Consider the following 72,089-nt stretch of genomic DNA (forward strand, 5'->3'; position numbering starts at 1 on the left):
ACACCTGGATTTAGCGCATATTTCCAATGCTGATTTATGAAAAATAAATATCAAATATCCAGTGCACAATTATTGTTGTCATTCCATATTTTCCACAGTGGTTGTAAATGTAAATTAGTCATAACAACTGGAAGGCAAGCCTTGGCTCTAAAGGCTCATTTGTTCCTCACTGTTGTCTTAAGTAAGAAACTAGCCCTAAAAATGAAAAAAAAAAAAGGGTTTTATTGCCACGGCTTGTTGGGTCGCTGACTCAGGCCGGGGCGCTGGTCCGTGTGCCAGGCGCCAATCACACTCGTGTACCACTTGAACCTGCAAGTCCATGCCACCCTGGCTTTTCTCTCAGCCCTTACCGCTAGACAGGAATAAAAACAAGGGATATAGACGGGGACGAAAAGAAATGAAAACTCTCCCAGGCATGTGACAGGTCTCAGACATTTGGCAGGGTGAAAAAAAAAGAATAGATTTGGAGTGCTGTTCTTGTCCACAAATCAGGGCTCTAAAAGTTTTGTCATGCTTTTTACCCTGCCTCATACAAATGAGGCGTATAGCACAGAAACATGATTCAGTCCAAATAAGGTCTGAGGACATCAGCTCACAAATCAAGCCACACAAAACAATACCTTCAAGTTTGTAGTTTGAGACATGCACAGATACACATACACATGTAAACACATGCTCTTGAATGTCAACGCACACACATAGTTGCAAAGATTGCAAGCGTGTCTTGCCGAAATAGCAGCAGAGTCAAACAAATTGCTATGGTCTGTGCAAACAAGAACAACATATGACACACATACACACACACACACTGACAGCACTTGTGTTGCTTTCTTCTCCTGATGACACCCTCAGCGAGGCCTATAAAATGGCTAAAACAATGTTAGCTGCCATAAACAAACCATGTTACCACTCAAAAAGCTGAACTATGGTTAAGCTTCATTTAAGTATGACTTAGGGTGTGCCCACGCTTGCCTGCACTCACACTGAGCATTCACGCCATGGTCCGTTGGCTTGTCCCATTACTTCTACACTGCTGTATGACTGCAATGTATTATTATTTCTCTGATTTTGTGGATTATTTCGAGTCATTGTAATGATTCTGCAACTGTCAGGAATTACTTGCAAGAGACGACACGTCTTTATGACACACACACAATGTAGTCGTAAGCGAGCGAGCATGCCTGCTGTGGCATGACTGTTGGATTATTTTGAGTCTTTGTACTTTATTTTTAGTATGAAATGTGTTGGTTAACCTTAGAACTGGTGAGGAGCTATCACATTACAGTCCTCGGCCGACCTATTCCAATTGTGCCAGATGGACGGTGTGCTGTGCTTGGTATGGATCAGAGCACTCACACCTGCTGCTGAGTGAGTTTGCTCTCTTGACACGATTTCTCTTTCCTTGGCAGCAGCACGGACGCTATGCTAAATCTCCATTGAAGCTCGAGATTCAGAGCATGGATGCTCACATCAAGGGAATAAGACGCAGATTGGATAAACCGGCAAATACGTCGCTTCCAGAGAAGCTGAGACTCACTGGGGTCGATGGAGCAGGGCGGTCCGTGAGTTTGACTGACAGCACCTAGACGATTGAGAAGTTGTCCCCCCACCCCCACACCCATGCAAGAAAGTCACGCAGACTCAAGGGGAGACAGCGGTCAGAACACTCGTGAAGTCTCTTCACATTTAGTATTTCTGTTAAGTTTGAAGAAAGTGAAAATGGAAGAAACAAACCCTCCAGCCTTGTGCAACACAGCATTCGGATGTATACAGTACATTCAACTTGAACAATATACAATATTCTCTTTGCTGTAACAAATACTGTATACATCATTAAAAAGGCAGGATCCGCATGACAGATTTCTTAACTAGGTGGCCTGATTAATTAGTTGGCATCATTACACTTCTGACAGTGAAATGAGTGTCATTAAAAAGAATTAAATGAAACACACACTAATCATTGCTGAAGGAGGAGGAAGAACAGGCAGACAGAAATGAAAATGAATGCTAAACACATCCAACTGTTGATGTAATCATTTGCATGTGATCCCAAGTGGACCTGAGGCATCATAATGGCTGAAGGCCCAATGATGTGGCTCCTCATGAGGGTTTTGCCCCCTCTTGTGGCGCTTAGTTAAAGCGTCTCACACATGGCGCTTGTTCAGGACTGATTCCAGTGTAAATATCCCGCACAGTCTTTGGGGCAGAGTTTAGATGTTATAACAATAATAGATCCAGTTTGTTCTCCTATCCAAAAAAACCTCAAACCTCGGCTTATTTCTAGCAGCATGTTATGCAATCTCCCATGCAGTGTTTCTGCTCAAAAATAGAGGAGTGAAGTTCCTATTCAGTGCTAAACATCACTCTCATTACTTCTTACAACTTAAGATCAGCAGTGCCATGTTTGTCTTTCCGTCCACAGTAAAAATACCAAAAACAGAATATAGTGAATTATACCGAGTTGAACATGACACATTTGTTTGCTTGTTTTTTGTACCTGACGTTTACTTAAGCAGAATTTACTAGTACGTGTTCATTGCCAGAGGATACATGTCTCGAAGGCTCTCTGAGCTGGAAATGAGACTGAGATTCCTTAATTTAAACATGAAAAAGTTGGCAAAATTTTAAAAAAGCAACCCCAAACATATTTGAAACTGAAACAGGTGGGGCTTACTCAAAAAATGGCAGGATCAGTTAATATTATGACAGGATGGTAGGAGATGGTTGTGACAGGTATTACAGAATCCGGCAAACGGCCCGTCGTAACTTACAAAGAGCAAGACACATTCGGCTTTCGGGTGAAATTTTAGTATTAACGTGCACTATAACTTTTACAGGTGAACTTAATGTAATCCTTCTCTAAATTTTTGAATGCATATCAACTGGCCAATGTTTCAGTAAATATTGTAGTACATCTAAGTTCTCAAACTCAACTTACTTGGGGGCCACTGGAGAATAGAGTCTGGGTGGGGCTGGGCCGCATCAAGTATAACACACATAAAAGGATTTCAAGTATTCCAAAAAAGTACATCTTCTCAGTTTTTATTGATAACAATTCAGTACATGAACGGTTCTGTAGAAAATAGGCTTCTCTTGCCTACTTTTGTGCTTCTGGCTTCACAGCATGCCTTGCGACACTTTTTTTTACAAGTTACATGTTTAGCGTTAACATAGTTGTTTATTATTTCCCATAGTAATAGTAGTTGCCTTATGTGTGTTTACTTACCTGTTGCATGTTGTGCTGTCATTTTTGTGCTGGCATCGGGATTGTAGTCGTGTTCTGTCTTGTGACCCTTCTGTTCATTTCACAGTTCACTGCGAGTTGAGTGTTGGCTCTTTTAAGCAAGCTGAAGTGCCTCTGAGCCTCTCTTGTGGGACTCTAAGTTTGCCACAACATAAAGCATATTATATTAATATAAAACGTCCTAGTCGCGTGTGCTGAACTAACACTAAACTTTGAGTCAAGTAGGGGGCGACAAAATATGGGGCTGCAAATTTGAGACCCCTGCTTCAGTTCAGCCTGAAATTTCACCCAAAAACTGAATATCCGTAATTTTTTGTGAGTATTATACAGTATATATTTAAAGACAAAGCTTTGTGTTATTGAGTTATCGGCATTAACATATCAGATTTTTCTCATTATTTCATGCCTTTTTGCACCATTTTTTCATATTTGCTGGATGTGGGGCTTGTTCAAATGTATTTCTACAATGTGCCGTGGGCCAATTAAAAACAAGTCGCAGGCTGTGGATGACTCCCAGGCCTGCATGTGGGTCCATCAAATTCCCATTCCCTGTCTGATAGAATTGCCTTCATGAAGAAGAAATAGCATGAATGCAAATATTCCAGTTTCTGGTACTGACTGGAATGTGAAAGCCAAAACAACCTTCAGGGGTAGTTGATTTTTTTTTCTCCTTGAAGGTAATGAATGATTGCCACCTCGGTAACCACAATAAAAAGACACTCTGGTGGAAAAATAAAAACTTTATGTCCACTTCATAGTTTCACTGAGAATGGAATGTGCCCACTGCTGCTAGGGAAACAAACCTCTTGAATGTCTTGCATGATTGTGGGGAGAAATAGACTTTCCCTCCAGTATGGTGGAGCATCTGCTGTTTTGGTTTGCATGGACCCATGAGAAGCCAAAAAACACATTTTCTCCATGTCAATTCGATGTGCTGTCTCAAACTTGAATTAGAACTCACCCTATATTACTTCACCTTCTAATGAATCAAGTCAGAATGAAGGATCACAATCATTCTTCATCATCCTGCCATTCTTACAAGTAATTAGACCTGAGTAAGAGTGGAACACACTCAAACGTCAAACGAGGTGGACGTAACTGCGTCTGATAATTGGTGGCTGTTTTACGAAAATCTGTGTGGCTATCAGTCACCTAAATGGGGCGTCGGAGGGGCCCGGTCTCACGTGCTCACGTCTTGAGTAGAGGAAACAGAGAGCGGGCCGTGTGTTTTTCTGGTTCACAGGAGTGTTGTTAGGGTCTCCTCGCCGTAAACTAGCCTGCTTCCATGGTGGTCGGCCAAGAGAAATGGCACGGACCCTCTGGAAAGCAGATGACTCACTGTGAGTGAGTGTGTGTGTGTGTGTGTGTGTGTGTGTGTGTGTGTGAGCCAACTACCATCGTTTTGCTCTAAACACACTTGAACCTTAAATTTGGTTGGAGCAGCCACTTAATTTCTGAGTGCATTTGTGGAAGTGGTAAATCAAAGCGACTATTACGCCTGGTGAGTCCTGCTAGGATTAATTGATAATTACTGTATGTTTAATGGCAAAGGCGAGCATGTGTCATTTTTCTCTATTATTCACTCAGGCTGTCATTTTTAAAATGATGAGTAATGCTGAACATTGGCTGTTTTGATCACAATTAATAGTTATAGGATAATGGACTTGGAGAAAGAATACGCAATTTGAAATCAGAAACCAGAAAACACCACACATACAGCAAAAGGCATAAAGCGCATGTTGCTATGTCACTGCAGGAATGAATGAAATCAATGTAACAGCTTAGGCACTAAAATATTTAAAGCAACATATGTCCCCTGCAGTAATTTACTGTTAAGGTACTGGAGTGGATACAAGTAAACAGTGGCAGACATTTGTAAAGCTCCTGTAGACACCTCTGAACAGATGCAAGCACTAACATAACATAACACCACATAAGAGGTGTCCAGTCGTGCTGGGCGAAGCGGTACCAAAATCTCAATACACTCATACCAAAGTTTCCAACACTGGCATTGATTGTCATACTACAATATCAATATTTTGACACAATGTGTGTTTGAGAGAAGCAGTTGATATTATCTAATTTCACCTTTGCTGTGTTGATAAGAAATGTATTTTCATAATGTCTACAGTGTTTTAAAGGCCCCATATTATACTATTATTCAACAATTAAATAACAAGTAAATATCGTTATGGTTAGAAGTTTACTCATCATGGCTTCAGTGTCTTATTAATTTCAGGTCCTGAATGATTTATCATATTTCCCGGACTATAAGTTGCTCAAGAAAGTCAGTCCCATCAGTCAAAAAAACATCAGGAAGAGGAAAAAAACATATAGTCGCACTGGACTCACATTTACCGGTGTTTATGATCGACCTATCGTCATAGCAGGCTTTTTTTAGGAGTGTCATGGTGTCGCTTCTAACAATAATTCACAAGAGAAGAAGACAAAGCCAGGGAGGGGAGTCAGTATTTACACCAACAAAGAGACAAAGTAACGATACAGAAGCTGCAATAAGTAAATTCTGGATCCAATAAAAAGTGACTTGTTTAATAAATGTCACAATGTTCTAGAAGAAAACACTTGAAATACGTGACATGATGCCTGAATGCATCCCAGTGTGTAGAAGCATATCAGACAACAGTATTTTAACACCAAAACTTGATTTTGGATTCACAAATGAATTAAAAGACTGAAAATCATACCTGTGTACTTAATTAGTCAGGAGCTGACAGAGAAGCTGCAATTCCCACAGCAGCTAACAAAATTAGTGTTCTAATTAAACACAACACTGATGTCGAAAATATCCATCCATCCATCAATTTTTGACATTTCTCAATCCACTCTGGTATCATATACACTAGGTTCCCAACTTACGAACATCCGACTTGCGAACATTCAGAGATACGAACGCAAGCTAACTGGTGTATTTTTTCATGTGTTTTGCCTTGTAGTAACTCCATATTTATACTGCTACATGCTTGACCAGTAGAGGGCACTGTGACACTGCTAATGGGACCAACAGGTAGAGGAAGAAGGTGGGGAGAGAGTGTAAAGGAGAACTGCAAAGCTAAATTGTAGCTGTACGATGCAACCCGGACAGAGCGTGTGATTAAAGTTTATGAAAAGTTAATAGGCCTGCTTAATTCTACACCACCCACAGAACACTACCTCTTTTAAAAGACGATTTGTCCTTTTTTCAATAACTCCTCCTCCTCCACCACAACGACGTATGCTCGACCACTCCTCTTCAAAGGTAAATAACATTTATCATTACGTATTATTATATCATTTTTATTATTATTGTTTTTTTTAATTAATTATCCTCGTTAATATTACTACTACATCCAAACTCATATTTACAAACATACGCATATATGTATGTATGTATACACGTACATGCAGTACCTATATCATTGGTTAATTACCTTTTGTTGGACTTACGAACAAATCGACTTGCGAACGGTCGTCTTGAACCAATTTTGTTCGCAAGTTGGGGACCTAGTTTAATTATAGCTGCACATTACTTACAGATAAATAGTCTCTACGGCAGAAGTGTACTCAAAAATACCTAGTAACAAAAAGCGTCCGGTATGGACTATATCATTTGATTTGTGGCAAATACGTCACAAGCTGAACACAATGAATTTTTGTGGTTACTTGGTGTCACCACAACCACCACCCCACTTTAACTTAAACGCAGCACATGTTAAATTATATATATATATATATATATATATATATATATATGTTTTGATATATAAGTTGCACCTGACATTCAGGACATTTACATGCAGTCAAATAACCCTATCATAACTAATTAGCAATAACCCGGTTATGCACGGCTACGTAAACACCAATAACCCTTTTGAAAAACCGGAATATGCTCATACTACCGCTGGGTGGGTTACTCCTTTTCTAACTCGAATATTGGGTCATGTGTACGCCGATGGGAATATCCCGATGGAAAGGAACATGAATTTGTGTTCTGTGCATGTTCTATTTGAAAGGAATCTTGTGTCTTTGTGTCTTGTGTCTAATTGTAAACATGGCGACACACAAAACCCCACACTTTCGGAACAAGGATGAAACAAGCCACCTTGTTAGTGTGGTGAAAGACAGGAACATGATGTCTTTTATAGATGGTAGAGAGAACCGCAATAGCAAAATCTATCAGAGGGTGAGCGAGAAGTTACGCAAAGCAGGGTTTGTACGAACAAATGTTCATTCAAAGTGTCTGGGGTTCTCTGGTGGAAGCGGGTAGCATCGATATGGATTGCAGAGCTCCGGCTCCATTTTCTATTTCTTCACGTTCTCGCCTTCCATTAATGAAGAAAGTGAGAAAGAATAGTGTCAAGTACTGGTTGTGCGTCAGTACCAGCACCAAAGCACACACAAAGGCGACTGCTACCAGCCCTGCGCTGTTGTTGTTTTTGGATACAAGAAGAAGAAGCGGAAATGCATTGCATTGCGTCATGACGTTTTTCGTGCGTCAAGACGTTGTCCGTACGTTTTTTTTTGTTTTGTTTTGTTTTGTTATTTTTCACGTCACGCATGTAAACGGGTTATTTCGAATGTTTCAGAAAGCGGAATATTGACCTCATCCCGAATATTGACTGCATGTAAACGTAGTGAATAAGTCACAGGACAAGCCAAATTATGAAAAAAAAGTGCATAGTCCGGAAAATACAGTGTTTGGACAGTTTTTTTTATTTCCAGAAGGGAATGAATAGAATTATACCTACATTATACGATACATACATTCACCTAAAGCTTAGAATAAATAGTTGCTGAATAGTTTAGTTTTAACTTGATAAGGCCAATCTCTATAAACTTCCCATTGGTGATCATGATGGACTGCAGCTGGTTATGCCTTTTTTGCAGCGTAAAATAATTAGAGAGCACCCATTGATCTGCAACTAATCTTTGTTTTACTCGGTGTCATATCAGTATTAAAACCTCGGGTATCGCATATCACCAGTGTCCAGGCTGATCCACCAAACAACAGGATTGCAGGATTGCCATAGAAATGATAGAGATCCATGTTCATATTACAAAGCAGTACACCTTTAATGCGACTTTGGAGCTTTTTTAACTCCATTTTGTGCGGTGTTTTGTGGCATCCGTGACAGACGGATTTTAAATTGTGGATACTAAATGATTTATGTGGTTCTTTAAAGAGTTTTTACTGTCACTTTCTTACCACAGTTTTTGTATTTAGCCACACCACCAGAGGGCTATTTAGGATAAGCTCCCGTCAAGTAATTCAGTATTTTCGTCAATTATGTACCACTGGTTATGTTGGAAATAGTTGCGTCATTCATAATCCCCCCAAATGAACCCACCAATAAATTGCAAACTCACCTCACAGCAGCTAAAGTCTACATTGGAAACTGTCAGTTTGGTTGTCATCACCTATGTCGGTTGCTTCTCTTGGCTGTGACTGTGTTCCTGGTGTCAGTGCAGCTTGAGTTGAATGGCCTGGCGGTGAGGGTGGCAGTGGCAGCCGGTAGACGAGGCCTGTCGCCACATGTGGAACATCACAGTCACTGTACGGTAGTCAGCCTCGGAGACGGAGAGTCGCTGTCCTCTGCTCCCACAGGAGTCAAACCTGGAGCGGAGAACTGGGATTTCACTGTGATGAGGGCCATGACTTCATGTTTTGCTCACCTCCTCCTCATCCACCCTTCTTCGCATTCAGGTTGTCAAGCTTGGGTTAAATATTGGGCTAACTTGTTTTTATTCACTTTTTATGGCCCTGAGAACTGAATGTAACCATACTCCTATGAATTAATACATGGTGCTATAACATGGGAGCCTTGAAGTTAACCCTGTCAAACACTTTTGGGATGAACCAGAGACAGGCCATCTTGTGTCATAACGGTGACCCCTCCCACCACCAAAATGTTCTTCTGAATGAGGGGAGCCAGCATCGTGTACAAAGTATTTCCAGAACAGCCGAAGGTCTTTCCGCTTCAAAGGGGTCCAATTACATATTTTGTTCCATGTTCATTTCCTGTTTGTGGACCATTACTTTTGTCCATTTGGTGTATTTTTTGTCCTTGCTATTGTATTTGACTTTGTACGTGAATCTGTACATATTTGTTTTAATACTTGGCGAGTTTAAAGCAACAAGTAGAGAAGATTCAGTAACAGATACCATGAATGTACTTGGCACCGTCAACCTGGTTTACTTTAATAATGAACGTGTAGAACTTAAACTTAAAGAAACACCGTTATTAGACACTACACTTTGTTTATTAATTTTTTGATTAAGGTCAAAATATTCATACAAATCTTAACAAAGTTATCCACCAAATTTGAGAGTAGTGATGGGAAACTTGATTCCTTTTATTGACTCATGTTTTTTGTCAATTCACTGAAGTGAATCGAATACTCGATTCAGTTGAGTCGGGTGTCACAGCGCACATGCGAAAAAAAACAAAACAAACCCTCACACAGAAACTCCCATAGACATATATCCGCACTAAGCAAACACCTCATTACGCAGATTTGCCCCTTAAACAAATACAAGAAAATGGACCAAACTTAATAAAGAGCCTTCTACAAAGGAGGCTGGTTTCGCCGCGGGAATCCATGGCATTATGCCACAAAGTTGTAAAATGATGTTATAATGGCCAAATATAATCAAAAGTATTTCTTCAGTCTTACCTGTGAAAGGTAATCTCATGCGATCTTGTTTGGACTGTAAACTGGTTGCTATAATTCCATGCAGAACATGAATTTGACATCTTCCCGGTTCTCTCTTGCCAAATCCAATATGGAGGTGACGTTGACGTATGATTCAGCCGTATGATTCTCTATGCGGCGTCTACACCACCCAAGAAGCTCGCACATGCGCAACAAGTTCAGCTACCCGAATCACTAAACTCGTGAGCCCAACACGACTCACTGAACACGTGAGCCCAGGTTCACGATTCACTGGTCTGCTGGACTTGCGATGCGATTCCCCCTCCCTCTCCTGCCCCATGCTGGCTTGTGCTCACACTGAGCATTCTTGCTTTGTCCCATCACTTCTACGCTGCTGTTTTCTTGACTTTTGGCTTATTTCCACTCTTATTTTGGGTCTCATTTCTATTGTGCTGCCATTACCTGTGAGAGGAGCAACCACATGAATGAATTGACACGTCTTTAATACGCAGGCAAGCAAGCACAGTGTGTATTTGACTTTTTGACTATTACAAAATGTGTACATTGTCATTAAGAACTTGCGGGGAGTGATCGCATTACAGGTGCCACTATTTTGGTTATTTTATGGAGCTACATGAGAGCTGTTGTATGTTGTCACCAGTGAGTGTATATCAGCGAAAAAATGTTCCTGCCATAGTAAGACGCTAATAGAAGCTTCATGCCTCTTTCGTATTCGTTTGCCCATCCCTGACTTTACCTATAATGTGTCACTCTCCCCTACATCCTCTCTCATTTCCATTTTCCTTCCCTCTACTTGTGTGGAGCAGGTGACACATAGCAAGGCAAGCTACCCATGCAGCGCCCCGCGTCCAAAGTGACGGCATTAGTCACCTGAAAGCAAACAAACTGCAACTAATCTTAGGACTGTTTACCAGTAAATGTCACCGCGGCGGAGACGTTAAAAGTGTGTGTGTCGTAGCCATGGTGAGGGCTCGCACCTATCCAACCTTCCCTCCTTTCCTTATGACTCCCTGCAATTCCACTCTGCATGGTTAATTTCGACATTTCTCATTTATGGGAATTAATAATGACCCAAAAATAAGCTGTAGGCAGCTGAAACGGCGTCTCATTTCCTCGCCAGCATCCCCACCCTAAGTCCACTCCCTTGCCCCATATGGATGCTCCAGCCAGGAATATGTATATGGCAAAGAGGTACATTATGTTTTTTTTTTTTTTGTTGTTGTATTTTGATTGAAAACACTGGGACAGTGACGTGTGTGACACGAGCAATGGTTGCGCGTCTCTCAAGCTTCATGCCAGCTCCCTAAGGTTGGCTGGCTAGCCAGGTCTGAGGATAATTTCATGTCATTACACCAAAGGCGAGGCAGGTAGACGCTGGAATTCTTTCCAGTTAGCAGCTAAGGAAAATAAAACAACATGTTGCTGTAACAGTCAGTCTTTCTGGCTCTCACAGCCCGCAGTCTGCCCTAGTCAGGTACGCTCCAACGGCTTCCACCTGCTTGCTGCGACATAATTCAAGAATATGATACACCTCAGCGCAACACTTAATAATATACCCGCACTTCATCTCAAGCCCACCTTATTTGCTTATTCTTATTTAACCTCCCCCCCAAAAAAAAAATAAAAAAAGATTTATAATGTGGCAGGTACAGTTTAGTATGTGCACAGTGAACTGTGCAAACTACGTAATGACAACTCACACACTGCCACACACTATAGCAGCGCTCCGTCACACACACATGCAGGAGTTGCTGACCAATCGGAGTTCACAGGGGGTTGCACGGGGGCTCCTTAATTTAGACAGAGATGGTTAGAAGTTCTTGCATGATTGTATTGTTCAGTGTGCAGTATGGCAGTGTGTTATGTATATAGTATAATATAAGGATTTAAAACAAATGTAGCTATGATTGTGAGTTTATTGATTTACTTTGATACCAGTGCTGTATCAAAAATGAAGTCCATAAGCGTAGAGTATGTGGTTGCTTTGTTTCCATTGAGACACACAACTTTACATTTCCTATATTGTGTGGATTTAAAAAATAGTAATAAAAAAACTCAGGAGAGTTCAGAGGCCCATGGCATATTCTACCATATCTACCAACTGTATTTATAAAGCACTTTAACAGGAACCACACTGTGCTGGACATCAGAGATAGATAGAGACAGAAATGCATAAAAACACAAAATATAGATTAAAAAATGTTCTAATATAAATGAAGAAAAATTATATACCGTGTGTGTATATATATACTGATTATATATACTGTATACTGTATATGTATATACACTAGGTCCCCAACTTACTAACATAATTGGTTCCAGACGACCGTTCTTATGTTGAATCGTTCTTAAGTAGGGGAAAAGGTAATATTACCAATGATATAGGTGTTACATGTACATGTATACATATACAGTATATGTGTATGTATGTAAATATGAGTTTGGATTCAGTAGTAATATTAAACGAGGATAATTAATGAAAAAAACAATAATAAAAGTGATATAATAATATGTAATGATAAATGTTATTTACCTTTGAAGAGGAGTGGTCGAGCATACGCCGTTGCTTGTGGTGGAGGAGGAGATATTGAAAAAAAGGACAAATGGTCGTCGTCGTTAGACTCTTCTAAAAGAGGTAGTGTTCTGTGGGTGGTGTAGAATTAAGCAGGCCTATTAACTCTTCATAAACTTTAATCACACGCTCTGTCCGGGTTGTATAATTTAGCTTTCCATTTAGCTTTATCTCCCCAGCGTCTAACTCTTCCTGTGTTGGTCCCATTAGCTCTAACGCTGCCTCTGTTGGTCCCATTAGCAGTGTCACAGTGCCCTCTACTGGTCAAGCATGTACAGTAGCAGTATTAATACTGATTGAGTGACTACAAGGCAAAATAAAATAAAATATAGACCAGTCGGCTTGTGTTCGTATCCGCGAATGTTCGCTAGTCGGGCGTTCGTAAGTTTGGGACCTAGTGTGTATATATATATATATATTCTAAAAATACTACTTATACTACTGTACACATCCTGCATCAGAACATTACGGAGGGAGGATTAGGGCTGAAAAAAAAAGATGTTGAAGGTTGAAAATTACAACACAACACTAATAAAAAAAATGTATATTCAAATGACAAATCTACTGTTTTAAACCTGCCAATGTTGCCTACCTTTGCATAAAGTAATCAACATTATACATTAGTACTCTACTGACCATGTTACTGGATTATACGATGTGACATAGAGTCTTCTTGGCATCCGTCAGGCTCGGAAGACAGGTGCACCGTGAATTCGTCTGTAGAAGGATTGTAAAACCCTACTGTTGCTGTACAGTTAAATCCTTTCGACCAGGGGTCTCAAACTCGCGGCCCGTGGGCCATTTGTGGCCGACAATCGTATCTTGTGGCCCGCGACTGGACATCAAAGAGTAGTGTAACGGCAGCTCGCAACATCCAGGCAAGCTCAGTGTTACTTCCATACTTAGAGGCGAAAGTAAACACCAACACTGGACTAACAGTGGTGTTATCACATGGATGTATTGTGAATTGTATCGTATCGTGAGGTACCCTGAGATTCCCGGCCCTACTCCCAATACTTGATGTGGCCCAGCCTCACCCAGACTCTACCTCCACTGGCCGCCAATGAAATTGAGTTGGAGACCCCTGCTTTAGACGCAAGGTCTGCTACAATTGCTGCAGGTAAACGTGCTGGCCTGGGTGCGGCTGAATGTAGTCTCTGCTGTCTCCTGAGCTGCTGTTCTTCCCATCTGGTCTATCTCCTCAATTCTGCTTCTTCAATGCCGGCCTTCACGGTGTACCGCCAACCGACGGGGTCTGAGGATGCTGTTTCCAGGTCTGCTGGATTGATGCCGCCTGCTCTCAGGTTGCGCTTACAGGCGTCTTTCTAGTGCAGTGCGGGCCATCCCTTAGGTCTGGCCAACTTGCTATGCAGAACGTCCATGCGGCAGTAAAGGCTCAGCCAGCGCAGTCGTCTCTGCATTAGCATGGCAAACTTGCTCAATATCCCTGCCTGGGCCAAGACGTTCTTATTGGTGACAAGATCTTGCCAGATGATACCCAGGAGCTGTCTGAGGCAAAGCAGGTGGAAGGCGTTGAGCCTGTATTCTTGACTGGAGTAGAAGGTCCAGGCTTCGCTTCCATAGAGTACTCAGCACACACGCTTGTTACACTTTCATTTTTGTGTTGATTCTCAGCATGGTGTTGCCAGAATCTCTTCTGCTGCCTTCCCAATGCGTATGTTCAGTTCGGCATCCAGAGAGATTTTGCTGGAGATGTTTCATCCCAGATAGGTGAAGTTGTCAACGACTTCAAGGGTGTGGTCACTGATGGAGATTTGAGGAGTGCTGCTGACGGTGAGACCGAACTCGGTGCAGGTGTCAGCGAAGCAGGTGATGAGCTTCTGTAGTGATTCCTCAGTGTGGGCAGTTAGGGCGGCGTTGTCTGAAAAAAGCAACTCCCCGATGAGGACTTTGCATACCTTCGTCTTTGGTTGAAGGCATGCCAGGTTGAAGAGGCTGTTGTCGCTCCTGGTGTAAAAGATGCCATCTTTAGATTGCGAAGCAGCAGGGAGAAGTTGCCAAAGAGTGTCGGTGCGAGGACGCACCCTGGGAAGGGGTCTGAATAGGCCTGTCACAATAATCGATAAATTCATTCATGGATAATTATGACCCCTTCGATAAACGGACATGTGTTTCATCTGCTCGTCTCTTTGTGCCACACAGGCTGGATGACGAGGGTTCACCCTGCATCTGTCTGTGTGCATTGGTTTTATAGTGAAATGAACAAAGAAAGGGGGCCCACATTTCATTGAGCCTCTTTGTGGAGGCGTGGCTACGAGCGAGTGCATACAGAGGGTTCAGCAGTGAACTTTGTGAGGCAGCATATGCTAACATGAAGAAGTCGCAAAAGCAATGGTTTTTGAGGCGAATGCCAAAGCCGACAGCCACAATGTGGGAACATTTTGGTTTTAAACTGAACACGGTGAGCTCATGAACACTGACCGACACAAACAGTTTTCTGGGAAAAAAAAAACAAAAAAATAACCTACCGATGTCGGTGCCTCGTGCAGCGTAGCCTTGTCCCGACAGTAATGCTTACTGAGGCCTTTGGCCTTTGGTGCGCGCTCACAAATAGTGTCGCTGGCTACATTGCAAAACCATACAAACAGGCAACGTCTGTGTCAAGCTAATGTCTCACACAGGTAAACCGTACACTATACTTGAGTACCATCTGGTGTTTCAAATGTGAAGGACACCTCTCATGACAATGAAAAAATGGTCTAAAAACATTTGTCGATAAAATCGATTATCGACGATAATTTGTAGCACAATTATTGTTATTGTTGTATCGAGGAAAAGGCTTCTTGAGACGTCATCTGTACTTCTGTGAAGAAGGTGTCGGACGTTTCGCTCCTCATCCGAAGAGCTTCGTCAGCGAACTAATAAGTGCTGGTAGCTTAGTTCGCTGACGAAGCTCTTCGGATGAGGAGCGAAACGTCCGACACCTTCTTCACAGAAGTACAGATGACGTCTCAAGAAGCCTTTTCCTCGATGGACAACTCCTGTACGACTGAGAGCCTACACAGATGTTATTGTTGTAGTTGTTTATAGAATCGTTTACCACAAAGATATTTACACCCTTACTTATTATAGCTAAAACTTTTTTCATCTGTGATTAAATTTAATTTATTATGAGTTAACTATGGACAAAATATGATTCATTGTGATTAAATATTTTAATCTATTGACAGCCCTTGTAAAATTATAATAAAAAGTTGAGTGCATATACCACACTCATACAAATAAATATGTGTATATTTCTGATATGTAGGCTGTTTTTTACGTTAAACAGTTGAACTGATTAGCATACGGGTTTAGTGTGTTTAATAAAGAAATAGCTACGAATGTCAAACATTCTTTTACATTTTTCTGTATGTGGACACCCGTGTCATCAATACATTGTTATTTGGACTTTAATTCAAATGACCACAACTTTGAGAATGCAGCTGGTTTGATTCATTCAAAGTGCATTGATTGGTAAAACTTTGTGACTCCACTCGTCGTCGCATCACACATCTACAGTATATGCCAATCGAATAAAAATTTGCCTGATGCAGTCTAACCATGGCCATGTATCTTACACTCCCAAAATATATGGCTACACAAATGATGTGAAATGAAGAAAAGAGAAGGCTCATCAGTAGTATCAGTTAATTCCACTCTTTACACGATGACATCCATCACATAAATCTCTGTGTGGTCTCAACTGCTTCTGGGTTAAGTATGTGCCTGAGGTTTAAACAAAATTTAAAAAAATGTAAAAACCACAGTGATGTATCTTCTGTCATTTCTATACTGACCACTGATTTTGTTATACAACGGAAGGTATAAAACTGTTGAAGAGTGGGGAAGATTTGATTGATGGTTGTAACTTTTTAAGCCACTCTTGGCAACTTCTCATTTATCCTGACTTTAATATCCATATGGGAGCACTATCCTGCAGCAAAGCCTTGCAAACACTTTATCATCTCACACCCATAATGATTAACCCCCCACTAAACCCCGAGTAGCCTTCCTGACATTGATTGATAAAACATAATGTAATTCACATAGTGTTATTGTTTGATCGGGCACTAACCTAATCGTGTTTCATGCTCTCATCCATGTTTGGGTTTCAACCTCAGAGCACTTGCTCAACACATAAAATGCTGAGGCATGCTTTAAAAAAAATCTACCCCGATTCATTTTTGGAATCTAACACATGGAGCGATAGCTATCAATAGGTGACTTTGTCAACGAAGTAGGCAGATTGGAGAACAAACTCTTGCGCAGTGGACTTGAACTGTACCCCAGTGTTCCACGGAGTGTCTGTTACATAGACCCAGGCATGTAGTAAGGTTCTGCGGGGTTGAAACACTGATTCACGAACACAGAACACCCTGTAAAAGTTTGCAATGCCTGTTTTGTGGCACGATTTACAATTTATAAATTCAGTACAGTCCACAGTTTTTGTCCCTGAAGACAATCTGGTATTTACTTTTACAATAAGGCTATGTTTTCATTGTTTTTTGTTAGCACGATAACTAGGGGTGTCACAAGACGATGCACAAGATTGGGTCTACGAGACGAGATTTGAACATTACTTTTAAGAAAAGCACAATGAAAAAAATGCAAAAAAAATATATATGACAATATAGGCTGCCCAGTGGCCTAGTGGCCACATAGTCAGGAGATCTGGAAGATCTGGGTTCGAATCTCCATTGGACATCTGTATGGAGTTTGCATGTTCTTCCCATGTGTGCGTGGGTTTTCTCCGGGTACTCCGGTTTCCTCCCACATTCCAAAAATATGCATGTTAGGTTAACTGGTGACTCTAAATTGTCCATAGGTATGAATGTGAGTGGGAATGGTTGTTTGTCTATACTGTATGTGCCTTGCGATTGGCTGGTGACCAGTCAAGGGTGTACCCCACCTCTCGCCCAAAGTCAGCCAGGATAGGCTCCAGCATACCCCTGTGACCCTAATGAGGATTAAGCAACAGAAAATGTATGACTGAATGAATATGACAATATATTGCAATCTACTAATTTCATTTCTGCTACGTTACACTCTTCTCCACCCTATGTGTATGGTAGCGGCCCAGCCTCCACCCACTGAGACAAACAGATTGTATGACTGATAAAAGGCCCAACTCCGTTCATGCCGTTGTTTTATGGAACAAACGTGCCAAGGTGCTGAAATCAATGCACAGAGTGAACTCTCTTCCTGCTTGTTTGGAAGCGAGAGACAATGAAAACAATATATTGAGGCCAGGTAAATGATCCAGTTCATTTTCATTTATTGTGTGATAAATTAATTTTTTATTATCATCCCTGGCCTGCTGCATGAGAAAATCTTGTCACATTTTAATCTCGCGAAATTACACAAAAGTACTCAGCTTTATAGACTGGTAGGACGGGGACAGACCCATTACATTGTTTGTTGGGACAAGACAAAATATTCATATATAATTGCTTAGTGAATAACTACTATTTTTACTTGTATGGAGTGATTTTTTTTGTAGTTGATTTGTAATTTGTGAGGAGGAATCTAACTTAAAATACACTTAACTGGACCAAATATGAGAAAAAAAGACCAAAGCTTTCACAGTAAGAACATATGCATGAAGTAAGGACATAATTGGGCATCTTTCATGGCTTATTATGTCACCAAAACAAAATGCTGTCTGCTGGGTTAAATTTGTTGGTCATTTTTATATTCAGCTATTTTTGGCAGCACAAACTTCACAAAAGCCTTGAAAATATACATTTAAGGAGTGCTCTTACACAGACCAGCAAAAAGAATGCATAAATTACATATATGACGGATATATATGCTGACTAAAAACACGACAAGGGAGTCAAAAGTTAAAGTTTTTTTGCAGTGTTCAGTCGCCACCACATTATAAAAAACATGTAAAAAAATAACTGTAGAATGTTAAGTTTTGAAATAAAAAATAGTGGCAAATAAAACCTTGCACTCACAAAACACTCCTGTTAGTGGCAACAATTGTGATAATATGGACACCATATGATTTCTGGATATCAATACATAATTAACTTACATTTTATTCATGTAGAGTATAATACATACAATACCGTCTTAGATTTGGGTCAATAAGGTAGTTTTGATTCCTCTATCTATAAATTGCAGTCAATAGTTTGTTTAAATTCATAATCATGAACAGTGACATCAGAAACTGTTGTTTTGTAGGATTGTAGTTGTATAGTGGTTCACAGAGCTGACTAGCAGCTGTGACTGACTGGTGACTGTGTAGTCCACCTTTCACCTAAAATCAGCAGGGTTAAGCTTCAGATCATTCTGAGTTACTATCTCCAAAATAAGTGCAACGTCATAATGATGTGATGGATGCTTAAGCTCACTGAAAGTACAAGGCTAGCTGTTTCCCTCGTTTCTGGTTGTATGCCAGACAGATATTAAAATGTAATCATAAAATGTTCTCTGAGCTCATTTAGTAGATATTCCTCAAACGTCCATGTGGTCTTTGTATGGTATGGACCACTGCTCACGGTATAATGTGCAATGACAATGTGACTGATGATTGTTTGGGGACCAAGGTCCTTGTCGTGGAAGAAACTCATTTATCAGCATCCCAGACCGTTTTGTGCTTGTGCTAAGGAGCTCTAATCAGTCTTGAGTCTTCTGTGAAACTTGCATTTTATTTTGTAGCTCAGCCGTCACCAAATGGCGGACCTCGGTGATGGCCCTTCACGGACCCATGGTCAAAGTGAATGAGAACTATAACATAATAATATTAACATGTAACCATGCTCGCGAACCGATAGGAAACGCGGTGACATCACTCCAAAGGAGCCAGTGAAATTGCTTGTTTACTTGCCGAGAAGTGAAGGAGAGAGCCATGGCTTGCTGAAAAAGTATCCATCGAAGTCTGATGTGACAGCGCGGATAATACCATAACTTAGAGCCCGTCATTCACGGTCCAACTTTTTATTTATGTGAAATTTTGGTTCTGTTTTCTTTTAAACATAATGCCAAGTTAATAGTGTTGTATTGAAACAATAGGGAGATTTGCGGAGTTTCATTATATTTCATATTCATATGAGCTAGTCTGGTTGATGCTGTTTGGACCTTGAAAAAAATTGCATTAATGGACCTTATTCAATTTTACTCAACCCATGTTGTAAATTTATGAAATGTTACAGTCCACTCAGCTATGTGTCTCATTATTGGGTACTGTACATCCCCCATGTTAATGTAATAATGGCTATCAAAGATTAACTGATATTTGAGTCATTTATGCTCTTCTCGGCGTGGAACAATGTATAAGCAAGCTAAAACATGCTTACACATAGCTCACAATTACACTTGCATTTTACATTGAAACTACCGTAGTTTAATGCATTCAGTTGAATGAGTACTATATTAACACAAATATATTATTTTTCCCATACAAAAATGTCGTCCCATCTTCATGATTTTGAGCTTTAGAGATGCAAACTAACAGGTGGCACCGAAAGGCTTCTCCCCAAGTGGTGACACAGTCATCAGTTGTTATTTCTCTTTTGTTATAGATTGAAAACATGATTTCAAATGATACATACAAAATACATTTTGTTTAAAACTATTTAAAAAGGAGTCGTCTTACATTTATTTTCGGGTTAATACCACCTAATTTTCTCCTAACCATTATTGTTAGTCATCTGCTCACATTACATTTGTAATCCAAGGATGATGACACCTCGTCGCGTTGTGTCTTCTCATCCCCAATACAACGACTACTTTAAACAGGACATCAAGGAGAGCACAGAGAGTCTAATGATGTTTAAAGAGTCAAAATGAAGTGGAGATACAGGATTTTAATCAGACAGTAACGAAATGAAAGACAGTATACTCCGTATATGAGCTATTTGGTTGCTGTTATTGTATCGTTTATGGTGACTCAGTACATGCATTGGGACAGAATATCAGAGGTGGGTGGTGTTGGAAAGCAGCAAGGCCACAACAGTCCAGTGGAAGATTTCAATTAGTCATGGAAAGAGAGGGGTGGACTTCAGTGCTTCAGCAATGACAGACTCCACTTGTCCTCCTGACATACATTTTCAGTGCTCCTCCTTTCTACTCCAGCTGTCTCCTCCTGCCCTTCCTCATTTCCTGCCACCTCAGCATCTCAATTCCCTTTTCCTCATCTTCACAAACATCCAGTTTTAACCCTGCCTTTCCTTCCCAGATCCACGCTCTTCCTCTCTTCATTTTCACCATTTTCTTTTGCAGACAGGTGAGCTTTGACAGCCTTTTACATTCTATTTTTCCCCACCACAGCGAGAGAACACTCGGGCATCGGGGACCTTGTTCAAACAAACACGAGGCCATGTGGTTCGCCGAGGGTGGCGACGCGCCATAACAAACCGCCGGCTCCTGGCCGTCGCAGGCGCACGGTGATTAGGGCCTCCGCTACGGCGTGAACAAGGGGGGAAACCATGTTAGTTTCCATGACAACCAGACAACAACATAGCAACCAGGAGGTGAGGAGTGATGGCAGATGAGAGTTACAGTTTGTATTGAACCACCTGGTCTAATGTGTATGAGATTGAAAGGCAATTTTCATCCATAAATAACACTGAGGGCAAATATTGAAGGGCAAAGAAAAAATAAGAATGTGAAGTATATGTAAATATATATACTGTACTGCATATGGAGACATCAGGGTGCAGTCTGAAAGAGCCTGGAGTAAGGATATGAGTCAGGATGTGTCAAGGCTGAGTCATGTCAATTACATGCACAGGATGAGGCACTTTGGCTCGTTCCAAAGTACATAACTTGAAACAACAGACACAAATTTAATGTTCTGCAATGCAGCAGTCATTAAGAGCAAGGACTTGCTGGACACCCATCTGGATCAAGTTATTACAGTCAAACCTATGGTCGAACACCGATTTGTTGGGGTTTCTAAATCATTTTTCCCAGAGGAAACAATGGAAATTTGATTTTGAAATGTGATGATCCATTCCAGGGTCAAACTGTCACCCTTACCTTCTGTGTGTTTGGAGTCCTTGTCACGTAGGGACATTTCCCTTCTGAAGTTCAGTTTGTCACAGTACACGTTGGCATGTTTCCCTCAATGAACGATAGCTCCCCAGTTGCGGCAGCACTAATGCAACCCCAGTCAATGACACTCCCATCACCAGGCTTGATTGTAGCTCTCTTTGTACTCCTCCCCTGTTCGCCCTGACACACGCTTGATACTATCCGAACCAAGTAAGTTTATCTTGGTCTCATCAGACTACAGGACATGGTTCCAGAAATCCATGTCTTCAGCAAACTGTTTGTTGTGCATCATTTTGTAAAGAGGCTCCCATTTGGGACGACAGCCATGCTGACCAGTTAGATGCTGTGTGTGGTGTACGGTGTGGGCATTGACAGGTTGAGCCCCACCCTTCACCGTCTGCAGCAGGCTGCAGTACTCGTGCATCTCTTTTCCGAACACAACCTCTGGATATGCGCTGAGCATGTGCACTCAACTTATTTGGTCAACCATAACGAGGCCTGTTAAAGCACTGCACTGTATGGTCTTGCCCACCGTGCTGCAGCTCAGTTCAGGATGTTGGCCATCTTCTTATAGTGATAAGGTTTGGCTTCTTACGTTGCCCTTTTTCCCCACTCTGTTTGAAACCCTTTAAGTTTTAAATAAATATATTGGCGGCTAACTAATTAGCTCAGTAGCATGCTATGTTTAAAGCGGTGGTCCTGGTGTGTAGCCTGCACATGAGAGTTGTGCCATGTGGCGTAAACAAAAAAATAATAGGAGTGTTAAGGTGACTATAGGAGTGTTATTTTATGTCTACAGGGCTCTAATAATGGTAAAAACTGTATTTAGAAAGTCATAAACAGGTTTTCTATGCTCTAACTACAAAAACACTCCATTCATCAATAGTGAATCCTACTTCGTGGAAATTCACTTATCACTTTCAGGTGTGGAACCAATTACCTGCGATAAACGAGGGACCACTTGCCAGTAAATATACACTGTTATTAATACACTGGTACATTGACTGCTTACATTGTATCAAAGTGACATTTCGTCAGTGTTGTCCCATGGAAAGATATAATTAAATGTGAGGGGCGTACTCGCTTATGTGAAGTACTGTGGATGCATTTTTTCTTACACTTGATATTGCTATCCACCTCCATAGAATTCCTCCAAAACTGAATCAATTTTAACCAGATAAATAGTTTCATGTTTACGTTTTGGACTCTGGTGTAAATAATTCCCAAGATAGCTTACTTCAGTGGAACAATTGAAGGTCAACCAGCATCACAGAACACATTTTGTAGCTCTGTAAAAAAAGTCTGACCTAGTCAACACAATTAACATTGAAGTGACTTGTAGACCTGTTGTAAACACAAAGGTTGTATGCCAATTGCATTTGCCAGCACATTTACGGTAATAGTAAATAGTAAATGCTCAATGTAAACATTTAAGCTGGCCCCATCCCTATAAATGTCTTTTATATACCACTATATCCAAATTGAGGCATGGTAACAGACGTGACAACAACCCAGACGACCTAATGTCAGCCATTTTTTTTTTCAACATAGGCTAATTAAACCTAATTTTAATGGGTAATATGGTTTGCTGCCAAGGTGCAGTGTTTTTGACAACTGCCAATTTGGCCATTATGCAGCCATCTTGCTTGCCAGTGTGACCACTCATATGTTGTTGTAGTCCCATTTGGGCCAAAACCGAGCCGGAGACTGAATACAGGACATGGAAATATAAAAGCTAATTTATGAGCACGGAAAACCAATGTGATTTCCAAAGAAAAAACTGACGGACAGAGAAAGGAAAACAGTGAACTGCAGGTAAAGGGAAGCAGTCCAAACAGTTTACGTTTGCATCTCGATAAGATCTTCCTGCCACAAATAAAAAACACATTAGTAGTTTGTTTCCACAAACCTCCCTTAAAACTCAAATGCTTGCACTTAGCACACACTCAGATCTGTGGTCAGATGTATACTGAGATTACACAAATGACCCAAGCCATTCTCTTCCCCCATCCAGCATTAATCCATGATGGGGTTGTTGCATCTAATGACCTCCTAAATACTGTTATCTTGTTTATTACTTTATTAAAACCCTTTCCAATATCTCCACACCCAAAAATCTGCCCTTCACCTGTAGTATCAATCCTCTTAATACACTTTAGTCTTACAACAAGTAGGTAGCAGTAGGTAGTAACCGCAATCTACTGAAAATCACGTGAGATTGATGACTCAAATCTAATCAAAGCGGTCACTAAAGACCATGAGACCATAAACCTCAGCGCTTTCAAAATGTAACAGCCTATTTTTGTTCAGGGATAAATAACTTGTTTCTTTACATATTTACACTGGCTTCAGATGTTTGCAGATTTTTGCATGGTCCTAATTCAATTTTAAGCAATGGGTGCCTGGTTAAATAGTTGCACAGGTAAACACATTTCGCCATGGAGGCTGGCAAACTGAACGTCAATGTATTCCACTGTAGAACGCTCTTCATACGGCAACTCATTACCAATAGTTATGAACAGTATCGCACTGTCAACCTCAACGGTCATACAAGTGTAAAAACAGACCCCACATGCTTCCACACGTTGGATGATTTTTTTAGTAGCCATAATGAGCCATTCTAAAACAACCCTATCATTACATTGTTCAAATTTGCCGAAAATATCCCCAAACTTTGACCATAGTGCGCAAAAATATCCCAGTCACTGTCCATGTTTCTCTTTGAACAAAATTCCGTAGCATTGTAACATAAGTGACTGATGCAACACGAGCCTGCACAGAGCTGTCTTGTACCGCGTACGTTACGAAACAACTTTACCAAATAACTTTAGATAAAGGGGAGGCAGTTTTCACGAGCTCGAGCCGTTTTCAAGTTGCCAATTGCACCGTGTACGTGAATGAGGCGCTGATCAACTCCTCTGATGCGCCAGCCTGCACAGTCTCGGGAGGGGCGGTCGCTGTGTGTGACTGGCCAATCACAAAGTGTGAAGAGTGAATACATAATGAGGGTTTTCTTTCATCACGATTATTAATGACTAGATGTACTCGTTTCATGCTCATATTCGGCAAAAATGCATTATCCGTAACGGACACTCGTTTATAATGAGTATCCAGCTCATCCCTCGGGTCTGACTTGTTCTTATTTTTGTTTTGCAGTTGGTTAACTTTGATTGTGCACCAGATTCTCAGACCCTCAGCACGTAAGTAAATATGATCATTATGAGAATCTGAAATGTTACGCTTTATTGTTAAATCAGATACAGTTTAATCCCAAACTGAGCAGCCAGTACAGAGATTTGATTTCTGAATCTATGGTCATCATTACATGTTTCCTCTTTTTCATCACTGGTGTGCCTCTGTGGTGGCATCCCGGAAAAGCCAAAATAAAGCATGCATCCTTATATTGCTTTTTCATCCTGCAGGGCTTTTGTGTTTCGGCTCAACTTGTGTAGTGTGAAAAACATCCAGAGATCATGCAGTAGCACGTGTTTTATTTTCCCTCAAGTTACCAAATACCACCCTTAGAGTCGTTGTTAGTTCGACGCCACTGATTGCACCCTAAGGTCCCCGGGAACATTGGAAGCGTTGTATGGCAAGGGAGCCTGCAAGTCTGATAGATTAACGTTAATATGGACTGAGGGAGAAAGCTGGGCATATTAAAGGTCATTTCCCTCTTCAGGGCTGCAGAGGGAAAACGTAACGGGCCATTGGTGGCACGGCCACACATACTAACTATACATGGAGCTACAAGAAACGAGATACAATCAAACATGGAGATAAAGGATCCAGATGTGACAGGAGTACATAGCAGAAAAAAAAACATACCAATGAAGAAAAAAAAATCTTTGTAAAATCCTGTTGAAGGGGCATTACCATCACTGCACTGGTGAACCCTGCTGTGCCGACAACCTATTAAAAAACAAGTGAATTTATAACTCCCAATTTGGTGATCAAGGATTGTGAATTTTCTTGCTCTTCAGCTTGCTTGCTTCAAGTTCTTGTCACACTGGGCTTGTTTTCTGTCTATAAATCCAACAGCCAAGACTCCCCATCTACCCATTTTATGGAGGGGATTGCTTCAGCCGATATGGAGTTAAGGGCCTTTCATGTATATTTTTCAATGCGCAGTACCTCTAGCGAAATGCACTGGAAATGTATCACTACATGGCTCTGGCTCTTTGGGAGAGCATCATCAGAATATCACTCCTGAAATCCAATATGTTTGGACAATAATGGCTGTGTATTGAGTAATGGTCAGTGCATAGTGAATAACAGATTGCTGTAGAAGCTGTACACTGATCACTCTGAAGTATATTAAGTTTCATTTTTATGGTATTAACCTTTGAGACGGTACTATATACTGTAATAACAATGTGAGGGGTACATTGACGTTGAAGACACATATTTAGACATTTATTGTTGGGCAACCAGTCATGGGGGACTTTCTGATCATCATGAAAAATGTATAATATTATACAGGTATGGGGGATACATTGCGAAAAGTGTCTTTCTCCACAAGTGTGTCAAAAAGGTGTAATGCCTCCCTAAAATTTTTAAATGTACCATATAATGTATTTAAAAGAACATTATTGCAGGCTTGCAACAGAAAAAATGTTTGAAACAACATTTTAACTTGTTTATATTTCAGTAGGCCGCACGGTGATCTAGTGGTTAGCATGTTGGCCAACACAGTAACAGCCTGGAGATCTGGAAGACCTGGGTTCGATTCTCCCTTGGGCATTTCTGTGTGGAGTTTGCATGTTCTCCCCGTGTGTGCGTGGGTTTTCTCCGGGTACTCCGGTTTCCTCCCACATTCCAAAAACATGCATGTTATGTTGATTGGCGACTCTAACCTCTTGTCCATAGGTGTGAATGGTTGTTTGTCTATATGTGCCCTGCCATTGGCTGGCGACCAGTGTACCCCGACCGAAGTCAGCTGGGATAGGCTCCAGCATGCCCCCGCGACCCTAAAAAGGAGAAGCAGTATAGAAAATGGATGGATGGATATATTTCAGTACCTAAAAATATCAGGTTGTCAGGTTTTGTCAAGTGTACACGGTCTTATGCCTTTTGTTTTACTGTTTTTATGTATTCTTGCTTCTCTTCTTTTATGTTACTGTACTTAACATCAACCTGCCCCGAGGGATTAAAGATGGAAATTAGCCACTGGCTATATAATCTTGCATAATTACATAAAAATGTAGAATGATATGCATAATTAGTTCAATGGGTACCTCATAGGCAGTCCTGTTCTCATTTTTACCCGCCGACCACCACGATAACAAATGCAGCGTCCTGGCTCGTTGACGCTATGTTTTCGTTGGTTGTGCTCCCATTTCAGTTTTGCTTATTTAAAAACGGCACAGCTTCATACATTACCTGTGGACACGAGTCCTTACGTTATGTCACTAAGGGGATCGCGGTTTTGCTGCTGCACTTAAAAGCCCCCCGATGACGGACAAAGACATAATCAAACAAACCTTTGAGGAAAACACGCCTGCTTTTTACTCTGCACAATGCAAACCACCCACCCACACTGTCAATGTATGAGACGATGTTAAGTGATTTTGCACTCAAGTGGCAGCGAGAAGAAACCACTGTCTAAAAAAGATTAGTGCTTTGGATTTTTCTTGAAATATGTTACCAATCTCAAAGGAAGGGTAATTGTCAAACATTTCATCATTTCCCCCCATTTCAGACTTATTAAATATGTTGGGATGTGCAAACTCTCTCACGTGAAGGAACCACATCATCACTGTTGCCTTTTTACACTGACTTTAACCACGTGTGTACAAGTAGATATTCCAATGCAGGACTACCTGAGCACAGGTCTCATAATCATTAATTCACTGACTGTGCAAAGAGTTTGACAGCACTCACCACCACAATTGTCTGACCAGTCACATGACTCATACGACATGTTTTCCCTCAGTATAGTTCTAGTCAAACACAGAGCAAAAATAATGACCTCATTCTTACTCTTTTTTAAAACCATGCAAATGTCCTGTTTTTAATAGCACCCAGTACAAGACTGGACTCAGAAAGCAGTTGGCGAGGCAGTTTGCAGCTCCTCAAGGAAACCATTGACTCTGGCTGCCCAATGTTGAGGCCAACTGGGTGGTCTTGAATAAGGATTTCTGGGAAAACGTGTTGTCTGTAGCTGCTGCTTTGTGGAGAATGGTGAAGTAGGCATGGCCATTAATGACAAGGTCTTTGTTTGTTTCTTTGCATGAACCGGGGTGCGTCGAGAGCAGTATTGCCAACTTTGAGTATTCAGACCCCTCTGGTGAGTCTTTTGAAAAAAAAAGTGACTAGCAACAAAACTAGTGACTTTATATAATGATAATGAAGACTTTTGGAGACTGATGTGAAAGAACATGTAACCCCTTTGGTCCACCCCTGCACACGGGGCATGAACGAGGGTCCACTTAAAGCAGCACTAGCTGACAAGCTAAAACTCTGGGCTGTTAACTTGTTGTCCAACACGGCTCTTTAAAGCATCAGGGAGTGAGGTTTACCAAAACATTTTTTTTGCGCAGCCACACTGGCTGGCATCTGTTACACTCACCGCCCCCCCAAACCGTACTCTCATCTAGGTCACGGCACCAACGTAACCCGCACCTGTGCATGTAAGGGGCTCAAATGAGCAGCGCTAGCCAATAAGCTAAAACTCGTTGTCCATCGCAGCTCTTTAAGGGGTCAGCGAGTGATGTTTACTAAAGTACTTTTCACACAGTCACCCTGGCTGGCATGCGTTACACACCTAACCAGAGCTCTTCTGGATTCTACGGAAGACTAACAGAAATTGCTCTTGTCTCACAACATCTCAACTAAACTTAAAAACCTTCCGGACGTTGCTGTTTTTCTTCGGATATAATATACTTATAAAATTATGAAAACAAGAAATAAATATTATGTGAATGTGATGTGTTAGGATCGTGATCTAAGTGGCATTGAAGACCACTAAAAATAAAAAAAGTGGGAGGGGCAGCTCTGCATATCATTCTTAAACCGATATGATATGATTTTGCATAGTCACCACGCCATCTTTTTTGATGCCATCTTGATCCCTTTTATAAGGTATGTAGCACTTCGTCTGAGTTGATGTGCAATTCTTTGCCAAAACGCTAGGGGCAGTGTTTTACAGAGAGTCCATTTATTGAGCAACCACAGTTCGTTATCCAATTAGCTTGTTAGCTTCATTCAGCATGCTCGAACGAAGGCAATTAAAGAAAGACGGAGAGTGTCATTGGAGCTGGAACTAATCCATGTGTTACAACAGTCAATTTCTTTTGCAAAGGTTGATCTGAAATTGGAGAAGGTGTTCACTAAGCTGGTCTGTTTACCGGATGGTATAAACTCAAGAAATTGCCAATTATGCAAATGAGATGATGCTTTAATTTTGTGGCTTCTAGTGACAGCCAATAGCTTCTTTCCTGACTGAGGAGTTGGCAACACTGCTCTACAGAAAGTCTCCATCAATCATGCATGTGTCATTCCTGCAGGAGATGCTGCGCCCACTAGAGGCAGCACTCTGCTACACCACACAGCCCTCCAGGACCATTGGAAAGCTGCAGTCTCAGTATGGACAAGTAAAACGCAACAAAATGCCATGCTGGACTTTCTTACAAAATAATCTGAGAGAGAACATCACCGACAGGAGGAGACCGAGGCCAAAACAGGAAGGTTTTTAAACCTTGAAATAATGCTTGATAAGGTTTATACATTTGTTGATGTTCATAAAGTTTGTTACATTGTTATTTCTATTTCACATGTATATTTGATACATTTTGTACTATTCTAAATATTGTTACAGTGCTGGTTGTATGCTGTCATTTATTAGAGTTGTTTGTGCTGCGATAAATGTCACAGTTTGAAAAAATGTGTTTTTTTATTTAAAAAAAATGGTGTTCTGATGTAGGCTATATAACATTGAAATAATGTAGATATGTATGCACCTTACTTTATGGTAGGAAACACTTGTTATGAACAATTTACGGTAATCTGCCTATGTCACAGCCTGGAAACAGTGAAAGGTGATGACGTAATGAGAATCAAGTGGTGTCCCATTTCTTAGTGGCTTCTTCCCCTTCTGTTTAAGGGGTAGGGGAAGGGGTGAGACAAAGGGGAAGGGCTTTGGGGTAGAATTGGGATTCAGTGCAAGGATGGAAAAATAATAGTGTTTTCAAGACTGTTGCCACTGTTCTCCATTCCATCCATTCCATTTTCCTCCGCTTATCCTGGTCCGGGTCGCGGGGGCAGCAGTCTTAGTAGGGAAGCCCAGACTTCCCGGTCCCCGGACATAGATCGAACGGTAAATTGAGAGCTTTGCCTTCCGGCTCAGCTCTCTCTTCACCACAACGGTCCGGTACAGCGACCGCATTACTGCAGACGCTGCGCCGATCCGCCTATCGACCTCACACTCCAATGTTCCCTCACTCGTGAACGAGACCCCGAGATACTTGAACTCCTCCACCTGGGGCAGGACTTCATTCCCAACCCGGAGGGAGCAATCCACCCTTTTCCGACTGACAACCATGGCCTCAGATTTGGAGGTGCTGAGTCTCATCCCAGAAGCTTCACACTCAAATGCAAACCGCCACTAGTCTGTTTTCTAAAATATAAAATTATGAATAACTAAAAAAAAAAGAAATTAATTGATTTGTTTTTTGAAGGCTCTTGCTGGGGCAGTTAAGATGTTTGTGTGAGAGCACACAGTCAGCGATGCATCCTGGGAAACAGGACAGTAACAAGGTTACTGGACAGTAACTCAGCAAGTACTACCTCTGCTGTCTTTGCACCGACTGCCTTTTTGCACTGCCTATTTTTAGGTTTTCAGTGTTTATTTTGTATTTATATAATTATTATTCTTTCCTTTCTTAATCTTATGTTTTTTGTATTCTTTATTAGCGCCAAACTTAGTGAGAGAGAAACAGTACCTCCATTCTCTTTATATATAGAAAATTGACAATAAAGAATCTTCAATCAAGTAATGATTATTTTCTTAGTTGATTCATCTGAAGCTTGTTTTCTGAAGCCCTCAAACCACAGGTAACATTCAGTAACAGGAAACCAGAGACTTAGCCAGCCATTTCTGGAATCCAAATACTGGGAAAAGAACAGCTCACAATCCAAAGCATACCACATCATGTGTCAAAAATGGTGGAATGGAATGAAATGGAACAAGCTCACTGGTGTTTCTTGATGATGGTACTGCTGACAGCAGTGACAAGATGAATTGGAAGGCCAATAGACTCTCCGATCACATTCAACCAAATGAAATTTACTGTGAAAGCAACTCAAGGGCAAGGATATTGATTAATCCTCAATGACCAAGTCAGTGGCCTAATCTCAAACCAATAGTTTATGATTTTCACTTACAGAATACAAAAGTGAAGGAAGCAAAGGGAATTACATTCCACATCTATAGGTGGAGCCGTCAAGCAAGAAAACCCTCCAAAATACTCCTTAAATCAGCTTTAAATCTAGTTTTCCATTGCACATGTAGTCTGCAGCACTGCAACAAGACCCTCTGGCTGTCAGCACAGCTTTGTGCAAACAAATGAGGCCAATGATTGATGAAATGGAAGTTGAGCACAAAGATCATCCTGCTGTGAAGATAGCACACCCAGCGTAGAACAGCATGTGGCATCCAGTCGCACTGACTTACATGTAAAAACGTGTTTTGTCTTGTTTTTTTTACACACTGCACACCCACAATTTGTTCCTGATGCAACATACACTATTTATCCAAATACGTCTCCATGAGCACGATACGTTTGGGCGAGTGTGTGTATGTGTGCATGTATAGAGTATACAAGAATGCTGTAGTAATGCTAACTGAATCAGATTGTAATAAATATTAAAGAAATACATTAATCTAAGGTCATGTATTAAGTTAAATAACCAACTGGTTGATTACAATTCACTGATCACCATTATCTTAAAATTAACAGCATAACTCTCTTTTGTCTGCTAACTCGACCAACCTTAGACCCACTTTTCTTTTCAATGTTATGGCCGCATCTCTCTAGCCCACTGGTGTGTGTGTGTCTGTGAGTCACAGGTAGAAAAGCTCTGACTCGCTTGGGGAGAAGTCACTTGGCACCACCTGTTGGTTTGCCTGTGTACATCTCTGGACCCCGAATATAAGACGACATGTCTTTTGCTTGAGTAAAAAATGCTGTCTTAAATTTAGCTATGGTAAAATACAGTAAAGCACATTTTAAAATTTCTATTTGAGTTTTACCAAGATGTGACCTTCATCTGTTGTTTCAGTAGGTGCCCAAGAAACCCAGGCTTTCTAAATAGTACAATTTCAACATTTACAGTAAAACTACCCCAAGATGAAGCTATCCCACCTCAGCATTTATTCTGGAGTCCTCTGACTGAACCGTGCACCAAAGATTGACAGGTGAGGGAGCTGCAGACGTCTCATCTGTCAGGAGGCAGGCGATGATAGATGGATGGCGGGATGGGTGAGTGGAGAAAATGACAAAGGTGTGTTTAGGCAGGAGGGCACGTGGCTGAGGGGCGAGAGGCCTCAATCCCTCCGGTATCCGGAGTGGATGTAACCTAACCAGCGAGAGGAGTTAATGGTATTTTATATAAGTTTTATATTGAATATAGAAGGGCTTTTTATTGTATCAGCTCACCATGTGCATTGAGCACCTAAATCATTCAAGAGGGAGAATGGGGGTGGGTTATAAAAATAATAACAATAAAGATCACTCAAAGGCTTCAGCCAAAACCTACATTTTCATTTACAAAACAGTCAATCTTGTGCGTGATCCGCTGCACACCTCTGGTTTCATATGTGACCGGGGTTCATCCACAGTGGCTTCAGCCGCCTGCTAACAGGCGCAGCGTACTCTGCGGCTGATGGTCGACCACCGTTCTCGCTCCTGCTACCGCCCCACCACCCCTCTGGGCTCCCAGTGGAGCTGATCCAGAGGAAAGACATGCGGGTGCACTCGTGCTGATGTAGCCAAGCTGAGGGAGAGTTGTGGAAATTTCCTGGGCTGCATCGAGGGCTTGAGGAAACGTGTTACCCCTCAGTCTCAAAATTATAACTCTGCCAAATCAGAATGTGCAGATATCAGACACACGGTAAAAAAAAAAAAAAAAGGTCAGTGGAAGCCGTTGTTCACATCTGTGTTCTAAAGACATTACTCACCGTTTAGTTTCTTTTCTTCGGTAAACGTAAACCAGTTGTCCCTTTCTTGCACACCATTGTAATGTAGAACTCCAGCGATCTATCTACGCTATATGCTCCAAATAATGTCTGCATTCAGTCACGATAATCGTCAGGTCCGTGGGTGCCATCAATTGGCATTATCAGCTGCGGCTGTAGGCAACCCCCTGATGTTGTTTTGTTGTTGTTGTTCTTTACAATTAGCTCCTCACTGGTATTAATGTAGGCGTCCTCCTTACTGGCAACATTGGTTCTGTTGTTGCTGTGTTGTGTAATATACTTGGTAATAAATGTGGTCCATCCATCCATATTGGTGAACGAACACCTAATCATGATACAAATTAAACAACACCTTTGCCTCGTCTAACAACAACTGCTAATCATTTCATTGGCCAATGTTTACTCTTGGACTGTGAGAGTGTTTATGTGTACCCGAATGACATTAGTCAAAGTATTAATCACCAGTTCTTCTTGTCAAAGGACTGAGTTGTCAGGAAAAATGTGTGAGGTGAGCCTTGACTTGTACTATTGCTACTTGTGTTTACTCTTTCTGCAAGTGACACCTTGAGACGTGCAGTGAAAGCAACATCTATTTCAATCAGGAAAAACATATTTAGGATTACTTTAAGAAGTGTTCTGGTCAAAGTATACCCAGCATGAAATCAAATTCATACAACTTATTCAACAAGACACATTGTCAAAAAAACAAATCCAGATGATTGCAGCCTTTTCATCTTGGGCATCATTCAAAATGAATAGGGTTCTTGCTTCTTAGCATATGCCATACACAAGCTCTGGAACATACAATTAGTGGTTTTATTTTGCCATCCACAAATTGGAATACTATTAAAAATTAAGAGGTGTCTTGCTTTGACATGGACGTGATATTTAAATGTGGCAATAAATGTATGTGTTTTAAATAGACATCAGCTGCCTTAGCCATCATGGAATCTCATTAGAAACAAATGTTTTCATTGTCAGCATCTCTCCAGGTCACTGGTGTGTGAGTGACAGGAAGAGAAGCTCTGACTTGCTTGCAGAGACGTCCTTCGAAGTCACCTGCCACTTTGCATGTGCAGTATAAGGCGGGGACCGATTTAAGACTTTTTTCTAGGAAAAAATACAGCATTGTATTCGGATCAATAAGGTAATTCACAAATGATTACATTTAATTAACTGATTTTAGACGGGCACGACCCATCATAGAATTTCATTAAAAAACAATAACGTTTATAGCTTTGCTAAGGAAAAACAGTTTAAAAATATAATTGTTTCTGACAATAAATCATTTACTATGACATTTTATGTTGACACCACCAACCCTGGCCATTTTGAAACATCATTCAATATCAACAAGTTCTTGCTTTATAGAAATGGACAAGGATCGGTTAATTGTCGCAAATGGAAGAGATCTGAAAATAAACATACACATTTTTGACATTGTCACCAGCTACATCGGCCATCTTGGTATATAATTACCAAAACAATAACATTTCTGCTTAGAGAAGTCATCCCTGAGAGCTTGAGAAGCGCTATGTTCATAGAAGATGCGGTAGACTCAAATAAAAACATTTGCATTGTTATTAAGACATGGAAGTTCAGGTTCAAGTTGATGTGTTTTTTAATGAGGCTAACAGTAAAGTGCCTTTAGAAACACAGTGGGATGCTCTGTAAGTAGGTGTAAAATCCCAGAAGATGGTCCAACAGATTCCTCTTCCTGACTTTATATGGTGTAAACCTTATATGTTCTTACTGAATGACTGCACATTCCATTCTCTCCTGAGCACGTTTAGCAGTTTATTACCTACTGTGGCTTTTTATTGCTCCCCAAATGTAAAATCATACATCCCATGGCATATATACTACCCTGAATGCCTCACGTGTTACATTAACATCAAGCTATGTTCATCAGATAAAAATAACATGGAATTAAAGTCATTTTTACATTATTCCAGACAAGCAATCAAGAGTTATTATGCGGAAGGACGTGTCCAAAAAACAGTCTTCCGAAAACCAGTCAATATCTGGTGTGACCACCTTTTGCGTCAAATACCGTATGTGCCGATCCCGAACATGCACGCACACACACACTTCCCCAGTACAGTTAAACTGCACATGCATATTTTAGAGTGACCTTTTATTGTGCAATAATCATGCTTTCTTATCAGCATCTTGGTCTTTTAAACCTGTGTTTCCCTTGACAAAATACCAAAAATCTAATGGCGCATCACTAGGGTTGGGCATCGAGTCTCGAGCACCAGGCAAGAAGAAGCGGATCAAAAGTTTGGCTCAGTGCAACATTTGCAACACAATGATATCATGCAAAGGAGGGTGCTCAATATGATTAATATCCACACATTCATGGTTTAGAAATAACACAGTACCTCGTCGGACTTCCTCCAAGTAGTCAGAGTCAGGGAAGTCCAACATTAAATAACGTCTTTCTCATGCCAATGTAACACAGGGTTTCAGGATGCGAGCCGATGTGAAGCTTGGTGTAAATAAAGGACGGGAGCTACAGGTACGGGTAGGCATGCTCATTTATTTGCACAGTACATCTCTGTTAGCAACAGTCAAGGGACGTTCTCAACACACACAACACACTTCTGGCCTTCAAAATGAGAGTGCTTTGGGCTATATCCTGTTCAATTGTTTTAACAAAATAAGGGTGTTATAAAAAAAATAGCTTACACCGACATTGACACAGCAAACAAAGTATGCTGCTTGTCAAAACTAAATGTCTTTTGTAAAAGTGTACTCCTGTAAAAGGAAACGAACTGGTTGAAAATGGCCCTGTAATAAATTTATCGTAAACGATTCATGGAAAAGTTCAGACATTTCGTCCAAACAGAATTCTGGTTAGCACACTCGTTTGAACCATGCACACTTTTATGACTCTGCCTTTTAAAAGCATGGGAATCGAGAATCATTAGGGACCGGAATTGAAACAAGGAATCGGAACTGGCTTCGTTCAAATTTAAACGATGCCCAACCCTACACACCACTAAACAAAAATGTCTGAATGGCCTATATGTCATAGCTGAACGAGGATATGTTATGTGTAGTATATCAATATTTTTTGGACCAATTAAGTAAAATTGGACAATTTCCCATGGCACACCTGCTGGTCTCCTGCTGATTGGGAATCACTGATTTAATCTGCTACATAATCGACTATGATTGCTTAAGGCCACAAAGCAGATTCTAACTAATGAGGCCTTTTTTTTTTAAAGCAGTCCGTACCTGGCTAGGACCACAACCATTCATGCTGTCAACTAAGCCGGACAAGACTGATGGAGTGCTGGCGGGTATGTAGATGGATGGGCACGGAGCAGAGGAAGGAAAGCGAGGCAGAGAGCTGGCACAGCGAGAGGGCTGCTCTATTGGGGAGGAATAGGTGTGCGAATTGGCAGTGCACGGACAGATGGAAAGTGCGTGTGGCAAGGTTTGCACAAGGTGTGTGTCGGGTGGGTAATAGAGAGTATAATAGAGTGTAGCATGATGGAGATGGTCGTCCTGTGCACCGCAAACCTCCCATGCTCCAATGATAACTTGTGGCTTTTAAAGTGTTCCTCTGAGCCACAAAGAGGCCTAAGAAATGGCAGGAGCTCATCCAGAGGCGCACCGTTCCATCACAAACAGAGACCTGAGACCGTTACTCTTCAAGTAGGAAACGTCTCTAAAGCCAAATAGCACCCAGTTTACTCTGGCACCACTCTGAAAACCAAGACTTTCATATGCATAGCCTTAGCATCCTTTTTTTTTTTTTTTTTTTACAGAGAGAGCACATAATGGACGAGGTCGCAAAGCTACCTGCTGGCACAGTGGAATGTACCAAGTCATATGTCTCGAACACCTTAATGCTTGTAAAATATGGAGTCTGACCAACATTTTTGAGACAAACAAAACATTAGGATTAGGGATGCAGTAAAACCGTGTACTCTTCGGTCCAACTTATGGACCGGCTGTTTTCCAATACATTTTGAACTGTCTGTGAGCGTGCACGTCCAGGTTGGTGAAAAGCCCTCCCCTCGACGTAGTGTCCCATTTCCCACACTGTATATATTTCATGAGAGGGACAGTCTGCCTAAAAACGGATGAAAAGGCGAGGCACTTGGCAACAGAGTATAGGATAGAGTATACATGGGAGAGTGTAGGTGACAACAGCTGTGCGGCCCTGTCCGTCTGCGTCAGCGACGGATCTCCTCAGCTATGTGCCTGCCGGCCCCCCACCTTCTAGCCCTCCTAGCTCTTACTTTGAAGGCTGGTTAAGTAGTTCCGGTATCCGGCGTAGGGCCCGAGGTTCATTTTGTTGTAAAGCTGGAAACTATGTTAAATTTTGCTTACTTTAATTAATAATAATGTAACTAAAATACGTTTGTTTAATTTGTTTTTTTTAATTTGTTAAATCATTTGGTATAATTTTTTTTGCTAAACCGGAAGTCAACAAAATGAGGAATTGTGGGATATATTGGCGCTGACCGGTGACGTCAACCACGCAGTTAACTTTGACGGTGCCGTTTAACTAACGACGTGACTAGCCATGTTTTGAACAACGCATATTTAACGGTCGGTTAGCTAACGGTGGGTTAAGAATTTAACCGGTGGGGTTAACCAGTGGTTAAAATAACCGAGTCTTGAACAAGCGGGCCCAGATCTTTAAAAAAGAAGAAAAACATTGGATTTATTGATCCCACCACAATTTGTGTGTATTAATATTAGAAAGGTTAACTTGGAAATGTTACAGTGTCAACCAGACTCATCGCAGATTACTTCGGAGTGCAGTAAAATTGGAGCGTGACTTGTTGCACCATTCAACACATTTTTCTATCAATTCTTTTCCAACCATATTTTGGTTGGTTTGATTCGACGCCTGGTTTCTACTGAGAAAAATGCAGACAAAGGACCACTTCTGTCTTCACTGTGAATAAGGCAGCCATCACGACCATCCCACCTCTGCCTCCTCCACTCTCATCTACCTCCCTTCACCTGCCGTAACCCCGCTGCCCCCTCCGACCTAATCCATCCTAAGTGTTTACAGACCACAACAGTTTTCAAAGGGGAGGTCAGCCGGTGTTCCTCAATTGAACCCATCGAAAACAGATGGGCCTCTGCAGAAGAAGAAGAAGCTCAGGATGCAGTGTTAGTGGATTCAACAGTGTATGTTTTCAGACAGTATGGTGGCATGAAAACCACTATTCCTTGATCACGCCCCCTAACTTTTAATGAAATATATGGGCTAAAACAATGAATGATGTCCATCTTTGGGAGGAAAACAGAGACATTCCGATGATAGAACATGGTGTTTAGGTGTTCTTCCGAAAGAACATTGTAGCATTCCTGCAATATTGAGCCGTCGGGAGAATCAGAATTTTTTTGGGAACTGCTAACTATTTAAAAAATAATCCAAACTGGCTGAAAAAGTGTAAGAGATAAAAAAAAAAAAGCAGCTGAAAAGTTACATTGCATAGTCAAGCTAGGTGAGGAGGATCACACAAGTAGTCAAGTTGAGAGAGGTCTATGGTATGTGTGTGTGTGTGCGTGTGTGTGTGTGTGTGTGTGTATTCGATCGAAGCAATGTATGTTATTCTGTCTGAGCCAGGGATCAATGCCCTGACAGAGAAAAGGGAGGAAACTAGATTGCTGTTGGGATGGGACGACATTATGGGGGCAAAGTGGATCTGGGAGGCGGTCAAGGCCAAGATTTAGGGCTTTCCTCTTGAGCCAAGGAATTCACTGAGTGGAAACCATGTGTGGCATCACTGTATTTGCAAGTATTGTGGGAATATGTACCCAATTTGTTCATTTGAACACAAAATTGCAACACAACACTGGTGTTATTCTTTACATTAACACAAGAAGTAAGCACTCAAGTCTCCGTGTCAGTTTGTTTTCAAAAGACGATGACTTAAACATCTTAGGGGTCAGTGTTTATCACCCTGCCATCTAAATCGTCTCCCCCCGCCTTTGCATGTGCGTCTGATAACACTATCAGCTTTCATGTGACCCCTTCACCGCCATGTCTTTTAGTCTTGATGTTGAGAGCGTTAAGACGCATATCTCGTGGCTCTGCATTAATCAGCTGGGAGTGCAAACTCACCCGTGCCCCACGCACTCCCCCTTTTCGGGTAAACCCAAGCCTGCCAGGCACGGCCCTGTGTGTAATTTATGAGATGTAATTACGAAGGTGTCAAAGGAACAGAAGCAGTCCTTCATAAATGAGTGACATGCTGTGTCAAGTAATTTCCTGTTTTTTTGACCTTGTTGTTTGACCTGAAGAAATCAATGATAGTGCATTAAAAAAAGCGACGCTTTTTGAGACATTTTACCGAAAACTGTTTTGAGGTAAAACGGGTAAAAAAAATAATTGTGTTGCCTCAGAGTTACTTTGAATAAACACATACAAGAACACTAATTGATTGATTGATTGATTGATTGGTTGATTTCTCACATTCTTTCACATGAGTATACGTCTCATATCACAATTCCAAATGTCCAAAAGGAACAGGAACAAGCAGAGTTTATTCAATCCAACCCCCTTTTTAAACATCCAATAGCTAAAACATGTCACAATTACTAATACAAGTACATTTCCCATCAATTGCTGATACATTTGTTCATTTCCCGTTCAACATGGTCCCTTTACTGGTTCTGAATAACATGAGAACTTGGTAAAGCAATATAACAATGTGTTACAATGAAGGTGAGGTTGGTAAATCTGCCAAAGTGCAGGTGTCATAATGCTTAGCATAATATCTCCATGTGGTTCATGATTCCTCTTCCTTATATTTTCTAAACATCAACTGCTTGTAGTGTCTTTCGTGCATCGTTTGAGTTCTTCACTCAATCTGTTCCATACTTTGATTCCACATACGCATATGCTGAAGGCTTTTAGCGTTGTGCGGGCGTATACGTGTTTTAAGTCAATTTTTTTCCTAAGATCATATTTCCTCTCTCTTGAGGAAAAGAATCGTATTACGTACCTGGGTAGCTCGTTATTTTTTGCTTTATGCATAATTTTAGCTGTTTGAAAGTTTACCAGATCAACAAATTTTAGGATTTGTGATTTTAAGAATAGGGGATTTGTACATGTATGTTCTCTATAAGTGGCCTTATAAATGACCGTAATTGCTCTTTTTTGTATCACAGCAAGGGAGTTACGTCTATGCTTGTTTTAGTTTGACTTCGGTTCAGGGATAATCTATTTTTATCAAAGCATCTTTTTAGTATAGTCATTGTATCTGTGATCATTTTTAGTAGCCTTTGTGTGCTATCTTCAGAACAGAATGCGGTTGTGTCGTCTGCAAATAATACTAGCTTTAGGTCTTTTGTGACATTACAGATGTCATTGATGTAGAAGTTAAACAGTTTGGGCCCCAGTATTGACCCTTGGGGTACGCCACATGAGATATTTAAGCATGCGGCTGTACGTTCTCCTAGCTTCACATATTGCTTTCTGTTTGCTAAGTAGCTTTTTAACCAGTTCAAGACTACGCCTCTGATTCCATACCGTTCTAGTTTGCGATTGGCTGGCGACCAGTGAGGTCAGGTTGTACCCCGCCTCTCGCCGGAACTCAGCTGGGATAGGCTCCAGCATACCCGCAACCCTAGTAAGGATAAGCGGCATAGAGGATGGGTGGAGGGTGATTCAGTCACATGTTTGATTTGGTTTAGTTTTCACACCTGATTCTCTTCCTGTCACTAGCCTCCCATATCTGGGACTGGCACTGGACATCTTCACTTGCTAGGTTGTCTGGTTCTGGAGTGCTCTCGGCACAACAGGCAGCATGTACCATTGCACCACCTGGGCCATTATGAAATGCTATACGCACACAAAAGCAAAAGAAAAAGCAAAAAATTTGTGAATTAACTTGTTTTTTAATTCCTAGTTGTTTGGCTTGGGTCCACTGGGGGTCCACTGTACTGTATGTGACCAAAACCTAAGGCAGCTAGAATTCTGAAATACTACACAACATACTGCATGTGCGTATCACAGACAAATGATGCATGCGGGTTATTATTTCACATTGTGCTAGCTACCTGTCTTGACCCGTAGAAACAGTTGTCTTGTCCAAACCCTCACACAGATCATCACCGCGGTAACACTGTTTTCCTTTCTGTCTGTGGTGAGACGACACGCTGTGTGGGGGGGAGGCGAGAGCTTCATCACTGTTGACTTTCTCCATGTTTGGACTGTACTAAAGCTGTGTGTGGCCCAGACTCCCACAATGAATGGTTGCTGGAACTACTGTCAGCAGTGAGGACAACAGCAAACTCACCTCCCGCTGCGCCAACAGGTTCCGCATCGTTATCTGTTGTCTTGCTAACCATAATACCTCATGTGTGAACAGTAAAAATATATATATATATATATATATATATATATATATATATATATATATATATAAATATAAATAGAATTGTTGCAGATGTTCCAGTTTGTGCTGGACTTCACTCAGTTTCTTTGTGATAGCTACTTTGTTGTAAATATTTCATTCAAACAACTCTGCGTCCTTTACAAGTCTTTCCAAGCGAGAACTTTGACACGTCCCATTTCACGCATCTGAGATAACATTGGGATGCTCCTCATTGCGCCTTGTAAACCCACAAGGTATACATGGAGGAGTTGAGCATAAATTCCTCGCCCTTTCCCATTTGTCCCTCATGTAGTCAAGGAGATGTTGTGTAATATAACATCTGGAACAACATACTGTATGTGGATCTACTTGATATTTTCATCTTCGAGTGGATGTATTCACACAGAAACGCACACAACTCCACATAAACAGTGCATCATCATTCAGAGAGGCACCGCATGTATATCATGCACATCCCTTTTTAGAAATTGATGACAACTACCCAACTATAACTACTATGAATAGCATGAAATCAATTAACGAGAAAAAGAGAAAGAACATACTAGTATACAGTCATCCCTCATTTATCATGGTTAATTGATTTCACACGCGACCGTGATAAGTGCATTTCCATGAAGTAGTGTCCCTTATTTATAAATTGTCGGAGTTACAAACCTGTTTACAACCGTCTAAATATGATTTTTGACATCATTAGAGCCCTCTAAACATGAAATAACACCCCTATCATCTTTGCACTTATATTAGCCAATATAGTAGACATAATCAGAGAAAATAAGCCATTTAAGACAAAAATAAAACTTGTACTCGTGTGTCTTAATAAATGTGTCCCCGATGTATGGAGGACAGAAAGTGACATTGGGGGTCCACAGTTGATTTTTAGCTGGATTACAGCCGCTGCAGTAACTTGGGGTATTATTATGATAATTGTTATGATGATTATGATGTTATGATTGTGACTGATAATTCAAACCTACAATAAAAGCTTGTTGTCCCGGCGATTGTGTGACTCACCAAACATTACAGTATCATGACTGACACCTGGTGACCAGTGTAGAATACTACATAGCATCACATTTTTAATGCATCGTCTGAATGGCTATTTGTATTTTAGGTTATTTAGCCATTTTTATGCTTGAAAATGCTTAATTTAGGCAAAAAATACATAACATTTGATTAAAAATGCCTTTTTTTTAACTAATAACAGGCCGTATTCAACCATGAAACAGCAAGATTTATTAAAGAATATATTTTTGAGAAAGCGTGATGGAGTGAAGCAGTGAAATTCAAACCACGATGTGGTGAGAGAAATTCAAACTTGAATAGCATTTCAAATGCACGCTTGTATATATCTTACTCAAAAATAACACAACACAAATAAAATAGCACCCTGTCTGATCCACCTTCAAGATACCAAGGACAACTCACTCCATATCCTTAAGCTATGCTTCACTAAGTTTAACAGCAGCCTGCAGTCACTGGAGCACAGATGGTGGTCTCCCTGCCTCTCTGGACCTGAATGGTCATCATAAAAAAACATAAATGTTTACCGTTGAGCAATGACATCACCAAAGTCCAAATACACAGGTGCTCCATCATTCTCGCTTGCCTTAACTTCTTTCAGTCCGTATTCTGGTAGTAAAACGACCTTAAACTTCTGTGTTCACGTCGACTGTTTGAGTTATTTTGACGATCTTTTACGTATCTCTGTGGCGTTGGAATGTAATGTTTTTTTCCCTTGACATAGCCCGTGTGTGTTTGGATTTTTTCCTATCTTGTGCACATATTTGAAAGAAATTACATATTGTATTTATTTAAAACGTTTGTGGCAGACAAATCTTTACTGCTGTTGTTGTTGCTTGTCACGATAAAGGCATTAGGTAAATGTCAAAAAGGGGCTCAAAAGCAGGAAATACCGGTGCCTTTTTTAAAACTATGTACATAATCTTTTCTGCTGAAGTTTCATTTTCCTCTGAATCTCATTGCTGTCACAGCCCCTTCTCGTACAAGACTGACATCCTCCCTCGTTAGACATTCAGCAGCCGCAAGGTAACCTGAGACCTACGCGTGCACACACACACATTTAATCAAAGCGACCCACTTGCCATCACACTGCTATCACAACCTGTCTACATCTCCTCCTATATGGCTGCGCGGTGTGTCTGTGCACACACATATGTGCAAGACTGGCCCAGAAACTAATATCCCCCCCATTGGAAACACATGTGGAAGTCTGACAAAAGCAGACATGTTCTCTGTGCCATGTATGCCAGCAGTCAGTTAGTCTCCATGCTGTCTCATTTTTAGGTCGTGTATCCTTCCTCCAATGTTGCCTGCCTGTCTATTTTCTATTGGAATTTGTATTTGAATATTTTTATTTTGGATATAAATAAGTTATTTTTTTTAATAGTGGCACACTGTGTACATTCAAAGCCAGTAGTTTAAAAGAATGGACTGCAAAGTGAGAAGTTTCACTTACTGCAACAATGTGTTGTAGTACCCATTCCATGGTTAATAGCAACCGTGGATGCGCTTGTGCTTACATGAAGGTTAGCTGGTTTTATGAAGACACAATCGTATAATGTATGTTATGTTTGAAATATACCTCCATCAGTATTGCTGTATCACCCCTGTCGAGGCAGAGAGCTGCCCCACACTGAGTCTCGGTTGCATTCCTCAAAAGATGTTGACGTGCTGTTTTTTGCACTGAGCTTTTGGATCCCTCTTAATAGTCAATGTTTTATCGTGCATAGTTCATATTGTATATCACATGTACATTCCGGGTCTGATGTTTAAAGTGCTCCTGAAAAAAGGGACACAAGCACATATAGCAGATTTGTAGGGCGCTTTTATGACACTTTTAAAAAATTAAAATAAGACTAATAATTCCAGGTGGACTTTTAGAATTATAACATAACTTTGACCACCCCTGCTCTACCCTCTGCTCTACTGTGCCCCCCAATTTTCTTCCTACGGGCTTTGCGTGCTGTCTGCATGTTTGAAAATCTGTGCAGGCCACGTGCGTGTCTCTTGCGATTTTTCCCATTTTTGCACGTAGCCAGCACGTAGGAGCACGTACGTCGGGATGTGAGACCCGCTTAACAAAGCAGCGCACTTATTATAATGTTTTGTACTTAACTGAATGACAATTGTAGTTTTAGTGTTCTCAACCCACCTGTTCTCCTATTACAAATGTTTGAGCAATGACAACAAAAAATACTGTTTGGTAAAGCACTTTTCTTGCAAAATGTAGCTGAGCAGATGGAAATACTAAAACTAACACCTTGCCTCAAAGTGTGCCAATATTAAAATATTTAAATTACATTGAAATCATTTATTTTAGCCCAAGTCCTCAGTCATTGTGCTGAGTGTACAGTGATGACAAAGTTCCTGCAAGAAAAGCAGAGGTAAGCGGCTGTTAAGACCACAAAACCTTGCACCTTCCCAAAGTGCCAAATTGCCGCCGTGGTCGCAGCTGGCCACGGCTTTGACTTTTTTTGGCCCTGCAGAGATATTGTGGCTAGGCTTCACTCAGCTGCACGGACAGCTTGTCTTAGCCGCAGAGGTTTAAGTACACCTAACGGAAGCTGTCTCCATTCTTTGTGGCCACTGACTTTTCATTTCCCGCTGATTTGAATGACTAAATAATTCACAAACCGTTGCTGACGTTCAGTTTTCTCAAGTGGCTACTAATCAGTGCTCCTTCAAGTCGAAGGAAGTAATCAAGTAGGGTGAGGAGCTTTTGAAAACCTGCGTGTTATGACAGTCTGTTTGGGTGCTTTGTCAAAAGCCTTCTTTTGTCACCATCGCAACTTGGAGAGCTAATAGGTGGTGAAAAGGCTGCTTGGAGACCCAGATGAGGAAGATTATTATACGAATGAACGGGAGGGATTCCGAGCATTAGCATGCATGCTAGCCAGAGTGGGCCCCAGGAGAGAAACAGGAGTCTGGCTCTGCTGTCTCAATGGACATCCTCTGCTGAGCTTGGCGTATCCATGTTTCGCCTGAGCTGCTGAAAGTCTGTGTATTTGTGTGTGTGTGTGTTTGTGTGTGTGTGTGTGTGAGTGACAGGGGGATGGATTGTGTATATGTGCATAGCCGCTGAAAGATTTGTTATTCGGAACGGTGAATTTTAACGACATTTGTCAACTCTAATATAAAGAACTGTCCGGCTGTGGACGAGACTGAAGTTTTCTCAGCTTACCTCGAGTTTATTCAACACAAGTGCACTGACAACTGTTTCCGAGATAAATATGACAAACATACAAGCGCATATTAAAACAGTTATAGCGTCATAGGATAAACACTGCTTCATTTCATTGGAACTTATTAACTAAGACAGAGCCTCTAAAGCGGAGCCATGCTGTCCACAGTGGAACCTCGGTTAGCCTATGTGTATGGTTATCATGTTTTGCGGTTAAAATTGGAGCAACATTTTGACCAGGTTTGCTTATATTTGCCAATTAGCGTACAGTACGACACACGTATTGTCATGTTATTAATACACTGTGTGAGTCCAACTGTGTTCTTAATGTATTTTTATCACAAACCGTCCTTGTTAACAGCCTATAAGCTTGCTAACAGGAAGCGGACGTTAGCTCCGTTGCTCGTCTATGACATCATCAGCGGTTGAGTTTGTATTTCTTGTGTAACTCTGTATTGTGTAACATAATTACACCACAAGTCTACCACAATGGAGCCAAAGAAAGTTGCAAGTGGCAGCATTTGGATAATAGAGGTGAGAAACATTATTGAATTCAAAGAATAACTCATAGCAAAACACGAAGGCGGTGTCCAAGTGGATCTCACTGCCACATCGCTGTCAACAATCACGTGTTCAATCAAGGCAATGATTCGGTTAGAGTACGTTTAGGAGTCGCACCATCTGGAACAAATTAATGACACTAACCAAGGTTCCACTGTAATTAAAAATCTGACCACAACTCATACATGGAGAAACGCAAAACATCCACATACTGTACTTCTTGAGACTTAATTCCAGGAAGCATCAAATTCATTATTTTGCTCTTTTTGGCATTTTACCCACACCTATGACGAGAGAGCAGCTTCAACAAGAGGTGTAAATAGAAGAAAAATATAAGAACCGAAGAAGCAACTGAACGTTACAGTGGTTAACTTCTTTTTTATACTTGTGTGACATTTGGGAATATTAAAAAGTGAGCTTCATCACCTAAACAAATGACATCTTCATCATTTCTTATTTGTATAGACTTACTTTTATGCTTGTATGACCCTTAAGTATGTTAAAATGTTACCTTGCAACCATTTGACACTAGAACGTATTATTACTCTTTCCATTAAATCCTGTGGAAAACTTGGCTGATCTGAACCAATCAGAGGTTGACAAATGCTATTTCCTGTATATTTTCGTGGGGTTGTGTTGTTGAGAACTCCAGTTTGATTCCCTGTCCTCAAAGAAAGCACTAAAGCAAATACGCAACTGCATCTGATGCTGTGTCATCACTTTACATTTTCCTGACGAATTCATAAACAGGAAAATGCTTCATCATGTTTTCACTTCCATCCGACAGCTTTAGAAAGAACTGCCCATGAACCAAACGCCTCCAGTTCTAGTGTTAACAGGAAACTGCCGGCACGTGTGCGTCTGCCGCCAGTGAACTCTGTGTGCTTGTCATAATCTGCATCCCATCATTCAACAGACTGGACTAACTTCACCACCTTCTCCTCTTCCTCCACAGTGTTCAGTTTTCAGATGCTCTCATCAATCCTGAACAGACCGAATGTGTCCTTTCACAGCTCATCATCATTTTAAGAGAAGGGATGATCGGGTTTTTCTCAGTGCAGTATTGCAATTGTGTGTGTAAAGTATTCCACTGTGCATGCTTGAAGCAGTCAGTGTTTCTTTGCACCGTTGAGGCCTGACAGCTGGCTAACACACACAATTGCTCCCTAATTCACCCGACAGTTGCTGCATAATATCTGATTGACAGGAAATGTGCACCAATTGTTAACCTGTTGCACCGACTCAACATATTATATTGGGTTTTATTCCCATTTAAAACGATAAAACAGCTTCTATTTTGTTCCAGTGTAAAAACCATTGCTTACATAACTGACGGTTTGCATGAGCCTCTTTGTTATATTTGCCAAGAAGTTAATGTTTTTGGATGCATTTTGCAGAAATTAATCAATTTCCACAGAAATATGAGCCAAGTAGATGGAGATCTGGATAATATGCATCCCAACTTCCAACGTTTTTTTGTTGTTTTGTGTTCTTTTTTTTCCCCACTTTCACAAGTCAGTTGTGAGTTGTTTTGGCATACAGTCGCTGCATCATTATCGCTCCCTCACTGTATTGCGTTTTTTTTTTTTTAAATAATTAATAAATGACTGCCGTTTCATGGTTGACTATTGACTATTCTTCATAAAAAAATATTGAAAGGCCGCACAGTGGCCGAGTGGTTAGCATGTTGGTCACACAGTCAGTAGATCGGGAAGACCTTAGAATCTCTGCTTGGGCATCTCTGTGTGGAGTTTGCATGTTCTCCCCGTGTGTGTGGGGGTTTTCTCCGGGTACTCCGGTTTCCTCCCACATTCCAAAAACATGCATGTTAGGTTAATTGGAGACTCTAAATTGTCCATAGGTATGAATGTGAGTGTGAATGCTTGTTTGTCTATATGTGCCCTGCCATTGGCTGGCAACCAGTCCAGGGTGTACCCCGGCTCTTGCCCAAAGTCAGCTGGGATAGGCTTCCAGCATACCCCCCGCGAACCTAATGAGGATAAGTGGCATAGAAAATGTTTGGATGTAAATATTGAAAGACAAGCTATATGTAGTATTCTGGTCACTAGACGTCAGTAATGCTACATTGATGAGACATGACTTTACATTAGATTACCTTCACTCTGCAAGGAGTCAGCCAAAACGTATCCTTCTAGTCCTTGTGGAAGTGGTAAGTTCTTGACTTCTTACTTTGTCCTTCTTCCCCACTCTATTTGAAACCCTTTCTTTGGAGGCTGACTAGATAGCTTAGTAGCATGCTATGTCTAAAGTGGCGGCCATCTCTTGTGTCCCTGCAGTGATTCCGTAGCCTGCACATTAAAGTTGTGCAATGTGTAAACAAATAAAAATAGGAGTGTAAAGGTGTTATTTCATGTCCACAGGGCTCTAATAATGGTCAAAATCGTATTCACAAAGTCATAAGGTTTTCTTTGCTCTAAATATGCAGATATTACATACAGTATATTAATATTGAATTCTTCTTGCAAATTCACTTATTGCGGTCGGGTCTGGAACCACTTCCATTCCATTCCATTTCTTTCCGCTTATCCGGGTCCGAGTCTCAGGGGCAGCAGTCTCAGCAGGGCAGTCAAGACTTCCCGGTCCCCGGCCACCTCTTCCAGTTCCACTGGGAGGATACCAAGGCCTTCCCAGGCCAGGTGTGAGACATAATCCCTCCAGCATGCCCTAGGTCTGCCCCGGGGCATTCTCCTGGCTGGGCATGTCCAGAACACCTCACCAAGGAGGCATCCGGACTAGATGCCCGAGCCACGTCAACTGGCTCGGCTCGATGTGAAGGCGCAGCGACTCTACTCTGAACAATCCCGGATGACCGAGCTCCTCACCCTATCTTTAGGGTGAGTCCGGCCACCATACAAGGAAATGCAATCTCGTTCTTTCGGTCACGACCCAAAGCTCATGAACCACTTACCGTGATAAATGAGGGATGACTGTATACCTGTTAGCAAACACATCAAATCTAATTTAGTTTTTTTTGCGCTAGCTGGGTTTTGTGGCTGCCTACTAGAGACTGCCTTGACCAGATTAAAGCCACCTTGACACTTGCATAAATGTCGTCCCTGCAGTGGTACGTAATTTTGCGTGGCAATGAGTCCATTTGTTGTAAACAGGTGTGAACTGCAGGAATGCCTGCAAGTGCGCAAAGAGCATTTTGAAATGTTAAAAATGTCTGGTACTCATAGTCTTCCTGCCACTTCAGTGAACTTGTTGCATTTGCAAACAATGCGGGCGGTGCGTGTCAAGGCGTGTGTCACATTGTAGTGGAATGAACCAGCTTTGCGTGGCATATTCATAGCAAACAGTTGTGGTAGTTCCACTTGAAACTAAAACTGATCATAATGGCCAAATGTCTTCTAGTCAGCATTTTCCTCACCCACACTGTCCGTGCTTTTTTTCTAGTTTGGGCTATTCCTTCTTTCTGCATTCTCTCCTGGTCTTCGACAAGTACTGTAGTAATAGTACTGCAGCTGCAAGACAATATAGACACCTTGTCCCTTGCAAATAGAGGAATAAATATAGCTAACGGTGGTGCCTGCTATTAGCTCCGCATCACTCGGAACAAAGCGGGATACAATAATGCACAGGTGTCAAACGCAAGGCCCGGGGGCCAGATGTGGCCCGCCACATCATTTTATGTGGCCCGCGAAACCTCAAGAATAATGCATGTCAATATGCACTTCACCTTTGTCCTTCTAAATGTATTTGATCCGTCATTTTGACAGAAAAATGTTACTGCAGGCAGTTCTTCTAAACGTCAGTATTGTCTAATCATGCAGCAAGATATTCCAAAGTAAATACTTGAATGTCTGCTTGCCACCATAACATTCTCACTTCACTTCTCATTTCAAAGCAAATTATGCATCAATTTGTTAGCACAAATATAATAATCAAATGCATGGGCAATTGTGTAATAATATCATGAGGTTATATTCATATTTATATTCATATGTACTGACAGTTACAAGTGGCCCTCTGAGGGCAGCCGTAACTGCGATGTGGCCCTCAATGAAAATGAGTTTGACACCCCTGCAATAACGCCATGACCGCTTTACGGATGCGAGACACCCAACTCATGAGACAAGATAATACACGAGATTGGGTTCACGAGAACAAGACGAACATTAATATTAAGAAAAGTGCAATGAAAAAATATGACTGGACAAACAAACCATGCAGAGGGGTTTGGAAATGCTAATTGTTCCACAAATTGGTGCTAAACTATATAATTGTTCACATACTGTTATGATGATAATGATAATAAATTATAATACTTTCACTCCATAAAGTGTCAGAATTGGTTTTTGTGACATGTATTTTCTCAAAGGCAATTCATACTGAGTTCCACAGATGGCCCTTGGGCCACAGTTTGGACACCCAAGCGTGTTTCACCAGGAAGGCAGGCGCATATAGTCCTGACACCTGCTCCGTACAGACCTGGAGCTGCCATTATTAATGTTGATGGTGATTAATGGTAACGGTGATTGAGGCTGCAGACAAGTCCAAACAGTTACGTGTTCTGATCTGATAAATCCAGTAGCTTTGATCAAGTGTAGAATTGCTATAGCGTCTGCTTGGATATTATTACCCGTGGCAGATGTTCAGTTTTGACAGAAAAAACATATAGTATTGTATTTATATTGTATTGCAGGGTTTAAAGTGTGTATAAAACACTTAATGTGTGCTTCCAATAATGCCTTGCACACTGCCACTTCCATATTACATTTATTATCATTCATAGGAACAATGCCGTAGTTCACAGTCTGATTGGTTTCTGGTTGCCCTGTTCTTGCGAGGCAGCTTTTCTCCAAACAAGAAATCTCATCACGTTGAGATCTCGTGACACAAGATCTTGGGGCATCTCTATTAAATCTCTATGAAGACTGTATTGTAACCTCTACCTGGACGTTGTACGGATGACGAGGAGTTGGTCAATTAATCATATCTTTACTGCAAAAACCAAAGCTACTGTCGGCTGAACCACACCAAAACATCAACAACTGCTACATATTAGTGTAATCCGGTGTCTTTAGTGTCTCCTTCTCTTTACTGTTTTACTGTGCCAAAGTAATTACTATGAAAAAATGAGTTCATTAAAACAATGAAACAAGTGGTGGCCTAAAACCTTTGCACAGCACTGCATATGGGTTATGAAATATGGGTAAAATTATACTTATCTTGAGCGGCATGCAGGCAAAGACAAGCTATATGCAGTTGAATTTAATGGAATATCGTAAAATGAAAGATGAATGGCAGTGTTCATCTTTCCATGTAAACATAGCCAGGTGAACAGAGTAACTTTTAACTGGGGATGAGCAAGTACACCAGTATCTGTATCTGTTCAACCACAAAACAGCGATCATTTATTAATTAATTATTTAAAAAAAAAAGCAAAATAGAATGAGGGAGCAATGTTTGACCTGCGATGGAGAGAGGGATGATTGTATATATAATAACACTTCAATAAAGTAAAACTACTCACTCTTCAAAGATGCCTGACTTACACGTAATGGAGATGGAACCAGAAAGTATTTGCAATACGTCACCTACTGACGTTTTGTAGGCGTTGCTGGAAGTAATAAGCGTAGTGTGTGTATACTAGGTATAATAATGTTAGCATCTGGTTGGTATTGATACAGCATTTAAATGTTAGGTTCTGTAATATTACTGATCCGCCAGATCTTTTCCCTTGTTGCAGTAAGTTTGATTTCTGGTTTTATTACTGTTATCATACTTAGCCAGTACCAGGTGGTGGCATCACCAAAAGTTGTGGCGTTAATTTTTTCGATGCTCACCGTGAGGTGAAATCTCACAAAATTGACCGATGCCACTGTTTTCAATAAATCTTTAAGCCTTATTTTTCCAGAAACTTGTGTTTGAACTCTCCAGTAAATGGTGCCACTTTTGGGGTGGTCAGCTTTAGATGTGCCACTGCTACAATATGCCTTAACTGTAGAATGAGGTGCATGAGGGATATACAGTAACAACCCCTTTTTAAAAAGCAACCAGCCCGTATAAACCCAGCAAGTGAGCAGAATGACGCAAAGAATGAAATATAATATATTTTCTTTTTATTTCTTTTTCTTGGGGGGGAGAAGTAAATATTAGCGCAATTTCATATATAAAACATAACACACTGAAGGTTAACTGAATATAAACACAGGGTCAGGGTATAACGTTGACTGTTAGATTATATATTTTACCTAGTAGTAGGTGACATAGTCTCCTGCCAGACGATTATAAGAACGGATGCCTCTTTATATTTTTCTTGGATGCTGCCCACACACATACACACACCGCAGAGACACACAGACACATCCCTTACAGTCACAGCTCAGCATGCTTGGAGAGGAAAGGTGGATATATTATCCCACAGTTGCCATTTTTAAGCTATAGACAACATTCTGGACTCCAGTGGGAAAAGCTCATGATAGACAGGCACTTTACTGTACCTGAGCCAGGCGCTGGCAGCTTAGAAGGAGGAGGGGAAAATCAATACCTGAACATAACTTTCTAAATAAACACTTGCACTCTATGGACATTGTTGGCATCAGGAACCGGCAACCTGTCCCTATTGATGGAATTGAACACCAGACCGTTTGCTTAGCGCTGGATACCATCGAGGTTCTGGCTACTGGTGAGATGTGATGTGAATAGTCGACTGTTTATTTAGGGTAAGAGAAGCGCGAGTAAGAAAGGCAGAATGGCCTTAAATTTGGCAGTAAACTTGCTTTTTCCCTGCACTTGTGTTTTCACGGCTTGTTGATTATGTTAAAACTGCCTTAACGTCTGCTTGGTTGCTAGAAATCAGATTCATCTGCAGCGCGGTAGTCTACACAAGCACTTACTGAACGGAGAGCACAAGAAAGGAGCTGCAGCTAACTGCACTGATAAATGTGATCACATTAGTATAAGAGAAGTCATGAGTTGAGGAAATAAATAGTTTGTTAAGCTGTGAATGGAAATAAAATGAGAAAAATAGAAACAGATTTCCAAAATTTGATGCAGTTGAAACCATTATACATTTTGGAAAACTACAGACAAATTAATTACATTGAAAACCTGTTTATAAAATGTGAAACATGTCCGAAACAAAATTACAGCAGAATGGGAGAATACGTGTTTGACAATCACTTGTCAATCACATGTCCTGGTAATGGGAAGATCCAAGATGAGATAACGTTTTGCCCTTTTTCTGGAATTTTGTGTATATCTGTAAATATTCTCATATTCATCGAGGCCAATGTATTCTCGGGGCATTGAACCAATCAATCATTCAACCAATCAGTATTCAGGTTGTCTTCAAAGACGTTTCGCCTCTCAAAACATCAAACATCCAATTGAAATACAACGCATTCTTCTTTTTCAGTGTCAAAAAACAACTACATTGAAATAAATGGTTTGATTTTTATTGTATATTTCATATAACAAAAAAAAAAAAATACAATCATGTCAACAGAAAGGAAAAATCAGACCAAAAACAAATGGGAGTTGCCATTTAAAGGTCAGACCGCGGACTGACCTGTAGGTGGTGTTTGTGTACCTTGAGAAGAGTGTCTTTGCGGGAGATTTCTGTGTATGTCAGGCCTCGTTTGGCCGCGTCTAAAATCATTCTGAATCATTCCTTTTAGCCTTCAAAGCCACAGGCACCTGCCGTGCTTTTGTTTTGAAGACCGGACTTTACCGGATACAGAAAGTGTTGCGCCAAAATGGTCCAAGTGTTGCCGAACGGACCTGGAGGTCGCAGTTGTTGCAGTGAGTTGTGATTATAGAAAGCTCGCATGTGGAATACACCTTGCCGTCTCCTTGATTTGATGCCACTTAAGAAATATAACACAGGCGCGGGTGTTGTCATTTGCGCTCTTACTTTGAAATGAAAACTTCCGGTGGTTTGATATGAAAAAAACACCTGTTTTTGGTCTGTTTTTTTTCTTTTTTCTTTACTGGTGATTTAGTTTTTTTGTGATCTGAAATATACAGTCAAAAGAGTTTTTGAGATGTAATTGCTGCAATTTGACTCCGAAGACGAAGAACGCTTTGAATTTCAGTTTTATTTTCTGTATTTCAAAATAAAATCCAAATAAACCAATCGTTACGGACCTTATGAAGTTTCTTTTTTAATTTTGTTGTTTCCATTTTCCGCTGACTTTTATTTTAGCCTAGCTTTTGTTCCGGTTCAAGATTCTAGTTACATTTTTGGACCATATTTTCCATAAAATTTTACATCAAATTTGATCAGTCAGTGAACCACCAAACTGTTTCTGTTTCGAGGACACTGTCGACCTGAAATGCACAACCTAGTAAATTAGAAAAGACTTTCTGAACGTAGCCTTTAGGGCCACCGTACTTCAGCTTGTTTTAAGCAGCACATCACTGAGCATTTACATAATAATAGTAATACTAACTTGGATTCACATCGCATCTTTCTACGGGACCCAATTTGCACGTAGAGGAAGGGGGAGTGAGACAACCGAGTCTCTCAAGGCGCACTTTGAAATATTTTTTGACTAATTTTACTAAAGCAGCCAGAAACCATTCTTCTAATGACATGTCCCGGAACCAGAATCTACCCTCATCTCTCCAGGACCCGCCGTTGTTTACAAGCTTGCAGTTTCATTACATCTAAACCACCCGTGTAGCTGACTGCTACTGTATGGTGACAGTAGCTGAGCTGGCCCAGGTGGTGCTGACTACTGTGGAGAAGACCTCTCGCTCTCCTCACAGCTGGCTGCAAACACACACACACACAGCTGGTCCTCACAGTCGCCCAGCTGTGGCAGCTGCCATCCTGAGTGCTGGTTCAACCGGGTCCCAGTATAACACCTGGAGTCAAGCGGCCTGTCATGGTGATCAGACCCACTCTTGAATAAAATAACAGATCGGGATCCTGTTTCAAATACCCAAGCTGTTAAATGTGCACTTTAATTATAGTTCTCAGTTAGAGAAAAAACAGGGGGAAATAAGTATTTATATAATATAATATATAGTTATTATTTTTGTGCATGTATTTACTAACACCCACAGTATGCAACTGGTAAATACAAAGTATTTTTTATGGTAACACAATGCACTCCTGTAATGCAGTCTTTTTTCTGGGCTACAGCTTTGTTTTAGATTAAAAAAATAATAATAATAATTACATTTTAAATTCTAGCTAGAACTTTTCCACAAAAGAATTTCCTGAATAATTTGCATGTAAGAGCACACAGACGTTCGCACACTATCCCTCCTTGGCACAAGTGGAAAAAGTGAGCACGACAGCACAATCACATGCAGGCGTGGAACACAACCGAGTCATAAAATGACTGCAATGAGATTAAGTTAAGTACATTCGTACATTCTAAATTAGATTGATGACATGTTTTATTCATAGAAACACCTGGAAAGACTCAAAATAATCCAAAAGTCAAATCACACGGCACGCTCACTCACCCTCGACTACATTTGTGTGCGTAATAAAGACATCTCATTCAGGAATGTAGTGAATCACTTCTCTTGCAAAGATTTATGACAGCTGCCATCTTGCACAATAGATGTGATTGTTGCTGTTTGTTCATGGAATGATATTGTCTCCCTTGTGGAAAAATGTTCAAAGCTGACAAGTCTTGAAATCAAATGAAATGGAAATGATGCACTGCGGAAACGTGAGCATTTAGCAGTCTAATGTTATAATATATGTTAATACTAACATTTTGCAACTGCTTGACTCTTTTAGCATTCATACAATGATTGACTGTGCTTCCACTGTCTTGGCACACCACACGTTTACAAACTTCTTTTATACAACAGGAAGTCTGCAGTGAACCGCTTTTTGGGCTGCAGGGGATTTCTCCCATAGACCTGGATTATTTCTGTAACTTTCATCAGGAACTCATTCCGAAAGTTTGATTCCTTAACACTACCAATCATAGCTGCTGAATACGAGCCAATGCCCTGAAGAGTCTTAGCTCCGGACGAGCCAATCAGCCCGCGAGCGGCGGGAGAGGTCGCGTGGCTGGCAGTGCGTCTGCACAGACCGCAGCCACCTCACCACTCATGAACGCCTCCTTTCACCGCCATTCACACAATATTCACGCTAAGGGGGCGACTCCCCCAGCGAAAACAAGCCCCGTTTTAAGAGAAAACAATCAGTCCTCCCCAACAAATTCCTGCTAATTTGCCAGCGCCGGAGAGGAGCAGCATGAGTGGTGGATGCCTGCCCAACTAGCTGCATTTTCTGCTGTATTTCTTTAAATGCACCAATTTAATGTTACATGTGTCCCAGCACTTCTATCAAGTGCACACCAAAGAAACATTACGGGTGTGGAGATTCTTTGAATAGGCATCCCAGTTGTCCCCCCATCTTTCAAGCCCCTGGGCACCAGTAATATTTGATTTCTTTCAACGGCCTTTCAGTTTGAAAAGCACAACATCTAATGACATCCAGCTACATTTAATCCTGTTGAAATTCTAATGAATGCCTGGTCAGTCTGCATCAGATTACGACGTAATGCAATATGTTGCCTGTTCCAGTGCATGAGTGTGTGTGAGTGAGTGTGTGTGTACTCATTAATAATAGTTAAAGTACTCTCCCTGTGGTTACAGTAGTAGGACTGTGTGAGTGATTAGCAGGCGGGACTCGTCTTTCACACGCTGGACGTGTGTGTTTGTTTGCATGTAAACTTCAGGTGTTATGTGATGTGAGACAGGGGACTGGAGTTGGTGCCTCTCGTGCATGTGTTCGTGTGTGTCTGGTGCACACACACACTTGGTACCTAAAGTCTGGAATGCTTGTCTAGTACTCTGCACATGACTTCAGCACTAATATATAATTTTCTGTTCCCATCACCGTCCAAAGAAGTGGACATGGTATGGTTGCTCATGTATAGCACATGCATGTTCCAGCACAGTCCAGCACGACTCGTCCTAGTGTCATTGCAGCCTGAATAACCACAGGCATGTTGCACATCGAAAAAGATTGAAAAAGTACAGTATTGTAGCTGTATAGTGGTGTTGTGGTACCCTCAAATGTTCTGTTTTTTATCCTTGAAATCTTTACAGTTTTGGAACTTGTACCTTTGGGGCCGACGGGTGTGTACATTACCAGTACCAGTACTCACCCACTTATTACTTAGTCTTCCTTTTTATGAGTTGTCATTACTCACCTATTATCAAACTATGTTTTGTTATGTCTATTCCATATTATTTATTAAGATTGTCAAGTAGTTACAGTGACAAGAAGTCTGACTAAATTTGAAACTTGACTACTACTTTTTTCCCCAATACACAAAACCGTTACCACTACTATTACGGTGAACTCTGATGCAAGGATGAGGATGAGACGACCCCCTCCACTACTTATTTAAGACAAGAAACATGTCACCTCAATATACTTAAATGTATACTGACTTACTATCAATGCAAGCCCTGACTTATGACCGATGCGGCGTGATGAAGTCCTGATTTGCAACTCGGGGTTTGGGAAGCACAGCCTTTAGGGACCAATAAGGACTGACCTGAATGCCAGACAATCCTTTTTTTCAACATCCATTTTTAAAAAGAAAAAAAGGCAATATACAGTATATGTTTTTGAAATACTTTTTATATCAGTCAAATGATATATCCTTCATCAAATTGTTGTTGATTTTTTTAGGGTTATTTGGTTAAACCTAGGTCATACAACCGGTCATACGGGTTCCTACGGCGTGTCTACATGCAAAAAAAGGCAAAAACACATGGATGACACGTGTGTGATGTGCTGATTTTCGAGCCATAGACTGGCCGCAGAGGTTCTTTGTCATGTCAAACAAACGCTACGAGTGTTTATGTTTTTTTCAGTTTGCAAGACAAACTTGCGCACTTCTTGTGTCGTCCGTACAGCCAACGCGTGTCTGTGTCAGGTTTGGGCAAAATATACATTTTTTTTGTACGTCGCACTTGTGGACGCCTGTGTGTTGTGCGCCACATGTGCAGCCCACATACATCATCAGTGCGGCCAATGCATGTTCAGATTTTGTATGTCCTCCCTGTGGTCACCACAACTACTGTACGTTCTCCACGAACAAAAAAAAAACAAAAAAACAAGTGATTTGGGGAACCCAAAAATCAAACTTGTGCCGTCATATTTTTTCTTTGCAATTGTTCGAAGACTCTGCTTGGAACAATTATCATCATAACTCCTCCACTGCTGTTTGTCAACTTGCTCAACCTTAGAGACAGTTTCTTTTGAGCAAGTCACTGTATGTGTGTGCATGCGTGTGCATGCGTGTGTGGGTCACAGGAAGATAAGCTCTGATTTGCTTGGGGAGAAGGCATTTGGCGCCACCTGTTAGTTTGCATGTGTAAATCTCTGCACACCAAATGAAGTCGATGCCGGCATATTCGTGATTTTTGGTCACAAATGTATTTGTATTTTTTAAATGGGCATTTTTTTTCGCGGAAAACACCTCTCATTTACCATAAGTCTGTAATAGTATTTTTTTTTTACATGTTTATGTCTTTATGCATCACTGATAATGTTTTTCTTTTTTGCCAGCCCTTGAGTGCACCATAGTTGTGTACAGGGAGACACAAACAATTGTTTGGCTATGGAAGTACTAGCTTTGACAGTCAATCCGGCCTCAAAACACAAATTAATATATTACGGTAAATCGTCACTGGCAACTAAAAAAGGCAAGCAGTGTAGATTATGTAGACGCAGTTTGGAGAAACACCTTCTGTAGCCTGCTAACCTCTAGCCCTGGGGTGCCAACCAGGCTAAAGGCTGCACCGTGACTCCGATTCCATTTATTCATTGATCATCTTACTTTATCATTCATTAGTGGTGAGTTCCTTTTTTGTTTTTTTTTTACTGTAATGCGCTTAATAAGGCATATCGTGTTGCAAGTGAACAATAGTAATTGAAGAGAGAAAGGGAGGTTTCTGGAGCTGAATGTCAACATCAAGCTAACCGGAGTGTTTGGAGGGGGGGAAATGGGTTGTGTGTCAAAAATAGATGTTTTTATAGCTTTTTTTTTGCGAAAAGCGGGGCTCTACTGTATTTGGCAGTCTTTTCCAGACTGTTCTCTAAGGCAAAACTAGCGTCTTATATTCTGGTCAATACAATACGTTTAGTGTTGCAATGACTGAAGGATACGTACAGTATCATGCAGAGTCAGCGTCCAAGTCGTGTGTAGTTTGTCATACATGGTAATGATAGTGTGTGCAAAGGGTTTATTCACTCAAAAGATTTCTTTTCCTATGCTAATGTTTTTAATCAGCCAACTGTGGTACTCCTGTTGACTCCTTTGCTTTATACTACTCAGTCCTCAGGCCAGTTTTCTCTCCTCTTCTGCCGTCAGCTGGCATCGAGAAGAAGGCCTCTTTGACTCATGTCAAGGGAGGAAGGTTTAGGTTTTTTTTTTTTTTCGGGGGAGGGGGGGACTGTTGGAGTCTGATAGTCTGGCTGCTTCATGCAGGGTTTTCCTCCGGGGGTTTAAAGCAGTCACAGAGGCGAGGTGAGAGAGGAGATTTCTGACGGCACATCTCCACCATGTGGACTCCTAACAGGGACGCCACTGAAACTGAGAGGGGACAGTAACCTTTACACAGTGACAGGTAAACCTTTTAATGGACTCCACCTGCATCACATATATTTATCGTGTTCAGTGTGTCAGTGATGATTTGATTGTGTGTGCAAAAAGTAGACACATGCTAATAGAAAAAAAAAAGTGAAATGTTACATCATGATCTGTTTGGCCTTAATATCCCATGCAGGGCAAACATTTATTCCAAGTTGTATTTTTAAATAAAATGCTCACCGCCTGTCTCATATTATTATTGTTTATAAATCTCCAGTGTCATGGTATGGAATGATTGGAAAATGGCTGAAAATGAATGTTGCATATGTACTGACAACTTTTAAATCATAATTATGTGGGGAATGAATGATCGAAACAGGGCATCACTCCAATCCACACAGTCTAACACACTCAAACATTCATTCATTCAGCCCATTCATCAGTATTGTTGAGCCACACACACACACACCTTCTGCACCCCCCCGGTAGCAGTAGACCCCCATCCTGACACCTAATCCAGAGCCTCGCTACCATAACATTTTCACAAGGGTCGCCTGCCGCTTAATAACAGCACCACATGCATCCGTGAACTGCTCCTTTATAAGAGGAACGACACACACAATTAATGTTCGTTGGCGATCGCCTGCCACCACTTTTTTCTGTGTGTTTTTACAAGAGTTCAGCATAATCCTCTGATAGTGTGTATCTTCTATGAGGGAGGGTTTGAGGACCTCTGTGTGTGCATAGCATTCGGCCCCTATATATGGAAAGTATATGTGTTGGAGATTGTGTTTTTTGTGTACATTATTTTCGGTAGTGCACATAATTGGCAAAATTGGAACAATCCGCATCTATTATTCATCCAGTGTGGCAATCGGTGGTCTAATTTGTCCTGTGGGACGCGACATGCCCCCATAAAGTCACGCTAAGGCAACTCTGGCTGGGATAATGACTACGATTTAGACAAGGTGACCTGCCAACAACATGGCTCTGAGCAACGCGCGGCTGCAACCACTCACCTGGAGGATGGCACACAAACACTTCACAGCATTTATCTGCACTAAAAATGGAATATTGTCACATATAGGGGGTCCATTTAAATTAATTATTAACAAAACTAAGAAGGCATTTTTAATAAATCCCATAATATGCCAATTCTCTGCTAATTACCGTGCATTCAAGTTGTTGAGATTCCCACTAAATTTTCATGCGAGCAAGCTGAGATGCAGACTGGTACAGCATAGTAATATCCACAAGTACTAATCCTCATGCAGGCACCCTTCATTGAAGCCCTATCATGATATCCCTGTAATGGTGTATCAGTAAATACATCTGTAGAAATGGGATATTTGTATATCCAAGGCTGTGGAGTTTCAGAAAAAATCCCATGTTGCTTTGCATTTTGCGACTTTGCCAAACATAACGTGTGATGGAGAAGATTTATAAGTACAGAATATGCTAATTTTCACAAAACTTTGTGTCGGTGTGCAACTCAGGGCTGAAGAGGAAACATTTTACCCAAGATTCTAATATTGGATCCAGGATTTTTAAAAATTGTTATTTGTCATTGTTAAATTCTAATCCAAAGAAGACGGTGGACATTATAACCACCTGTAGGACATGGCCCTCTGCTCACCTGACCAAGTGTTGTGTTGTGATAATGTGTCCGCCATGTCTGCGGCAGGGTCACCGTTTTTTGCAATGGTTTGGGCATGTGATGTGCAGTGTTGCTAATGTCTAATGTTGCTTTTTTACATTCTCGTGAAAGTAGGCCACATTGCGCTGAATGGAACCTTCACAACCCAAGTAAGGTCCATCGTGAAGTCACTGCTGCAAATTGTTAATGACAATGATGTTCCTGGAAAGCCATAAAGCTTCAACATTGAGATGTTTGACCTTGTTATCTGTGATTTCTGAGATGCTAAACATTGTTTGTTTGTTTTTTAAGTGCTTTTTAATGATCCATTACATTTAGTAATGGTGGTTAAAAGTAAAAAAGTAGTTAAGTTCATGTAGAACCTCGTCTAGACCCTATTTCCAATCATTTTAATATGACTTTAGTGGACTGATGTGCCTACCACCTGACATTGCCGTTAAATTGTATTTATTTTTTTAAAAGAGCTATTTTTTTTACTAATTTTACAGTGTGAGCCCCAGTGCCTGTGTGGCCTCTAAATGTAAACTGCAAAACATGAACACTTGTTTAATAAAACGAGCACCTTTACTGTTTTTGTGCTGGGCTCCATGTTCATTTAAAATAACTAATATAGCCCATAAAAAGCCACCAGCAGTAGCCTGCTCAAGTTTACACAAATAATTAGCTGCGAGCAGACACAACCAAACCCTAAAGAGAAATATGAGCTGCCAGAGTGCACGAGAGAGTCGAAAGGTAATGACCTTGTACTGCAGAATTTCTCTCGGTCATTCTGCAGTAAACAAGTAACAGAAAGCCCTTTGGGTGCTAGTGAAGTCATGTTTTAAGAAGGGGGAATAGTACTATTTACATGCACTATTAACTCTTGGTAAACTCTTGTCCACCTTCTATTTTAATTTCTCCTAATTTCACCTTGACTGCATTTTCAATTTGTGGCCTAATATTAGAAAATAGCTAAAATTGTAAGAAAATGTGACTTAGCAGCAATGTCAACCTCCATGCCCATATATGGTCATGTATGTGATGATAGCAGCCAAGACACGCATGGAGAATCACATAAAAACGGAAAATGACCATGACATCACCACCACTTTGCCGGCCATTGACATGTTCTTATTTATGCACGGGCAGTCAAAACGTGCCACCAGGACCATAAACACACTTTCTTAAATACCACACCCTCAGTAACACACATGTTCCACCTCATACACACCCGTGTCGCCACCTACAAACCCACCCAACACCGCAGACGTGCAGGTCACCGTGTATTTTCTCGAAAGGGCGGCCCTCCTTTTGCAGAGCACGCACACCTCAACCTGCACAACAAACATGGAACAATCCAAACATCAGCAGTGTGTGAATGTGTGTGTATGTAATGGAAACTTTCATTGGTCTAGAGGTGTCGCCTTCCAAACTGACATCACACATTCAACATTTACCAGAGGTTTCCTACTCGTTCCTACCCTTAACCCCCCAATTCACTTTCTCTTTGACTCTCTTTTTCATTCTTTCCTTTTTTTATTCACACGACACCATCTCCATATTCAACTCAATTTTAATAATGAATACACAGATACCTGGATGTAAATTGTAAATATTAACATGCAACACAGGTGTTTGCTGCCATAGTCTGTCAGTGCGAACACTGGTGCACACCAAACAAGTGGTGCAAAACCGCTTTCAAATATAAGTGTGAACACTATTAAATTAAGAGTGGCACAGGTATCTGAACAGTCTTTAGTCTACAGCAGTGGTACTCAGTTATTTTCTGTCATGCCCGCCCAGGGGGGGAATAGCATTCACGCCACCCCGATTTGAAATACTATTAAGATATCTATTTATTTATCTGTACTGTACAGACTGAACTCGAAACTGAAGCCAGGAAAAATGCAAAAAAGTGAAGCATATTAAAGAGTCAAATTGCATGTTGAGTACAATAAATTTGTACATGTGAAAGTACTCTCTGCCTCTCACGCCCGCCGTGACAGTCGACTGCGCACCCCCAGGGGGGTCCGCCCCACTATTTGAGAAGGACTGGTTTACGGTATGTAAAAAAATAAAGAAATATTGGGTGAAGCAGATTCTTGTGTTGGAGAGAAGGAAGGACTTGTAGTCTGTAACAAAGTTCTGTTGTGCTGTGTGGTGTTCCATAGCTTTATAATGGCTTAACGAGTAGCACTTATGGCATTTAATAATAGCAGTCAGTTGATAGGACACAATGGATCCAATACAGAATCCTACTTTTACAGATGATACTGTTCAGTTTTGATTGACACTGTACAAGATGCATTAATTAAATATGTTCAATATTGTCTTATTACCAATATCTGATATACCAATATTGTCCAACACTTCATTACCGATATTGATATCCACCGATACCGATATTCGCAGCAGCTCTTCCCACAAACTAATGTCAGGTCACATCTTGTGTAATGAATTAACACAAAGCTTTTTTTTTTTTTTTTTTTTTTTACTGTGATGCCACTGAAAATATTTCACAAATAAACACTGTTTCTGCAAAATACAACAAATATTGCAAAATGCAATACAAGTATAGATAGAATTAATGTTAGTGTATTAGTATAGAGCAAGTACACTACTGTAAGTCCCCAACTTACGAACACAATTGGTTCTAGACGACCGTTCTTAAGTCGAATTGTTCTTAAGTAGGGGAAAAGGTAATATTACCAATGATATAGGTACTACGTGTACGTGTATACATATACAGTATATGTGTATGGATGTAAATATGAGTTTGGATGCAGTAGTAATATTAAACAAGGATAATTAATGAAAAAAACAATAATAAAAGTGATATAATAATATGTAATGATAAATGTTATTTACCTTTGAAGAGGAGTGGTCGAGCATACGTCGTTGTGGAGGAGTTGGAGGAGGAGATATTGAAAAAAAGGACAAAATCGTTGTCATCGTTAGGCTCTTCTAAAAGAGGTAGTGTTCTGTGGGTGGTGTAGAATTAAGCAGACCTATTAACTCTTCATAAACTTTAATCACACGCTCTGTCCGGGTTATCATAAAACTCTTCGCCTTCCTCTCTCCTCTTACTCGTCTTCCTGTATCTGTTGGTCCCATTAACAGTGTCACAGTGCCCTCTGCTGGTCAAACATGTAGCAGTATAAATATGGACTTATAAGGCAAAACACATGAAAAAAACAGACCAGTCGGCTTGTGTTCGTATCTCCGAATGTTTGCACGTCGGATGTTTGTTAGTAGGGGACTTAGTGTACCATATTTATTCTAAACATTTTGTCTCAACAAAAAAATCATGACCAATTAAAGGAAGCTTCCTTACTTCACTCTCGCATAACCCACGCTTTCATCACAAGTTGAAGCTATTTTTTCCTAAGACCTTTATTTTATTAGTTGCCATCTTGTCAAGCGCGCAGCGTTTTTATTGTAAAGGCCGGATGTGCTGTTTTGTCTTTAGGCTCTTGACAGCTATGTGGTCTGACAATAACGAAGCCAGTAAGCTACCGCCGTGATAATAAAAGTGCCTCCCGAGCTTCATGGCTGCCTTCCTTTCGTTGTGTTGAGCTTGCACAATGCTAGACCCTCACTTATACATGTGTATAATCCAGAAGCAAAACCTGGAAATACCGTAATTCCTGGTGTATAAACTGCTATTTTTTTCTTAAACTTTGAACCCTGCGTCTTATGCAGCGGCGCAGCTACTTTATGGCAATGTTCTAATCTTGTCACATGTCCTTTACTTCAGAACTACTACTATCATTTAGTGTATATATATATATATATATATACTGTATATATATATATGTGCATGGCTCAGATCAAGGGTACCCTTTGCTGTCTTCAGCTTCACTTGAGTAGTATTTGAAATTGTTGTTCTGACAATGTGTACTATCCCTATCACTCTAACGTTTATCGAGTGAGGAAGCTTACCAAAACATAAATTAAGCCTGTTCATGTTTTTATTTTGCGCTAGCACGGCTATGTTGTAAAAAAGTGTCTATATTTGGACATTGAAATGTTACATGTAAAGCATGTCTACTTTTGTTGTGAAATAAACAATATTTTCTCTGATAATTTTGTCAGGATTTCTTCTGAGAATTAAAGAATGATGTCTGAAATTGGTTTCTAATGTGTTTTATTCAAATATTCTCAGTGTAAAAAAAAAATAACTGTCGTGTAATCATTAGTGAAAAGTACATTACCTTCGTGTCCGCCTGCCGATGAACATTTTGAAGAACATAATTCCATGGAAAAACAATGGTACATATTACAATGGTATATATTCATGGAATAATTACTCAACTCTGCAACTAAAGTGATTTTTTTGTGTATAAAAGAGTAAAATAAGACTATTTGAACAAAAGTCTAACACCGAGTGGACACCGAGTTATGTACTTTACATTTAAGAAAGAGTGAACTTCGGAGGGTTGCTATGGGAAATGGAAGATGTCTCGAGCTCTGGTATCTTGGGTGTGTGTGTTTTGCCATGTCTGAAGTTTGTGTCGATAACATTACCAAGGTCTATCCACGAGTTTTAAATTTTAAATGTAACACTTGGGTACCCTTGATCTGAGCCATGCACATATATATATATATATATATACTGCTCAAAAAAATTACAGGAACACTTCAAAAACACATCAGATCTAAACTGGGGGAAAAATGATCTTGAATATCTTTCCTGATAATAAGTGGGTGATGTATTAGTAACAAAATGATGCCACATCATTTGATAGAAATGAAAATGATCACCCTATAGAGGGGGGAAATCAAAGACACCCCAAAAATGAAAGTGAAAAAATGATGCAGCACACTGGTCCATTTTGCTAAAATGTCATTGTAGCAACTCAAAATGATTCTCAGTAGTTTGTGTGGCCCCCACGTGCTTGTACGCATGCCTGACAACGTCGGGGCATGCTCCTAATGAGACTATGGATGGTGTCCTGGGGGATCTCCTCCCAGATCTGGACCAGGGCATCACTGCAGTACCTGGACGCATGGAGGAGATTCCAGGAGACAGGTAGTTACTCCATGAGAGCTGGACAGGGCCATAGAAGGCCCTTCAACCCTCAGCAGGATCGGTATCGGCTCCTTTGTGCAAGGAGGAACAGGATGAGTACTGCCAGAGCCCTACAAAATGACCTCCAGCAGGCCTATTAACTCTTCATAAACTTTAATCACACGCTCTGTCCGGGTTGCATTGTACAGCTACAATTTAGCTTTGCATTTCTCCTTTACACTCTCTCCCCACCTTTTTCCTCTACCTGTTGGTCCCATTAGCAGTGCCACAGTGCCCTCTACTGGTCAAGCATGTAGTAGTATAAATATTACTACAAGTTACTACAAGGCAAAATACATACATGAAAATATAGACCAGTCAGTTTGTGTTCGTATCTCTGAATGTTCGCAAGTCGGATGTTCGTAAGTATGGGACCTAGTGTATATATAGATCTGGGCAATTAACAGCAATGCCCTGCCAGTGATCAGATACCCTGCTGGGATAATGAGCTGGCCAAAGGGGGACGTTCAGAGACCACAGATGTTAAAACACGGAAGCTGCTCACCATGCACGGAGGGTTCCACCCCAAATCCAGTATCCAGAGGCTATATGCTAAGCGCAAAGAGGGAGGCCGAGGATTAGTGAGCATCAGGACCACTATCCTAGACGAAATATCCAAGCTCCACGAATACATCAGGAAGATGGCCCCAAGAGACGAAGCACTTAGTGAATGTCTCAGGCAGTGGAAACTGGAAAAGAAGGAGTTGGAGGTAACCAACATGGGAGGAAAAACCCCTGCATGGGATGTAGCACCGACAGATAGTTGAAGTGGCGGATATGAACAAGTCCTACCAATGGCTAGAGAGGGCTGGACTGAAAGACAGCACAGAGGCACTAATCATGGCAGCACAGGAGCAGGCCTTGAGCACCAGAGCAATAGAGGCCCAGATCTACCACACCAGGCAGGCTCCCAGGTGCAGGCTGTGCAAAGAGGCCCCTGAAACAGTCCAGCACCTAATAGCAGGGTGTAAGATACTGGCAGGAAAAAATACATGGAACGCCATAACCAAGTAGCCGGTATAGTGTACAGAAACATCTGTGCAGAATATGGACTGGAGACCCCAAAATCTCAATGGGAAACACCTCCCAAGGTGGTGGAAGATGAGAGGGCTAAGATCCTGTGGGACTTCCGAATACAGACCGATAAGATGGTTGTAGCCAACCAACCGGACATCATGATCATGGATAAGCAGCAGAGGACAGCCATTGTGATCGATGTAGCCATCCCCAATGATGGCAATATCAGGAAAAAGGAACACGAGAAACTAGAGAAATACCAACGGCTCAAGGAAGAGCTGGAGAGAGCCTGGAAGGTGAACGCAACAGTGGTGCCCGTGGTCATAGGAGCACCGGGGGCCGTGTCCCCCACACTGGAGAAGTGGCTCCAGCAGATGCCTGGAGAAACATCAGACATCTCCGTCCAGAAGAGCACAGTCCTAGGAACAGCTAAGATACTGCGCAGGACCCTTAAGCTCCCAGGCCTCTGGTAGAGGCCCCAGGCTTGAGATGAACAGCCACCCACCCTACCAGGGGAGATGGGGGGTGTGTGAGGGAAGAGGTTTTTTTCATTTATATATATATATATCTATATATATATAGATCTATATATGTAAAATACCTATATTTTCTATGTTTATAGTAGTACGTAGATACTTTCCATTCCATCTCTCAGCACATTTGATTTGGATTAAAGGGAGAGTTTGCTCTTCATAGACAAACATTGCACAAGGGAGGTCATGTTAATTTACTGTAAGAAAAGTTAATTAACCTTATCTACCTGGTATGTGTCAGTTTAACTCATGTTCCCTCCACCTGAGCCACTTTTACTGGTGTCATGCTTATGGCCCCATGGCTCTACCTTTTTTAAAGTGCAGTCAGCAGAGTTCACAATAAAGTAGGAACATGTGGACATAGAACCCCCACCCCCCTCTTCTGCTGCACACTCACGGCATCTAATTAAAGTCAAAGTGTCACATCTGATAAATGTCAGCAGCGTTAACTGTGCGACATGCAGTGATGTTGACTTTTTAGATCTGTTTTCATTGACAACAAAATAACGCTTCGAAGGAAACTCTGGTGTACTTTATTGCTTTAACGTTTCTGTCTCCCTATTACGCTGCAAAGTGCAGATGCAACCTGTCTTCGTTTTTTCATGTTCTGTTTAGTTTCAATAATTCCCCCTTGTTTCTTTTTTTTTTTTTTTTGGGGGGGGGGGGGGGGGGCTCCCTTTGTTGACTCATTTCCTGGTGTATATTATTATTTGGTCTTTGCCAACTGCTTGCAATGAAACAACCATGAAATCTACGTGTTTTTAAACAATCTTTTTTTGCATTTCAGCTATACATGGATGGATATACTATAAAACACACAACACCCATTTACTCATCAACCAAGAGTTTGCCAACCAACGTGTTGTGTTTGTCACTAAAGCACACATAGCAGGCCCAAGCTGTTCCAAAAACTGATCGGTTGGGTTGAGGTCGGGACTGTCGGCAGGCCACTCCATTATTTGTGCTCCCAAATTAAAAGTAGTCTCTGATGAACACCACTATATGGAGTTTTGGAGAACAGTCATCTTGGAGAATAGAGTTTGGTCACAGACTGTGAAGGTACAGGAGTTTCACTGGTTACAGAAGACCATCTTGATATTACTCTGTATTGAGATTACATTCCATGATGACAAGCCTTTCTGTTCCAGTGATTGAGATGCCGCCGCACACCATCCAAAAGTGTTACTCCATCAGTGCAGCACTGTGTTCTCCTCATGTTCTTCCATTTGAGCTAACTTTTGTTGCCAGGATCTGGGTCATTGCCAAATGTAACTTTCCTCTATATGTTCAGTGATCTGGTGCAGTTGTTGCCAAAAGGGCAGTCATGGCATGAGCCTGAAGCTTGGCGACATGCAGTGTGTTCTGGACTGCAAGCATTGACTGAATATCTGTAGAAGCCTACTAAGTGCTGAAAGGGAAAGGAACGGGTCTTCTCGTCTTCTTGGGACATCACTTCCTGATTTCAGCATTAAGCTTGTTACAGAGAAATCATCTACAAAACAACACAACACATTTGGCCACCAAATGGCAACCACTGATGTTAATTATGGTAATATAATATTTAGAGTATCACAATAAATGGCTTGTCATAGCAATGTGGTGATAAGAAATGTCCAGAAGGCATTCTGAAGAATTTTTATCCTTCTGGTTAGGTGTGGGTATAATGATATTAGTGTTTGTGTGCCTTGGACACGCATGAAATGTAAGGGAGAGATGTAATAAGCTTTCTGCGAGAGAGTCTTAAAGTATTTAGTCGAAAGATGGTGTCTGGTTTCAGAGCGTAGAATCTGCTGTAAGCCTCCACAGACGCAGACTAAACGCAGCACCCGACCCCTATTGTTGTTCTGCACTGTTCCAAGCCTCTCTGGGGATTCAGCAGGAACCATAACCCTTCGCCGCTAGGCTAGTCAGCCAATGGCTACGCAGCCTACTAATGATCCGGCCATCCAGGTCACACCGCAGACCTAATATTATGCTTTTATACAGTGCAAAATTGGAAAATGACGGAAATCGAACTTTTACGACAGCTCTCAGGTATACTCAGGCAACAAATCCTAACTAACTTTGATTAGTTTCCCAGTGCAAACAGAATAATGCATGCAGTACCACAGTTCTAATCGGTTCAGCATGTTCACCATGTCTAACCATTGTATTTTAAGAGCCAGACAAAATGTTTCACTTCACTTACTTTCCAGTTAATACATGACTAGTCACTCCATCTTCAGGTTTTTTTTTTTTTTTTTAAAACAGATTTGCGTCACAAGCCGCTCTGCGGTTGGAAGCATACACAAGTTGGTCATAACGGGAAGGAAGGCGTGAGTTTACTGGAAGAGACAGCCCATTACTGTAAGCATAAAAGGTGGATCCACAGATAGGTTGAAGGTCAACCAAAGCCACAGCACATGTTCCACCCGTTATGGTGGACGTATGGAATGGTTAGGCTTGCATTTAAACTTGTATCCATTTGTATATATTTGGTGTATGTATATGTATATTGTCTCCACCTGGCTCTGGGTTTCATCGCCATCGTCCACCATATTTAACTCAATGATTACCCATCATTACCTACAGGTCCCCTTTCAGTAACACCATTCAATCCCACATCCAATCTGGGTGTTTACAACGTGCCACTATGGACCTCTCTTTTCCACATGGATAAAAACAAACATGTTTTTACACAAATCAGAAAGAAAGAGTGACTCATGCCAGCAAAGCCAGGTAGTGAATATGATATGGCTAATTTCAGAGTGATTAGACAGATTTAGCACTGGTGTCTTAAGGGTTACTTTGTCATTGAACTAGACAGAGTGAAATTTGCGTGCAGTCCAGAAAAGCATATAGAATGTCAACTCAAGATGACATGGAGGGAGTAAGAGGTAATCTGCCATATTTCCTCCATTCAATCATAAAGCTGCATTAATCATTACAGTGGAAAGTCTAAAGTTAACGTTCAACGTTCAAATTTAATTATGGTAAATGATTTCCCATTGTGATCAATTATAATTCAAATAATATGTTCCAAAGTGAAACACACACACAAATCTAGCTGCTGTAATATTAATAGATTATAAAATGTAACTGATCCATTATCCACGTCTTATCATTATCAACATCACATCTCCAGTGACGTGCAGATACTGAAATATCGATACTTCCAATACCAGCTCTTCATGCTCCAAAATCGATTCTCAATTCAAAATATTGATACTGTACGTCAGTCATTTGAGGTCATGTTTGTCTGAAATGTTTGGCTGTTCAAGATTCAAGTGTTTTATTGTCAGATGCACAGTAAAACAGGTAGTTCTGCTATGCAATGAAATTCTTGTTCTGTTCATTCTCCCAAGAAAAGAAAGAAAACACAAGAAAAAGAATAAGAACATAAGAAACATAAATACCAATAAATTAAGTAACAAGAACAGAAGAGACATTAATACCAATGAATGAATAAATAAATAAATAAATAAAGTGTTATGAGTGTGTGTGTGTGTTGCGTGCGGCGTGTGTGAGTGCTTCGTTGAGAAGCCTGATGGCCTGTGGGTAAAAGCTGTTTGCCAGCCTTGTGGTCCTGGACTTCAAACTCCTGTAGCGTCTGCCTGACGGTAGGAGTGTGAATAATGAGTGTTGTGGATGTGTGCTGCCCTTCATGAGGTTGTTTGTTGACAGGAAATTTAAAAATTGTTGTTCTTTTGTTTATGCTGTGGCATAGTTGTTTACATATTTGAGCTGTCACAAAAGCGAAAAAGATTTTTGTCAAAGTGAAAGTTATGCTTGAAATGTATCTTTTCACAAAAAGCTTTGTTTTCCCCCTTTTCTAGTCGAGAATTGATATTTTACCTTTGTTCTACTGCTGATTACTAAAGAACGGAAAAAGGCAGAAACAAACCTTTTTTTTCTGATGAAAGACGGGAGTCTAAGCTTTCTTTTGGTAGGTTCCATGTTTATATAACTATGGAACACAATATTCTGTTTGCCTTGAAAGATCAGTCAAAATTGTCTAAAATGGCCGGGACTGAAGGGGTTGTGTTTTGAAAAATGGCTGGGATTGAACGGGTTAATTTATTTAAATTAATAATTTATGTAATTAATATATTCATTCAACGTCTTGTATTCTTTATGCTATGAAATGAAATACACAAATGTTAAAGCTGTACAAATCAGAATTCAAATATCATCCCAGGATGGATTGAGTTTGCCCTCAAAAAAGGGTTAATTCTCGTAACAAATGCTTTATCCAAGTTTAGATATTATATTCAAGTCATGGATCAATCACAAATGAAATTGTAACACCTCCGGCGTCACTGTGAACACAGATGTTATTTATAATGCCAACAGTAAATTCCAGGTTAGATCCTGTGCAGGCTGCTCAGGTTTCTGGCAGCGCAGCGTGTGGTCGCTTGTCTAGATCCTCTCTAATACAGTGTGGTATCCTGCGGGATTGGGTTCCATGCGTG

This window comes from Dunckerocampus dactyliophorus, chromosome 2 (assembly GCF_027744805.1).
Source record: "Dunckerocampus dactyliophorus isolate RoL2022-P2 chromosome 2, RoL_Ddac_1.1, whole genome shotgun sequence".
In the NCBI taxonomy this organism is placed as follows: domain Eukaryota; kingdom Metazoa; phylum Chordata; class Actinopteri; order Syngnathiformes; family Syngnathidae; genus Dunckerocampus; species Dunckerocampus dactyliophorus.